Source organism: Triticum urartu, chromosome 6A (genome assembly GCF_056163025.1).
Source record: "Triticum urartu cultivar PI428250 chromosome 6A, HENAU_Tu73, whole genome shotgun sequence".
In the NCBI taxonomy this organism is placed as follows: Eukaryota; Viridiplantae; Streptophyta; class Magnoliopsida; order Poales; family Poaceae; genus Triticum; species Triticum urartu.
Genome location: NC_141878.1, coordinates 561849994 through 561922082, shown reverse-complemented (window position 1 = coordinate 561922082; position 72089 = coordinate 561849994). Strand labels below are relative to the sequence as shown.

The 72089-nt window shown below is 46.7% G+C and overlaps 2 protein-coding genes and 1 pseudogene across 2 annotated transcripts; 1 reads left to right on the top strand and 2 right to left on the bottom strand.

The window, feature by feature from the left end:
- Positions 1-28274: 28274 nt before the first annotated feature.
- Positions 28275-29467, bottom strand: LOC125515056 (dehydrin DHN4-like). The gene is made up of 2 exons (XM_048680476.2): positions 29171-29467; positions 28275-29077 (listed from the first exon to the last, which is right to left on the bottom strand). Exons 1-2 carry the CDS (start codon positions 29342-29344, stop codon positions 28586-28588), a joined length of 666 nt encoding a protein of 221 aa, XP_048536433.2. The 5' UTR covers positions 29345-29467; the 3' UTR covers positions 28275-28585.
- Positions 29468-39171: 9704 nt separating this feature from the next.
- LOC125515055 (protein DETOXIFICATION 19) lies at positions 39172-44901 on the bottom strand. Its single transcript, XM_048680475.2, has 7 exons — positions 44404-44901; positions 40591-41135; positions 40411-40497; positions 40268-40324; positions 39939-40177; positions 39669-39787; positions 39172-39538 (listed from the first exon to the last, which is right to left on the bottom strand). The coding sequence occupies exons 1-7, from the start codon at positions 44677-44679 to the stop codon at positions 39410-39412; spliced, it is 1452 nt and encodes a 483-aa protein (XP_048536432.2). The 5' UTR covers positions 44680-44901; the 3' UTR covers positions 39172-39409.
- A 3865-nt stretch (positions 44902-48766) lies between these two features.
- On the top strand, positions 48767-48914 carry LOC125517774 (small nucleolar RNA Z247; annotated as a pseudogene).
- The last annotated feature ends 23175 nt before the right edge of the window (positions 48915-72089 follow it).

Here is a 72089-nt window from a genome sequence, read left to right as displayed (position 1 = left end):
CTGTGATAAGTGGCTTTCATGCCTGAGTGCCCCCCAGCGCAGAAGCATGTAGTGTTGTTAACAGCTTAGTTCTTAGAGATAAATCCTGGCCACCATGGATTCTCCCTTTGTGTCTTATACCTCATGAGCGCAGTGTATTCTGATTCACTGAGTGGTTGGGGGACATCAATAACTTTTCCAAGAGGGATTTGTAGGTGTTTTCATTGGTGTATGACTCCTCTACTGTAGAGATCCATTGAGGAGTAACCATGGAGATAGCCAGAAGGGAAGTTTTTCTAGATAAGGCATCAGACACAATGTTTTCTTTGCCCTTCTTATACTACAGAGTAAAGTTAAACTCTAGAAGCTTCAACATCAACTTGTGTTGTATGCTAGTGTTGACTTTCTGGTCTGTCATGAACTGCAGACTTTGGTGGTCTGTTTTGATGATGAGGTCATTGCCCAAGAAGTAATGCCTCCACTTTTTTAATGCAACAATGATTGCTAGTGCTTCCTTCTCATATTTGGAAAGGGCAGCATTCCTAGGGAAAAGGGTGGAGCTGTAATATGCTATTGGTCTCCCTTGCTGCATCATCTGCTCCAGAAGCATCTGTCTCTAGGACAAAAGGTTCAGTAAAGTTTGGTAGGGCAAGAACCGGAGCATTCGTCATTGCTTGTTTCAACTGTTGGAAGGCATTGGTTTGGTTGTCTGTACAACAGAAGTTGTCTTTTTTAATACATCATGCAGAGGTCTTTCTATAGTGCCAAAGTTCTTGACAAATCTTCTATAGTAGCCACAGAGACCTAAGAATCCTCTGAGCTGTTTGGGTGTGGCAGGAGTGGGCCACTCAGCTACTGCTGCCACTTTGGATGGATCAGTAGAAACTCCTTCACCAGTAATAATATGACCCAAGTAATCTACTTGTGTAACTACAAATACACACTTGAAGAGTTTCGCATAAAGTTGATGTTCCTTGAGCAGTTGTAGTACTGTCTGCAGGGGAGCCAAGTGTTCAGAGAGAGACTTGCCGAAAATCAGAATATCATCAAAGAAGACCAACACAAATTTTCTTAGGTATGGGCCAAAGATACTATTCATGAGAGCTTCGAATGTTCCACTGGCATTTGCAAGTCCAAATGGCATAACTAGGAACTCATAGTGCCCAAAGTATATTCTAAATGTAGTTTTGCGTAATGTCATTTTCCTCCATTCTAACTTGATGATACCCAGACTTGAGATCCAACTTAGTGAAGTAAGTTGCTCCATGTAATTCATCAAGAAAATCCTCAATGACAGTGATTGGAAACTTGTTTTTTCAGTAGCAGCATTCAACTTTCTGTAGTCAATGCACATCCTCCAAGTGCCATCCTTTTTCATCAGTAGGATTGCTGGAGAGGAGTATGGACTTTCACTAGCTCTGATGATTTTATCCCTGAGCATTGAGTCAATTTTCCTTTCTAATTCATTTCTATGCATGTGAGGAACTCTATATGGCCTGGAGTTAGGTGGGACTGCTCGATCTTTCAAGGGAATCTTATGATGATGTGATCTTTTTCGTGGTAGGCCCTTAGGTTCTTGGAAAACTTTAGGGAACTCCTGCAGTACTTCTTTCACAGGTTGTGGTAGTGATTATTTATTTGGCACTTTCATAGTAGTATCTCTTATGAGTTGTAAAACATAGCCCAGTGCTCCTGATGAAAGTAGTTTGTCCGCTTCTACAGCTTCAATTGGAGTGGCTTCTGATAAAGTATCACAAGCTTTAATTGTGACAGGGGTGTTCTTGTCCTGCATAACTGTGATCTGTGCGGTATTGTAGTGAAAAGCAATAGGGTTGTGCTTGGCCATCAAGTCACTACCTAGCACCATGTCATTCCTAGGGAGATCTAGCACTTTGAACTGCTGCTGGAATTTGGTATGGCCTGCAGTGAATGTGGTAGTGGCTATAAAGGAGCCAGACCACAATGTGCCTCCACCAGCAATAGTTATAGTCCTGGTAGTGTCCTTGAGAATAGTGCAGGATGTTGTCAAAGCAAATTTGAGGTTGATAAATGTTGAGTTGTGTAACATCCCAAATTTTCAATTTGGAATGTTATACATAGATCATTCATGCATATCATATTTTATTGCATCTCATTCCGCGATCCTTGAAATCCTAAGCAACTCAAGGACCCTCGGAGAGAGTTGGGGATTTCCCTGTTTTCATATTTGAGTTTTATCAAATATTGAAACAAGGATTTGTGGTTTTAATTATTTTTCTCTCCGAAAATATTTCATATTAAAATATATGAGAGGAGATAATATGACTTCTCCAAAATAAATGAAATATTGGAGGAAAAATATTAAAATCAAATATTTAATTTCATCCGGAGTTTATTGCTATTTTATTTGAATTAGAAAAATTGCACGTTTTTCAAAGTTGCATTTTAGGGCCAAGAAAATGTTCATCTTGTTCTAAATATTTTATTTAGACGTGAAAATTTGTTTTGCCATTTTTAGATTTTTATTTTATTTTCTAGGATTTATTTGGTTTCGGCGAAATTATTTTAAAAAAACGCAGCGCCCGACTGGGTTGAGGCCCAGCCGCCGCCTCCCGCGCCGAGTCCGGCCAGGACACGGCCGGCGCAAGCCGGGTCCGGGCAGGACTCCACCCCGCGCCGCCTTGCCCCCTCCTCCAAGCCGCTACCGCCCCTCCCCTTATAAGCCGAAGCCCGGGGCCCCTTGGACACCAAGCCGCCGCCCTCCGCCCCGCCGCCCGCAAGCCGCCGCCGCCGCATCGCCTCGCCGCCACCGCTCGCCGCTGCCGCCGCCCCGCCGCCGGAGCCGGAGGTATCCGCCTCCGCCGTCGGTTCTCTCTAGAAAACCGATCCGGGTTTTTTAGAAACCCTAGTTCGTTTTTTTAAATCAGTTCGCCGGTTTTCTCGGTTTAGTTACTTTGCGGACGTTCGTCCGTACGTTCGTTTTAACGAACGGTGTTCACTCGTTAGCCGCGGACAATGAACGTTCGTTCGTTAGCATGTTCGTCACATTTCCTTTTCTCGGATTTTCTGAAGTTATTTTCAATCGCGATTTCTGAACCGATTTTCGTTTTAGTTTATATTTTCGCTCGTTTACCGGAATCAGGTGATTCAAGCGCCTAGATCTTCGTCTCGAAACCCTCTTTCCGTTTAACCAACTTGAACAATCTTTTGCTACTGTAAAATTTGACCTTAGTCCAGATTAGTAAATGGATCTTGTTTCTCTCGCCGTTTGAGTTTCGTTGCTCCGTTTGATTTGATTCTTTTCGCAAACCGGAGTTCTTAAGTTGAACTTTCTGGTTAGATCTTCTTATTTGAGATTTACCCATGTTTCTTCGCTTGATTTCTTATGTATGCTATTGTTTGTTTGCGATAGAACACCCGGAGTGCAAAGCGTGCTACTACGAGTCCCTAGGTTTTGCGGATCATCAGCAAGGCAAGTAACACTTTGATCATACCCCTTTATCACCCAGTGTTTATGCATTAGTTCCAATCCTCAAACATTGCATGGTTAGGATGTGATTAACATGTGGGTTGGGAAGTAGTTGATGAGGTAGAACCTATTGCCCTGTTATATTCAAACCCTTGGGAGTTACTTCTACGTATTGCTTTTATTGCTATGCTATGCTCATAGACGTGGTTGGGTGAGTGAAATCCATGACAGATGTGAGATTGTTAATTAATGGTTCAACTTAAGGTGGCAACTTGAATACACATCTGGGTGGATTGTTTGTTGGGCACCTGGGGAATCCAGTGTTGTCCTAGGGTATCCCGGAGTACCCTTGTGATAATCCTATGGTCCACCACCCAGGCTCAAAGGGATCTGAGATATTTTCATGCTAGAAACTTCCGTGTGCAGCCACAAGCTATTATAGGCTCTAGCATAGTTGAGTAAGTTGTGTGAAGCTCCCGAAGAGGTGGATCAGCAGGTAGAGGGATGTAGGTTGGTATGGTCTGCCCGGAGTAAGGGGTTAATGCTTCTGAAAGACTGTGTCTCGGTCATCCGTTTCTCAAACACCCTGTAGTGCGAGAAATCCAACGGAGGAGATCGAGTCTTGTGGGGAAAAGTGCGCAAACCTCTGCAGAGTGTATAAACTAATCATGGTTAGCCGTGTCCTCGGTTATGGACATCTTGAGTATCTAGTACTTGGAGTATCATAAGTATCTCATCACTGTAAACTAATATTGTTGGGTTGTTAATTACTTTAATTGGGATTGAGTTGGAGGAACCTTCTCAATGATGTTTCAACTACCATGATAGTTAAATAAAATCTTTTCCTTTGTTGTAGGGAAAAATTGGCTTTTCGCAAAAACTATAACCATAGAGCTTTCCACCAGCCAAATATGCATGTAGTGATAGCATTATTCTGTTCTTGCTCTACTGTGTTACTTTGCCAGCATATTCCATGTGCTGACCCATTTTCGGGCTGCAACGTATTATGTTGCAGACTTTTTAGATGAGGAGTAAGGTTCGCTAGGTCGTTGTCGTGCAGCTCAACTATGCCGTTGGAGTTGATGGGCTCACTTTATCTTCCAAGCCTTCCGTTGTTATCGTATTAGATGGCCTTAAGCCATATTTATTGTAATAAGTTCTCTTTTGAGACATTCGATGTAATAAGTGTGTGATTGCTACTCTGTTATAAATCCTTGAGTACTGTGTGTGTCAGCATTACTGATCCAGGGATGACACTGAAGCACAGAGACTTGACCGTTTGAGGTCGGGTCGCTACAAGATGGTATCAGAGCACACGCTGAGTGTAGGACACGACCACTAAGCTAAAGCCCTAGATCAGTATTCTCTTCTCATTTCTGACTCCTCTCCATTTTCTACTCTTTAGGATGGCGGACGCAAGGAACAAGTTTGCACAACCGGATGAAGAAGCACCTTTTGGACGACACCTGAAGGAGGTCACTAGGTACCTGAACATTGGAATACCAAGCTTCAGCGAGACTTACAACGCCACTTTACTAGAAGAGGAGTGATGGATGATTCAAGTTCAAGTTCCAGGAAGGACATTCATGCCAGTCACTAAGCCCATAGAGTTTTCCTGTGATGCACCAACCTGGAGTCTAGGAAAGAGTATGTCAGCTCACATCACCATGGGACGCATTGGAGAAGTCTATCATAAGGAGCTTAAGGATACTATCTATCAGATTTGTGGGCGCCGAGATGAGCAATGGGAGATGATCAGCACCAGGAAGGATAGATCAATTGCAGCTTTCATTCAGGAGTTAAACCAGCATACTCGTCGCCAGGAGAACCAGATGTGCGCAGGAATGATAGATCTGAAGAAGGCGATGACTAGGATCATGGAACTGGAGGAAGAACTTAAGGCTACACGCAGAGATTATGAGGAGGAAATCATCGTACTAGTGGAGAAGAATGACGATCTAGAAAGGAAGCTAGGAGTATTCATGGGAGACCCCACACCAGGAGGAGAAGATGAAGAACCCAAGGAGATTCCCCCGGAGGACTACATTATCATCGACGACACCGACTCGGACCCCGACAATAGCGATGATGACTATGAAGACGAAGCTGGAGCAGACATCATGGAGTCTTCAACCGAAGAATATTTTTAGTAGACCACCACATCAGTAGTAGTAGTATTCCACCATGTAAATAGTATAGTCCGAGCACTTTTGTAACAATAGTTAGATCGATTGTATGCCCTTGCGTGATTGATTGAGTGAAATGTTTGTGTTTGTCTCATGTGCATATGGGTAGTGTTTTCTCATTAGACCTCATTCTATTCTAATCTCTCCCCTCTAAACCCATCAGATGCCTCCGAGACGTGACCCCGGATTTACTTTCCCACCGGAGCTCACTCAGTTGATCCAACAGCAGAATACCCTGATGTAGTTGTTAGTTCAGAACCAAGGCAACAACAACAACAACAACAATCCACCGCCACCCCCACCAGTTGATAACTTAGCCCGCTTTCTGAGGTTGCAACCACTGGTGTTTTCTAGTAGCACCGAGCCGATAGTGGCAGATGATTGGCTCCGCAGGATTGGAAGGGAGTTAACCACTGCAGGATGTACTGATGCTGAGAAGGTGCATTTTGCCGCACATCAGTTGGATGGACTAGCAGCCTCATGGTGGGAGAATTATACTGTCACCTACCCTATAACCACTGTTACATGGGATCAGTTTCAGCAAGCTTTCCGTACAGCCCATGTCTCAACTGGAGCTATGAGTATGAACAAGCGTGAGTTTCGCAACTTACGCCAGGGGAACCATACTGTGGCTTAGTACGCGGATGAGTTTAGCAAGTTATCTCACTATGCCCCTGATGATGTGGCCATAGATGCCGCAAAGCAAGAGAAGTTTATGGAAGGGCTGAATGATGAGATGAGCATGCAGTTGATGGTGGCAACATTCAACAACTACCAGGAGTTGGTAGATAAGGCTCTTATGATTGAAGGGAAGCAGCAGCAAATTGAGAGTTGTAAGAGGAAGTATGGACAAGGAAGGTATAATTCAGGAGCTCAGCAGAAGCCTCGCCTAACCCCGAAATCGGGAGGACTTGTTCATAACCATGGAGGCCACATCCATAATGGAAGAAGTAACCATAATCATACTGGCCCAAGGAATGGGAATGGGAATGGAGCAAGCAACAATCAGAACCGTCCCAATCCAGCCACACCCTCGAAGAGAGACCTAAGCCACGTTACTTGTTTCAAGTTTGGGAAGACTGGACACTATGCCACAGAGTGCCCTGAAGCGAAGAATGGAAACGACAATGGGAGCGCTGGAAAGAAGCCCAATCCATTCAACAAAGGACAAGTGAACCACGTCAACGTGGAGCAGGTTGAAGAGCAGCCAGACGCGGTTATTGGTAAGTTTTTGGTTAAGTCTTTTACCGCCCTTGTTCTTTTTGATACTGGTGCATCACATTCATACATATAAAGGGAATTCATGGATTAGTTTAAACTACCAACCCAAACCCTTAGGACCCATCTGTTAGTGAGTTCACCTGGAGCAGAGTATATGGCTAGTCGATGGTGCGACCAGATACCCTTAACCATTGGTAGCCATGTTTTTCCGTCCGACCTAATAATCTTGGAGTCACAAGGATTGGATGTGATATTAGGCATGGACTGGATGTCAAAGTATGGAGGAAGCATTGACTGTGTTAGTAAGTCAATTTGTCTCACCACCCCTGAGGGAAAAAGGATCAAGTATGTATCTAGGCATGCGCCAAGGAGTAGCCAATTAAATACCCTCACGGGAGTTGTTCAGGAGGAAGTTCATGTAGTGAAGGATTACCTGGATGTTTTTTCAGATGAGTTACCAGGCATGCTACTGGATCGAGACATCGAGTTTTTGATAGAGCTATTGCCATGCACCGGGCCTATATCGAAGCGACCATATCGGATGCTCGCGAATGATCTGGAGGAAATTAAGAAACAGATCAAGGAGTTATTGGAGAAAGGTTACATTCGACGGAGCTCATCACCATGGGGAGCCCCAGTGCTTTTGGTCGAGAAGAAGGATAAGTCTCTAAGAATGGTTGTTGATTATCGTGCGTTAAATGAGGTCACGATCAAGAACAAATACCCACTGCCGATGATCAATGATTTGTTTGACCAGCTACAAGGAGCCAAGGTGTTTTCAAAGATCGATCTGCGATCTGGATATCATCAGCTGAAGATACGAGAGAAGGACATACCAAAGACAGCATTCACCACACGGTATGGGTTGTATGAATATACTGTCATGTCATTTGGACTGACTAACGCCCCTGCCTATTTCATGAGCATGATGAACAAGGTGTTCATGGAATATTTGGATAATTTTGTTGTGGTGTTCATTGATGATATAATGGTATACTCGAAGAACGAGGAGGAGCACGAAGAGCATTTGTGTTTAGTTCTCGAGAAACTCAGGGAACATCAGTTGTATGCCAAGTTCAGCAAATGCGGGTTTTGGCTGAAGGAAGTTGGATTCCTTGGACATGTTATATCAGGAGAAGGTGTAGCAGTAGATCCTACCAAGGTTCAGTCAGTCACTGAATGGTTGGCACCCACTTCAGTTAGCGAGATCCGCAGTTTTCTTGGACTCGCAGGATACTATCGGAGATTCATTGAGAATTTTTCCAAAATTGTGAAGCCAATGATGGAGTTATTGAAGAAGGATACCAAATTTAAATGGACAGAAGAATGTGAAGCGAGTTTTCAGGAGTTAAAGAAACATGTGACTACAGCCCCAGTGTTGATTCTGCCGGATATACGCAAGGAGTTTCAAGTGTATTGCGATGCCTCTCGCCAAGGACTTGGAAGTGTGCTTATGCAGGACGGAAGAGTTGTTTCGTATGCCTCGCGACAACTGAAACCACACGAGTTGAATTATGCCACGCATGATTTGGAGCTGGCTGCCGTAGTGCATGCGTTGAAGACCTGGAGGCATTACCTTATTGTAAACCTTTGTGATGTGTACACGGATCATAAGAGTTTGAAGTACATTTTCACACAAAAGGAGCTAAACCTTAGGCAGAGGAGATGGTTGGAGCTTATAAAGGATTATGAAATGAAGCTTCACTATCATCCAGGCAAGGCCAATGTCGTAGCAGACGCCTTGAGCTGGAAGAGTTATGCTAATACCCTAGTGAGCACGGGATTGCCGGAGGAGTTAGCAGAAGATCTCAGGGAACTTCGATTGGAGATTGTTCCTAGAGGTTTTGTTGCAACAATGGAAGTGCAGTCTACATTGTTAGGAAAGATTCGAGAAGCTCAGAAGGATGACAAAGAGATTGCCGAGATAAAAGAGAGAATGAGCGAAGGAAAGGCCAAAGGTTTTCGTGAGGATGAGCACGAAACCTTATGGTTTGAAGACCGTGTTTATGTGCCCAATAACATAGAGATCAGGAAGTTAATACTTCAGGAGGCTCATGACTCACCATACTCGATACACCCTGGAAACACCCAGATGTATTTGGATTTGAAGGAACGTTTTTGGTGGACTGGTATGAAGAAGGATATTACCGAGTATGTAGCTATATGTGATGTATGTCAGAGAGTGAAGGCTAAGCACCAAAAGCTAGCAGGATTGTTACAGCCTATGCCGATACCCGAATGGAAGTGGGATAAAGTTGGCATGGATTTTATCACCGGATTACCCAGAACCAAATCAGGATATGATTCTATATGGGTAGTAGTTGACCGCTTGACCAAAGTAGCTCACTTTATCCCGGTGAAAACTACCTATACAAGTGCAAAGTTGGCCAAGATATATATGACCAGGATCGTATGGCTGCATGGAGTTCCGAGGACCATCATATCAGATGGAGGGACACAGTTTACTTCAAAGTTTTGGCATCAGCTGCACCAAACTTTGGGGACAAGGTTGGAGTTCAGTACAACATTCCACCCGCAGACAGATGGACAGACCGAGAGAGTCAAGCAGATTCTGGAGGATATGTTGAGGGCCTGTGCACTAGATTATGGATCTAGTTGGGATGACAACTTGCCCTACGCGGAGTTCTCATACAACAATAACTACCAAGCCAGTTTGAAGATGGCACCATTCGAAGCCCTGTATGGACGAAGGTGCAGAACACCGTTGATGTGGGATGAAGTTGGAGACTGACAGTTGTTTGGGCCAGATTTGATCAAAGAGTCTGAAGAGAAAGTTAAGTTGATTCGAGGTAGACTGAAGATAGCTCAGTCCAGGTAGAAGAGTTATGCAGATTCGAAACGCAAGGAAATAACCTATGAAATTGGAGATAGAGCATATCTGCGAGTGTCACCCCTGCGAGGAGTGAAACGTTTTGGAGTTAAGGGAAAGTTAGCCCTGAGATTTGTAGGACCGTATAGAATTTTGGAACGTATGGGAGAAGTTTCCTACAAGTTGGAGTTACCTGAAGGACTGTCGAGAGTTCATGATGTATTTCATGTTTCACAACTGAAGAAGTGCCATGCTGAGATGGCTGATATACCGTTAAGAGATACAGTACCCTTGGAGGCGATTCAGTTGGACAGTGATTTGACCTATGAGGAGAAGCCAATCAGGATTCTTGAATTTGCCAGTCGAGTCACCCGCAGCAAGGTTATCTAGTTTTGCAAAGTTCAGTGGAGCCACCATACCGAGGATGAAGCCACCTGGGAACGAGAGGATGATCTTCGCAAAGACCACCCACACCTATTCTCTAGCCAACCCGAATCTCGAGGGCGAGATTCATCTTAAGGGGGGTAGGTTTTTAACATCCCAAATTTTCAATTTGGAATGTTATACATAGATCATTCATGCATATCATATTTTATTGCATTTCATTCCACGATCCTCGAAATCCTAAGCAACTCAAGGACCCTCGGAGAGAGTTGGGGATTTCCCTGTTTTCATATTTGAGTTTTATCAAATATTGAAACGAGGATTTTGGTTTTAATTATTTTTCTCTCCGAAAATATTTCATATTAAATATATGAGAGGAGATAATATGACTTCTCCAAAATAAATGAAATATTGGAGGAAAAATATTAAAATCAAATATTTGATTTTATGCGGAGTTTATTGCTATTTTATTTGAATTAGAAAAATTGCATGTTTTTTAAAGTTGCATTTTAGGGCCAAGAAAATGTTCATCTTGTTCTAAATATTTTATTTAGATGGTGAAAATTTGTTTTGGCATTTTTAGATTTTTATTTTATTTTCTAAGATTTAATTGGTTTCGGCGAAATTATTTAAAAAACTCAGCGCCCGACTGGGCCGAGGCCCGGCCGAGCCAGGCCGCAGGCCCGCATGCCAGCCGCCGCCTCCCGCACCGAGTCCGACCAGGACACGGCCGGTGCAAGCTGAGTCCGGCCAGGACTCCACCCCGCGCCGCCTTGCCCCCTCCTCAAGCCGCCGCCGCCCCTCCCCTTATAAGCCGGAGCCCGGGGCCCCTTCGACCCCAAGCCGCCGCCCTCCGCCCCGCCGCCCGCAAGTTGCCGCCGCCGCCTCGCCTTGCCGCCGCCGCTCGCCCCTGCCGCCCCACCTCGCCACCCCGTCGCGGAAGCCGCCGGAGCCGGAGGTATATGCCGCCAGTTTTCTCTAGAAAACCGATCCGGTTTTTTTAGAAACCCTAGTTTGTTTTTTTAAATCGGTTCGCTGGTTTTTCTCGGTTTAGTTACTTTGCGGACGTTCGTCCATACGTTTGTTTTAACGAACGGTGTTCACTCGTTAGCCGCAGAAACGTTCGTTCGTCAGCCTGTTCGTCAAATTTCTTTTTCTCGGATTTTCTGCGATTATTTTCAATCGCGATTTTTGAACCGATTTTCATTTTAGTTTATCTTTTCGCTCGTTTATCAGAATCAGGCGATTCAAGCGCCTAGATCTTCGTCTCGAAACCTCTTTCCATTTAACCACTTGAACAAGCTTTTGCTACTGTAAAATTTGGCCTTAGTCCAGATTAGTAAACGGATCTTATTTCTCTCGCCGTTTGAGTTTTGTTGCTCCGTTTGATTTGATTCTTTTCGCAAACCGGAGTTCTTAAGTTGAACTTTCTAGTTCGATCTTCTTATTTGAGATTTACCCGTGTTTCTTTGCTTGATTGCTTATGTATGCTATTGTTTGTTTGCGATAGAACACCCGGAGTGCGAAGCGTGCTACTACGAGTCCCTAGGTTTTGCGGATCATCATCAAGGCAAGTAATACTTTGATCATACCCATTTATCACCCAGTTTTTATGCATTAGTCCCAATCCTCAAACATTGCATGGTTAGGATGTGATTAACATGTGGGTTGGGAAGTAGTTGATAAGGTAGAACCTATTGCCCTGTTATATTCAAACCCTTGGGAGTTACTTCTACGTATTGCTTTTATTGCTATGCTATGCTCGTAGACGTGGTTGGGAGAGTGAAATCCATGACAGATGTGAGATTGTTAATTAATGGTTAAACTTATGGTGGAAACTTGAATACATATCTGAGTGGATTGTTTGTTGGGCACCTGGGGAATCCAGTGTTGTCCTAGGATATCCCGGAGTACCCGTGTGATAATCCTATGGTCCACCACTGTCGGTGTCAAAACCGAAGGATCTCGGGTAGGGGGTCCCGAACTGTGCGTCTGGGCGGATGGTAACAGGAGTCAGGGGACACAATGTTTTACCCAGGTTCGGGCCCTCTTGATGGAGGTAAAACCCTACGTCCTGCTTGATTAATATTGATGATATGGGTAGTACAAGAGTAGATCTACCACAAGATCAGAGAGGCTAAACCCTAGAAGCTAGCCTATGGTATGATTGTTGTTCTTTGTCGTACAGACTAAAACCCTCCGGTTTATATAGACACCGGAGAGGGCTAGGGTTACATAGAGTCGGTTACAATGGTAGGAGATCTACATATCTGTATCGCCAAGCTTGCCTTCCACGCCAAGGAAAGTCCCTTCCGGACACGGGATGAAGTCTTCAATCTTGTATCTTCATAGTCCAGGAGTCCGGCCGAAGGTATAGTCCGGCTATCCCAACACCCCCTAATCCAGGACTCCCTCAGTAGCCCCTGAACCAGGCTTCAATGACGACGAGTCCGGCGCGCAGATTGTCTTCGGCATTGCAAGGCGGGTTCCTCCTCCAAGTACTTCATAGAAGATTTTGAACACAAAGGTAGTGTCCGACTTTGCAAAATAAGTTTCCACATATTGCCATAGAGAGAATAATGTTTACACAAATCTAATCTGCTGACGTGTTCCGTAGCGTGACATCACACCACGGCCAAGTCTTTATTTGAATCGTTTTACTGCCCCACCTCAGCGCATTTAGCGAGGCGGTTTCCTTGGCACGTCTTGTCAAAGCAGAGATCGTGTCCCCTTATACCGGGATTCTCATCAATACGGGCGTGGGTAACCCAACCGTACCCATTGGTATATTTTCTCGATCAAAGGCGAGTCCCAAAACGGTCACGGGGAGGGCCCTTGGTATTCAACCTCTTATAAAGAGACCAAGGCCCTACTCCTTTCTTTCAATCTCAAACGAGTTCGCCCTTCGCCTCGAGTTCCAACACCCAAGGCTCCAGATTTCAGGCGCTTCGGACCTTTGACAATGTCCGGTTCCGACCTTCGAGGCCGATGGATGCCCTCCTCCGTCACGGAGGAGGACGTGCTGAAGTTGAGAGAGGCCAGGTTCTTGACCGGCAAAATCTCGCATAGGCTGCCTGCTCAAGGGCAGGTCATTCCTACTCCTAAGCCTGGTGAGAGTGTGGTGTTCATGTCTCACTTCCTTCGGGGGCTAGGCTTCCCAACGGATCCCTTCGTGAGGGGGCTCATGTTTTATTAGGGGCAGGAATTTCACGACTTAGCTCTGGAGTCCATCCTCCATATTTCCTTATTCACCGTCGTGTGTGAAGCCTTCCTCCGTATTACTCACTTCGGACTATGGCTCAAGACCTTCAAAGTAGAGCCTAAGATGATCGAGGGGCGGCACGCGGAGTGTGGAGGTGCTTTTATAAGCAAGAATGTTGGTGCTCCATGGCCCGAGGGCTCTTTTCAAGGGGAGTCCAGCTTATGGCAACGAGAGTGGTTTTATATCACAGCTCCCAGGAGCACCAAGTGGGTGGTGTTACCTGCTTTCTGCTCGGGTCCCCCGCCACGACTGGCGTCATGGGTCAATAAGGGGCTGGACTGGGGGGCGGCAAAGGACGTGCCCCTGTTGCAGGGCCGCATCCGAGATCTCCTAGAAAGAGACATCAGTCTGGTCGTGGTGACGCAGGTTATGTTAATTCACCGAGTTCTGCCCTGCAAACGTCGCCCCCTCCGCCTGTGGGAGTTCAACCCGGAGGGACCACGAGCTCTCCAACATTTTCTTGGCATGACGCCCGTGGAGATGTACAAATTATTCTTTGGACCACAAGTAGTGTGTCCGGATTCTATGGAGGACGCAGGTCTGAGCTGCAATCGTCCGGATACTCAAGTAAGTAGCCTTGTGCCCGGACTCGCTATCTGTATATTTATCATAAAATTGCCCCTAAAAGAGCTGTCCTTTAAGCAGGAGTGGATAGCGAAATCAAAGCTAATCAGGTGTCTGACCCCCATCCCCGAGACCATGCCGGGTCCCGTGCTAGTCAGGATGTTGGAGGTTGTGCCTTCAAAGGAAAGCGAGGGAGGGGACAAGGAAGCTACAACCTCCTCGAAGGAGGTTGTCCGGAAGGGAGGAATCGAAAATTCCTCTCCTCAGGGGAAGAAGAGGACCGCCTCTAAAGACCCGGAGACCATGGCCTCAAAGCGGGGGAAGAAATCTTCGCTAGAGGGTCCTGTGTTGGGGGATACTTCGGCCGAATTATGCCCTCAAGGGGACCAGCCCTCCACCGAGCCGTAAGTAGAGAGGAGTTTTCTTTTTAAGAACGAGGGAAATCCTTGCTTTATATCTGAGAAAAGTAATCGAAAATTTACCTTGTAGCTCGGGCCTTAGCCCTTCTTAGCAGAGCTCGTCTTCGGGGGATCTTCTTCCGAAGATGATGGAGAGCGGAACGCCTCCCCCTGCCGTACCGCCTTGTGAGGCGGGCGACCCTGAGGTATTGTCGCGGAGGGTTTCTCCAAATCCGGCAGGGCTGGAAGGTAGTCATATGGCCCCCAAAGCCCTCCACGTCCGGCCTTCGAAAAGGGCCATTGGACGAGTCCAGCGCCGTTTGGTGGGCGGTCAGAGGAGCTGAAGGATCTGCTAGGGTGAGCATCTATCTCGGAGGAGCACCATGCATTGATGGGTACGGTGATTGAGAGGATTTCATCCGCGGAGAGCGGATTGCACGAGGCCGTCAGGAGTTTACTGATAGGTTTTGAGGTACGCGAAATAATGTACCCTTTTTGGACAGTTGCACATAAATAAGATGTGCCCTGTGTAGATAGTAGCCCCTGAGACTCTGTGCGTTGTCAAAGGTGACGGCGCGCAGAGGATCATAATCCTAGGTCTAATATGCCGCCTTCATACGTAGGTGGCGAAGTGGCCGGTGTCAAGCCGGACTGATGAATTTGCCGAGCTAAAGCGGCAACTTGACGTGGCAGGTGCCGACATCGCGCTTGTCAACAAGCGGCTTGACAAGGCCCAAGGTATGTAATTCCTCAGCGGCACCTGGTAGGAGGAGCTTTATGCCAGTATCTTACAATGTGTGCGCTTGATGCACATGGTGCTGCTGCCATGGAGAATCTTCGGGAGGAACTTGCCCGAGCCAAGGAGCAAGCCAGGAAAAGTGATGCGGCTGCCGGAAAGGCAATTGAAGAGCTGAAAGCCGAACATGCTGCTCACTGCCGAAGCAAGAAGGAAATGGCCGAGATGGCCGTGAAGCTGAAGAACGCTGCTGACCGTTGCAAGCTTCTTGAAAAAGAAGATCAGGCAGAACAGGCGGACCTGGAGAAGGCCGTTTCCGATGCCAAGGATGCTCGCTCTGCAATGAGAGCTATGAAGGAGGAGCTGCGTCGGCCGGAGAGATCGCGGCTGGAAAGCCCTTTATGCTACGGAGGAAGTTCTGTGATCCTAAACATGCTCCGTTAGACCGGATGTGGAGTACAGCGGACACCTATCTGGATTTGGCAGCGAGTGCCGTGGATGCAGCCGAACAATTCCGAGATCAAGAAGATCGCGAAGTGGAAAAGCTATTTTGGTCGCAGTTCCACAATCCGGAGCGTCCACTGTCATTAGCCGATCGTTTGGCCGAATGGGCCAAGCTAAATAGGTTGTCCGGACTTGCCATGAAGTATGTCATGAGTCATCTGTGGCCAGAGAGGCCAGAGCCGAAAAGTTATTTCAACTTGGTGCAGCAGTTCCTTGGTGCGGCGCCGCATATCAATGCGATGAAGAGGTCAGCGTGCATAGAGCGTGCGCGGATGGCTCTTGCCCATGTGAAAACATAATGGGCGGAAATGGAGGCCACCGCTGTTGCATCCCCAGACTCGGATGGAAGCCGAGTACCTGCCGAGCACTATTTTCAGGAAGTTCTGCAAGGCGCTCGTTTAATAGAGACGCAGTGCTCGAAGGATACTATATTCGAGTAGCATATATTATTGTAAAACAATATTTTGATAAATTGTAGAAGCTTTTTATACTTGTGCCTGCAAGTATTATAATACCTCCTGTGCGGCCGTTTAACATATATGTATATATAATCTGAAAGATGGCAGTCGTCGGCTTCAGCCCCCACGCACATAATGCGGGGGTGTTCGCAGAAGGCGCATTTTCACACTTGATCCAACGTCTTGGTCCTACAAAGGAGGTGATACCGCAGCGAACTAGGCAATCGGACTATGATGCTTTATCACTTTCACTTAGCCATAGGAGTTTGACAGTGAGGCTACTTATATAGCCCCTGGTGGCGCCTGCGCTCGCCCGAACTCGGGGCGCGTATGTGCCTGGCCAGGAAGCGGCCCTTCGTTAATGCGGAGGAATCCTAATGATTCCGGTAAGTCATCGAGTGGTTGACCAGTCTCACGCTATATCATGACAGTCAGTTTTCGGCTTTCTCTACTGAGGTGCTCGCCTGGCCGAACCGGGGCACAATCACAGTAGTTCTCCTGGTGCCGCCTTAGCCGATAGAGCGGAACGTAAGGTAGCAAAACACAGGAGCCGGGCAAACCCAACATTTGACCAAAGGCATGATTCGGAGCTGATGCATATAAGGCCAAACTCGCGATGCCGAACACTCCCTAAGGTATTCGGTCTTTATGAGGGCGGGCAGGATAACACCCTTAGTAATAAGCCCCTAGTGTCCAGGTACGCGCAAAAACTCTGACGTGGCCACATGCCAAAACGCCAGCCTCCTCCTTGGTTATACCAAGAAACCAGGGGATGTGTATCAACAAGAGACAGTAAAAAAGGTTTATGCAGGGTCTTAATCTGAAAAGAATCCTTGGAACGGGTCCCTGCTGCACGTCTGCGCCTGTGTCTCCGTTGTGCCGTGTCCTGGACGGGCGTAGCACGGTGTTCATCTGTAAAAGAGAGGAACTTAGTTTAGGAAAGATCGTGCCGAACATGAGTTATACTAAATAAACGAAGTATAAATCGAAATGGGTAAAATTGAGCTTTATTGTCTCTTGTTTATATGCGCGGAGCCCCTAGTATAGGGGTATACGGCTATTAAGCCTTTATCAATTGTATGTTTATGTCGGACTCGTCTAGCCGTGTCTGTGGTCCTGACGACCTGTTTAGGTGCTTTGGCTGGTGAAGCCGTTTTATTGTGGGGCTGTCAAGGCAGCCGCACTGTCTTCCGCGCGGGGGGAACACTCAATGTTTTCCCTTTAATGAGATGATGCCTCGTGGACCGGGCATCTTAAGCGTGAGAGATGCATAATGCGGTATTGCGTTAAAGCGGGCGAAAGCTTCGCGTCCCAGCAGTGCTTGATAGCTACTTGAGAATGGGGCGATGTGGAAAGTTAGCTGTTCGCGATGGAAGTTATCGGGGGAGCCGAGCATAACTTCTAGTCGGAGAGAACCCATGCAACGGGCATCCGGGCTTGGCGTTACCCCTTGAAAGGAGGTTTTGCTATGGCGGATTTTTGTTGGGTCTATCCCCATGTTGCGGATTGTGTCCTGGTATAACAGGTTTAGACCACTGCTGCCTTCCATCAGGACATTTGTAAAGTGGAGTCCGCCGATTATTGGATCTAATACCAAGGCAGTCCAGCCTGCGTTCCGGATACTTCTAGAGTAATCCTGATGGTCGAAGGTGATCGGTTTTAACAACCATTAGCGAGACTCCTTTGGGATAGGTCGTATGGCGGGTATCCCTGTTGGTGTCATTCTGTTCGTCACGTGACGTAAGTTTACTGTTTTGACTTCTTGTGGGAAATCCTTTTGTTTCCTGGTGCTCTGCTTGTGGGGTTCGTCGTCGTCCTCACTTGGTGTGTCGAGCCCCTTGTGTTCGGCGTTGAGTTTGCTGGATTGCTTGAAAACCCAACAATCTCTGTGGGTATGGTTCGTAGGCTTCCCGGGAGTACTGTGTATTTCACATATCTTGTCCAATATTTTGTTTAAGTTGGATAGCTCGTCCCTGTTATCCTTGAGGGGCGACTTTCTCTGATTCTGCTGCGAGCTTTTGAATCCGGCGTTGACCGCCATGCTCTTTGGGCTGTTTCTCTTATTCCGGCGCTGGTCCTTGTTGCGTCGGGGTTTTCCATTTCCATCCCTAACTTCGGATGTACTTGGGTCGCTGGTGCTACATCTTGCCAACCAGCTGTCCTCTCCTGCGCAAAAGCGGGTCATGAGGCTTGTTAATGCGGCCATTGTTCTTGGCTTTTCTTGGCCGAGGTGTCTGGCGAGCCATTCGTCTCGAACGTTATGCTTAAAAGCTGTTAGGGCTTCGTCGTCCAGATAGTCGACTATCTGATTCTTTTTAGTAAGAAATCTGTTCCAGAATTTCCGGGCTGACTCTCTGGCTGTTGAGTTATGTGACTGAGATCGTCTGCATCCAGAGGGTGGAAATAGGTCCCTTGAAAATTTGCCCGAAAAGCATCCTCAAGCTCTTCCCAACTTCCAATGGTGTTTTCGGGGAGGCTTTTGAGCCAATGCCGGGCTGGCCCTTTAAGCTTGAGGGGTAAGTATTTTATGGCGTGGAGGTCATCTCCTCTGGCCATGTGTATGTGGAGGATATAATCCTCGATCCAGACCCCAGGGTTTGTTGTTCCGTCGTACGCCTCTATGTTTACGGGCTTGAATCCCGTTGGAAATTCATAGTCCAGCACCTCATCGGTGAAACATAGGGGGTGTGCGGCACCCCTGTATTTGGGTGTGCCGTGATGTTCGGATATTTGTTGTGTTGCATTGCTTACTAGAGCTTGCTTTCTTGGCCTGTAGATAGATCTGGCTGGGCCATCTTTTTGATGCGGATCCTTTGGAGGATCGCGTGCCGGCTTGTGTGCGTTGCCGCTTGCCGCTCCATGCTGGCCATGCGGTCGTCTATCCGACCGGGTGGCTTTCCTATTTTTTGACTGCGGGGGCTCTAAGGCCTCCTTGTCAAATTCAGGCAGTAGCTTTCGCTTCTGCTTTTTCAGGCTGCGCGCAGTAGTGACGAGCCCTTCGTGGAGGTTCTTCTGCTCCATGAGCTTATCCGGCGTAAGGTCGTCCGGACTGTTGTTTTCGCCGGGGACGGGGTGTTCGGTTTGTTTATCCAAGTTGCCCTGTTCGGATGGTTGCTCAAAGGCATGTTCGTCATCCGCCGGCTCGTCCTGGTCTATGGCTGGGTCTGTATGGCTGTTGTCTCTATAGAGGTGGGGCTTGGAGCGGCGCTTACGTCGCCGCTTTGATTGCTTTTCGAGTGAACGATCCCTCGTTGCATCCCTGTGTTCCTCGTCATCGCTTCCTTTGGGTGTGTCCACCATGTATACATCATGAGATGAGGTGGCTGTCCAGTGCCTTATAGGCATTGGTTCATGTTCATCTCCTACATCGTCGTCCATACCGTCGATGTCTTTGGAGTCGAAGTCGAGCACGTCGTTTAAATTATCGACAGTGGCTACGAAGTGGGTGGTGGGTGGGCTTTGAATTTCTTCATCATCCGCATCCCAACCTTGTTGACCATAGTCCGGCTAGGGCTCTCCTAATAAAGAGAGAGAGACTTTAGTGAATTCAGAATATCGCCGAAGGGCGAGTGCTGAAAGATGTCCACGGCGGTGAACTCCATGATCAGCGCCCAATCGGGTTCGATCGGTAGGGGCGCGGAGGGCTCGGAGTCTGGAGAGGAGTCCGGCTCCTTGGAGTCACGGGCTTCGCAGAGAATAGGGCTGGTGTTCGGCTCGATTGCCGTAGAGATTGCAGCCCCCGAGGCGGTGTCCAACCACCCATCCTCGATTGGCACAGTTGGCTCTGAATTAAGGGTCGGAGCTGATGCGGGTGCGGCCTCCAGGGCACTGTTCGGCGGCAGAGCTAGATCATGCCCATCGTGACAGCGCAGCGCGCTCGGCTGCGGCTCGAATCCGTCGAAGATCAAGTCTCCGCAGAGGTCCGCTGTGTAGTTTAAACTTCCAAATCTGACCTGACGGCCAGGGGCGTAGCTTTCGATCTGCTCCAGATGGCCAAGCGAATTGGCCCGCAGTGCAAAGCCGCCAAATACGAAGATCTGTCCGGGGAGAAAAGTCTCACCCTGGATCGCATCGTCATTGATGATCGGAGGAGCCATCGGGCCTAAAAGTGACGACACAGAGGAACTCTCAATGAAAGCACCAATGTCGGTGTCAAAACCGGCGGATCTCGGGTAGGGGGTCCCGAACTGTGCGTCTGGGCGGATGGTAACAGGAGGCAGGGGACACAATGTTTTACCCAGGTTCGGGCCCTCTTGATGGAGGTAAAACCCTATGTCCTGCTTGATTAATATTGATGATATGGGTAGTACAAGAGTAGATCTACCACAAGATCAGAGAGGCTAAACCCTAGAAGCTAGCCTATGGTATGATTGTTGTTCTTCGTCCTATGGACTAAAACCCTCCGGTTTATATAGACATCGGAGAGGGCTAGGGTTACACAGAGTCGGTTACAATGGTAGGAGATCTACATATCCGTATCGTCAAGCTTGCCTTCCACGCCAAGGAAAGTCCCTTCCGGACACGGGACGAAGTCTTCAATCTTGTATCTTCATAGTCCAGGAGTCCGGCCGAAGGTATAGTCCGGCTATCCGGACACCCCCTAATCCAGGACTCCCTCAACCACCCAAGCTCAAAGGGATCTAAGATATTTTCATGCTAGAAACTTCCGTGTGCAGCCACAAGCTATTATGGGCTCTAGCATAGTTGAGTAAGTTGTGTGAAGCTCCCGAAGAGGTGGATCAGCAGGTAGAGGGATGTAGGTTGGTATGGTCTTCCCGGAGTAAGGGGTTAATGCTTCTGAAAGACTGTGTCTCGGTCATCCGTTTCTCAAACACCCTGTAGTGCGAGAAATCCAACGGAGGAGATCGATTCTTGTGGGGAAAAGTGCGCAAACCTCTGCAGAGTGTATAAACTAATCATGGTTAGTCGTGTCCCCGGTTATGGATATCTTGAGTATCTAGTACTTGGAGTATCATAAGTATCTCATCACTCTAAACTAATATTGTTGGGTTGTTAATTACTTTAATTGGGATTGAGTTGGAGGAACCTTCTCAATGATGTTTCAACTACCATGATAGTTAAATATAATATATTCCTTTGTTGTAGGGAAAAATTGGCTTTTCGCAAAAACTATAACCATAGAGCTTTCCACCAGCCAAATAAGCATGTAGTAATAGCATTATTCTGTTCTTGCTCTACTGTGTTACTTTGCCAGCATATTCCATGTGCTAACCCGTTTTCGGGCTGCAACGTATTATGTTGAAGACTTTTCAGACGAGGAGTAAGGTTCGCTAGGTCGTTGTCGTGCAGCTCAGCTATGCTGTTGGAGTTGATGGACTCACTTTATCTTCCAAGCCTTCCGTTGTTATCGTATTAGATGGCCTTAAGCCATATTTATTGTAATAAGTTCTCTTTTAAGACATTCGATGTAATAAGTGTGTGATTGCTACTCTGTTATAAATCCTCGAGTATTGTGTGTGTCAGCATTACCGATCCAGGGATGGCACTGAAGTACAGAGACTTGACCGGTTGAGATCAGGTCGCTACAAGTTGCTGCCTGAGTCCACTAGAGCAATGCCTTGTTTTCCCCCAATTTGGACCAATATAGATATGGTGTTGACATTATCGGCTTGCATAGCTTGTGCAGAAATTGTCATACAACGCTCCTCTGACTATTGTTGTTCTTCCATTTCTTGTTCATCCATCTCTTCTTGTTCTTTTGGTTATTCTGTGGGATCTTCACCAGTGAGCACATTTAGTATAGGAGCTAATTTGCATTTGTGGCCATGGAACCATGCATCACCACACCTCCAACATTCACCAGGCTCTCTTGCTCTTTGGTTCACCACAACTGGTTTAGGATCTGTTGGTCTCTCTCACACAGGAGGATAGGTTTTTGAAAGCTTTTGCTTGTACCAAAATAAGACTGATATGTTTTCTTCTTTGTTGTGCCCTTTTCCAGATCAACTGCTAACCAGTAGGCGTCTATGAGATGTAGGTCTGAGTGATCTCACCTTATACTTGATGTGTGCACGAAGCCCATTAACATAGCATCTAATAAACCAGTTTTCATCAATAATCGGATTGTTAGGTTGTATTTCTACCATCAGGTCTTCAAATTGGGCAGTGTAATCTGATACTGTTGAAGTTCCTTGTTTCAGGTTATTAAACTTCTCAGTCATCTCATAAGAACTTGCTGAGGAGAATCGACACATAATTTCTTCACTGAACCGTGCCCATGTTAACTGTTTTTAAGATACCTGAATGGCGTAGCCACACATCAGTTCTGCCAACAACATAACACTATGCCAGGTTGACCCTGTATTCCGTAGGTGCACCAGCCATTTGAAAATATTTCTCGCATTGGCGAATCCATCCTGCTGGATTGTCCCCAACGAAACGTGGGAAATCCATGAGTGGCCCTTTGGTGATGCTTTTGAGAAATTGAAAGTGCATCTCTTGTTCGTACTGTTTCTGAAAATCATCCCAACTGTGACGAACTCCAGGTAGCTGAAAACTATGAAATCCAGGGGTACGAGCAGTCTTGTATGCTATTGTTGGACTCACATTGCTTGAGTGTACATCCAGCGTTGTATTAGCACCATATCCAGGAGGAACGGAGGGTCTAGGAACTTGGATGGGTGCCAAGTGAGGAGGAATTTGTGAAGCAACGTGCCTAGTCTTCTCTTGTTCAAGGGCCAATCGCTTCCTCAATTCTTTGGTTAGATGTCTGCCCCCTTCAGCAACCGTTTCCTTGTTCACTGGTGGTGGAGGGGGGAACTGGTGCTTGTTCAAAAGATGGTTTGCCCGGTTGCGCCGAAGTGGATGCATCTGTGATACTGACTGATTTTAACACATCGGACATTGCTGACAATTGCGAGTTTAGGGAAGAAACTGCTTTCTGAACCCCACTAAGTACTGAAACCATAGTATCCTATTTGGTGTTGATGTCGTGCACATCCTTACGGAATTCGTCCACTTCACCCCACAACTCTGTTGTTTCTTCTTGATGTTGCCACATCGGACTCATCGAGACTAGCCTTCGAACGGCCCTTTGTATTTAAGTGATTCAGAGGGGAATTTTACCTCCAGAATGTGCTGGAAACCATATCTGAACACTTAACTCTGCCGTCGCCGTCATAGATCGCCATTGGAACAGCACCACCATCGCTCGACCTGGGATTTTCCTGTGAGAGCGATGTGCTCAAACAACCAGTCTTGCTCGGCGAGTTGCCGTCGAATTTGTGTATCGCCGCCAGCGCCGCCCGGAACTCCGCCACCAACTGCCTCCACTCACCGCCGCTGCTAACGAAAATAGGAAGGGAAGGGTGGGCAATCACCGTCGCAGCTCCGATCTATCTCGCCGCCGAGGAAAACCTATGCTCATGATACAAATTGTCATGCCCCAATGGGGAATTCAGGGATGAACTCGAACTAGATCTCACGAACAAAGAAAAGTGAAAGTAGGAGCCCGCTAGGGTTTGTATTACTATGAGATATATGTTTGTATAATGAAACGATTCTCATAATAAGCGATGCCATTACAAGACAGGGGCCGCTCGCTTTATAGATCAGCAGGCACTTGGGTGATGGCAACAGTGCCAGGAATGAAACACTACAGGAACGGCAATAACGGTACAGTAGGGTGGTGAGCTCTGCGAGCCGTTAGATCGTTGGTTCAGTCGTAAATCTCGACCACTCGTTAACTAAAGGTGGAGAACACTTGTTAACTGAAGATGTAGGCCTGACAGTGCAGGCGGCAGCGATAGCAGGGGCGCGAGCCAGGGCGGCCAGAAGGGTGGGGCGAGCACCGGACGGCGGCAACGAGTGGCTGCGAGGCGGCAGTGGCATAGCAGAGCAACGGCGAGCAAGCGTCGGACAAGCGGGTTAGCAGGCAGCGGGGGTGTGTGTGGCATGTGTGAGCGCGCGGCCAGCGAGGCATGGGCATGCCGGGATGGCCAAGGGTGCGGCGAGGAGTGGTTGAGTATGCACGCGGGCGGAGCTCCAGAGGTCCGGCCATGGCGGCAACAGGCGGCGCGGGTCTACAGCGCCGAATCAAAGAGGGGGCACGGAAGGATCGGGGGAGATGCTCACCGCGAGCATGAAGGCGAGGTCGGGGAGGCCGGGGGTGGACCGTAGAGATGGCGGCGATGGCGAGATTGCGATGGCCAGACGAAGAAGATGATGACGCCGTCTAAACCGTTCCCCTCCCTTCTCCAATGCCTGGAACGGACGAAGCCGGTCGCGACGAACCTCCTGGACGTGTCCCCACACATTGGCGGTGATGGTGGCCTCGGTAATGATGGTGAGGTAGCGGTGACCATGAGTTTTCTGAGCTCGATTTCAAGCCACGGAGGAAGGGGACGAAGGGGGTCGAGAGGGGGCTGAGCGAAGTGGGGGCTAGGGTTTCTGTGGACATAGTTATAGGACGTGGGGACGTGGGGGCCATCCATGACCATGGCCGTCATGGATGTGCGCCACGCACCTCCTCTGCCTCTTGTAGCGGGAGGTAAGGGAAAGGCCGGTGGTGGGCTGGGCTAGGTGCACTGTGGCCACTTTCGGCCCATTAGCATAGTAGGTTTTTAGTCTTTTTCTTTTTCTGGCATTTATTTTCTATCTGCTTTGTATTTCTTTTTAGTGCCAAGTGAATTTTGTTAAATGTGGAACTTGTCGCAAAAATACTTTGCAATATTATGGGGTTGTCCACAAAGTTTGGGGTCATCTTGAATTTAATTAAATTATATTTGCATTTAAATGGTGTGGTTAAAGGTTGTTGTTCCACCAATGACAGGGCCAAATCGGACATCCAAATATAGTTGAAATTATTTTTACCAATGCCTTGGGATTTTATGACATGTCGTAAACATTTTTGTTTCTCCGTTTGAAGTAAAAAATTTGGCCTGCAATTTAAATTGGAATTTGACGTTGATTTTTAGGACAAACGGCAATTTGCATAGTAATCATGATGACTTGATCACCATTAGGGGAAGATTATTGTAGCATGGTTCCCGGGGTGTTACAAAAGCCTGCTCATATGTACCCTTGATCAGGACGAGGGTGTCTTCTGCGCATTGCAACACCGGGAAGGGGCCACACGCCGCGAGTGGATGCTCCAGGTTGCCCTGGTTGTGTTCTGCAACACATAATTGCTGTAGGAGATCAGCCACGAGGATATTATAAGTATGGTGATAGGGCGTTCCCTTGGTGTATCCCACTCTGCATCGTGATCTTCTCCCCCAGGCGGCCATTAATGAGAACCCTTGAGGAGTTGGAGGAGAGTAAACACTTGATCCAGCCAATCAACTTGTCGCCAAACTCCTTGCAGCGAGGATTTTGAGAAGGGCTTCCCAACTAACACTATCAAAGGCTTCTCTGAAATCAAGCTTCAGGACAATCATGGGCATGCGTCTCTTCCTTGCTTGTTGCACGAGCTCGGCTACCAGCAGGAAATTATCAATAATGCTTCCTCCAGGAAGGAAACCTGATTGCAGTGAATGTACTAGAGACGGAATCAAATGCTTCGGTTTGTTAGGGAGGACTTTGGAAACCACCTTGGGCAGGCTATGAACGAGAGAAATGGGCCTGAAGTCCTTGATCTCAACAGGTGCCTCCTTTTTCGGTATGAGCGCGATATGCGCTATATTGATTCCTTGGAAATTAGCTCGGTTGTAGTAGAAATCGTGCAATAGCTGGAGGAGATCCTCCTTGAGCACTTCCTTTAAAGCCTTATAAATTTCGTTTGTCTATCCATCCAGGCCAGGACTTCTATGATTAGGTGATTTTTCAATGGCTCTGACGATCTCTCCCTTTGAAAAAGCTTCTTCTAAGGCTTCCAAGTTAACCTGCTCGTATATGGAACTTGCATCAATGGTTGGGAGGGAGAGTGATTGCTGCCTAAAGATTGAAGTGAAGTAAACTGTTGCAATATCCAACTTGTGACGGTCGTCAAAGAACTCAATATTTTTCCGATGATGACAATTTGCAGCGGCGTAGAAGAAGCTATTATTCTCATCTCCTAGCACACAATTTCTGATTTTTGCACGCCTCCTCCATCCTTCAGTTTGCCATATTATGATCCGCTATGCTTTCGCAGTGGCGAATTTTCTCAAAGAGAATTCTATAGCTGTGAGGTTTCTTCTTTCTTCTACAGCGTCTAGATATTGCATGACATGCTTGCAATTCTGTAGAAGTAATTACAAACTGGACTTGGACCTTGCGCCCACTTCCTAATTGCTGCTCCGGTTCACCTGAGCTTGAAATTCAACGAGGGTGTAATGGATGCAAAGTGTCTGGTGCCCTTAGTGAGCCCACTGTGAATAACATCTCGTGGTTCCTGAGTGTGTAGCCAGTGATTCTCAAACCGGAAACATTTACTTCTGCTAAAGTCAATTGCAATGGGGATGTGATGTGAAGTTGTTGCAAAGACGGTTGTCGCCTCCGTGTTCAGAAAACCCAGGTTCCAGTCCGCGTTCACAAGGACTCTGTCAAGCTTAACCAAGGTGGGATCCCTTCTCTTATTTGACCATATATATGTTCTGTTGGTAATGTCGATGTCATCAAGGGCATTCTCTCTAATCCAGTCGTTAAAGCTGTCCATCATAGCCCAGTTTTTATGTCCCTTCGATTTTTCATGTGTAAACCTGTACATATTAAAATCTTCAAGAAGAATCCATGGTCCCGTAGCTGATTCAGCAGCTTGTTTAACCGTGTGGAAGAAATCGGGCCTCTCTGTATCATCACATGGGGCATAGACAGTTGTCAGGCAGAATGAGTTGTTGTCACTGAATGAACTTAAGTTTACTGAAATGCAGTATTGGCTTCTGAAGATCTCAATGGCAGACACACAATCTTTGTCCCAAGCGACAAGAAGGACATCAACAGAGCCAATAGCCGGGATGAAGTAGAAAGCTTTGAGGTTGGAGGGAAGAAAAAAGCTTGCTTTTGTTGCTTCCGCCACCTGAAGTTTGGTTTCCTGCAAGCATATAACATTCGTGTGGCAAGACAGAATTGCATCCTTAACTAACTTGCATTTGTCAGAGTCACACATTTCAGTTTAAAATCCTCATGAAAACATTGAGCCAAACAAATATGAAGATTTCAGTTTGAAATCCTCATGGAAACATTGAGCCAAACAAATATGAAGAAAAGACAGGCAAAACGCTGCGATGAGGCAGATGCAAATGCTTGTGATTTAATAAAATTCTTCACATATTATAAAAAATCATGACTTAAAAAATATTCAGGAAATAAAATTATATTCATGATTTTGAAATAATGATCGTGTATTCAAAACATATTCAAGAATTCTTCCCCAATTTCAAAGAAGTTCATTGATTCAAAATGTTCGTTGAGTCAAAAAATGTTCATGAATTCAGAAACTGTTCATCCATTTCTAGAAATGTTCGTCTAAAATAAACAAATATTCATGAATTTCATTTTCTAGGGGTATTTAGGGTTATACATGATCTATTGCCAACTTGGAGTAAACATGCCGATAATTAGAACTATTCTTAATGTATACGCCAAGTATTCGACAGTGTCCGTCTTGATCACACCTGGGTTCGAGGCTTCCGGTGCCTTTTCTTGCTGAGATTGGCGGGCCGCAAGCTCGGCACAGGGACTATGGGCCAACTAGATTGGTACCTCTAGTCCAGAACACCATCAATGTGAGCGAAGACAGAAGGCGTCACCTACTGGTTTTGCAAAATTACGTGTTAGCGGCAATTAGAGACCAAGGTAACTACTTGGGGACTTCATCGTTGAAGATACATGGCATCCGTGATTCAACAATACTGGAAGCCATTGCGTACAGGGAGACACTCTCTAGCAGACGATCTGCTCTGCAAAACTTTATTGTTGCTTTAGATTCCAAGCAAGTTGTAGAAGACATCCAGAAGGGCACATAAGGGAGATATGATAGTGTCATTAGTGAGATTAAGCTTCGTTCGTGCTACTAGTTTTATTTTTGAAGATAAGAGAGACAAATAAAGAGGCTCACAATCTGGCTAAGTTTTTACATTCGTTAGGTCAGGGACGCCACGTGTGGGGCTGGTTCAATCCGAGATGTATTCCACTGTGGCATTTGATCAATAAAGCTTAGCTTTACCTTTAAAAAATATACTGTGCTCTAAATTTAGAGTTGATATTGTTTCCTCGTATTGTGTATTCACTGGTCTTATATGCCCTGTATGTATTTTCTTCTTTTTGTAGAACCTTCCGAAATTTCCAAATACGGAAACCAAGGCACGGACCCAGTGCACCGGTTTCATCACAAGGCCGAAATACATATGATGCTCTTAAGCTATTATAGGAGTATATATTTTTGATAAAATAACTTACCTGTACGCGAAGCATACATACACGGTTTAACCAGAAGGAAATTTACAAGATTATACAGTGTAAACAGACGAGAAACTCAAAACAAACAACACTGTTTGTTCACGTAAACTTGAGCCTAGATACGGTGGCTCCTCCAACACGCAAGTGAGCTCGGTGAACCAGGCTCACGTTGTATGGTGGAATTTTATTGTATCGCCATGTTATTATTGATTCTGCAAAGGTGGTCGACCGGCACCTCCACTCTCAGAAGTGGCGGCCGCGGGCTCTGCTCAGCGCTCAGTGCTGGCCTGGGAGCTTCTCCTTGATCTTGTCCATGATGCCCTTCTTCTCGCCGGTGTCAGTGCCGTGCTGCCCGTAGCCGCCGCCGGTGCCGTGCGCCCCTGTGCCTGTCATCCCGGCGTGACCCTGCTGCCCGTAGGTGCCGCCGGTGGCCGTGGTGCCATGTGCCCCGGTGCCGGCCATCCCAGTGTGGCCTTGCTGTCCGTAGGTGCCGCCGGTGCCGGTCATCCCAGTGTGACCCTGCTGCCCGTAGGCGCCGCCGGTGCCGGCCATCCCAGTGTGGCCTTGCTGTCCGTAGGTGCCACCGGTGCCGGTCATCCCAGTGTGACCCTGCTGCCCGTAGGTGCCGCCGGTGCCGGCCATGCCGGTACCCTGCTGTCCGTAGGTGCCACCGGTGTTCTGCTGGTCACCGTGGCCACCAGGGAGCTTCTCCTTGATCTTCTCCTTGATGCCCTTCTTCCTCCTCCCGCCCATGCCATCGTCCTCGGACTATGGCGAAGAACGAGAGAAATCAGTACACAAAACACTAACCATAGATGCAAGTGGTGTCAGCAAGAAGTACTGTGTACTGTGTATACGCACCGAGCTGGAGCTGGAGCTGCCGGAGCGGTGCAGGATCCCACGGCCAGTCTGGTGCTCGTCCCTCATGGGCTGGAAATGCCCACCGGCGGCCGCGCCGGTGCCGACGCCATGTCCGGCCACCGGGTTGCCGTACTCGTCGACGCGGCCGCGCTGCTGCTGTCCCTGGTACTCCATCTTGCGCTGCGCTGAACTTGTCACACGGGGAATCAAGATCTAGTATGCTGCTGTTTACTTCTCTTGGTCTCGGTACACTTTGTTGTGTAAGCAGGTGCAGCACGAGGCACCATTTTATAAAGCCGTTTGCGGCGAGGGATAAGGATCGTCGGTCGGGTCGGATGGATCTCGGTGTGTGCCACGGTAGGGCGATACGTGTGCTCGCGGTGGGGCGGGTGGCGGTGACTGGTGACTAGCCCATGAAGCGAGGCCGGACGTGTGCAGGCGCTGTGCGCGGCCGGGTTGCCACGTCTCAGCTCCTTCTGGAAGCAGAAGTGATGACACACAGGGGAGAGGATGACAGCTATCTTTCGTCCGGGAAGAAGACAATCTGGGAAGAGAAAATTCCTTATTTAATATTATCTTAAAATCTACTTCCTTATTTGATATTGAAAAGTTTTTCTTCCCTGTTTAACACAGGTTCTAAATTTTATTCCTTATATAATATTTCCATCCATTTTAAGCCTAAATGACACCTGAAAAAACTCTTTTGCCCCTCATGTGGTATGTGTGTGGGGTAATAGCGCACACACACAGCATCAGTGCGAGGGCAAGGGCACACATGCAGCAACACATGCACATGCACCAACACACGCGCAGCAACACGCATGCGCGCGCGCACGCATGCAGCAACACACGCACGCAGTACACACACAGCAGCAGCACACACGCACGAAGCACATAGGCACGCAACAGCACACACACGCACATACACACGCAGAAGCAAACACACACGCAGCAGCCCACATGCACATACGCACATGCAGCAGCAGCACACATGTGTGCGTGCACCCACACACGCACCAGCATACACGCGCACACACATACCGCATGAGGGGCAAAATCGTCTTTTTAAGTGTCATTTAGGTTTAAAATGGACGAGAATAAAATTTATAACTAGTGTCAAATAAGGAAGAAAAACTTTTTCAATGTCAAATAAGAAAACAGATTTTAAGATAGTGTCAAATAAGAAATTTTTTTATATGAGAAACTCATCGGATACATCTTTTGGCTCGCAAAGGTCGACTTGTTTGCTTCGAGCAAATGACAGCTCGCAACTCTCAGTCGGCGTGTAACACGAACGAAAATAACTGCTCCTCCGTTCCGGTGCATCAATTTAACTCGCTAGTATTATATGTAACAAAATATATATTAAACACATTCGCATATGAACGCAATGATATGCTTTGCATGGACAAATTATGAAGTAGGCAATTCGAGAAGACAGTAGAATAAAGCTATGTCATTGGAATTTCAGCATCAGGAGAACTTGATTTACCCAAAAAGACTCGCGTCCCACTTTATAAAGGATCATTATACAAACGACACATACAACTCACACTCACAACACACATTCAAGGCAAAGATACAAGGGTGTATAAGAACAGCTGGATCACCCCGTCTACTCCAAGCAACTACATGTAGGCAGAGAGAGCACCACTTGGAGTCTCCGAAGAGCTCAACCGTGAGTGAGTCACCGCGAAGAGAGAAAGATGTGCATGACAAGCCGAACACTTCAAGGCGGTGCCTTCAAGAAGGGTATGACACAGGCGTATCGCCACCGCCCGATCCCATGATCAAGGTTTCCCTCGGAGCAATCAGAGCATGTAGAGGAACCGCGACGACGCCTTCAAAAAGGAGGCGACACCCATAGGCGCCATCGCCGTCGGCTTGGCAGAGCCAAAGCAGGTTTTCACCCCGGGAAATCCTCAAAGCCATCGAGGTGAGGCACATCAAGCCAGGCCCACCGCACCCACCCCTCCGGTTGTCGCACCCTGACCACACACCGCCCGCATAGTCATGGCAGCCAGCTCACACCCGAGCCTTGAGCTCCGCCCATGAGCCCATGCCTCCCACCTCCACTGCCGCCGCCCCGACACCATCCCCAACCAAAGTTTGCAGCCATGACCGGCAAAGAGATGAGCGGGAAGGCACCTCCTTCTGTGCCCCTGGACGACCCCCAGGTCCGAGGCCCACCCCCGGGACGGCCGCACTCGGCTGGCACAGCCCCGTCCTACCAGGTCGTGCAAGGACGAGCTCCTCGGTGCGCCACCTGACGGGAGGCAAGGATGGTTCTGTGGCCCTCCCGACCTCGGATCCAACCCTCAACGGTGGCCATCATTGGGAAAGGTCCAGCTCTATGCCGCGACATGTGCAAGCTCAACATGGGTTGGATTGGAGCCGCATTCAGACCGCCGTCGCGGCTGGAGAAGACCTCACCAGCGGCCGCCATCCACCACCAGCATCCACACAGCCAGACGACGAGGTGCAACGGCAACCCGAGCCGTCGGCGGCCGAGCTCCCGCGCTCGCCGAGCCACCCAGGCCGCCGCTAAGCCCGCGCCACCTGTGGCGCAGCTGCCACCGGATCAGGGCATGCCCAAACGCAGCCGCCAGCAACACCGCAGCCACCTCAGCCGCCCCGCGTCCGGATGCCATGCCGCCGCGCCTCCGCCGGCCACGCCGTCCCGCGCCACACGCGACCACACGGAGAGGGGAAGATGCCCCCCCCCCACCGCTGGAACTGACCAGGCTTCGCCTGCCTGAGCTCGCAGGCAGCGGCCAGGGAGGGGAGAAGGGGAGGAGGAGGTCCCGGAGGCGGGGCGCTAGGGTTTCTCCCGTGACGCACGTCGTGGGAGGAGGAGAGCAATCTGGAGAACTTGATTTACTAGGCTAGATAGCTTGAGTATTTGTACACGGGTTGAAGATTCACATTAGATGGATGCTACCAAGTCAAAACAGAAGAAGTGAAAAGATGACCCAAAAGGAGTAAAAGGGTTCATCTCAATGATTTGGTGTCCACAGAAAAAGACAAAGTGTAAGTGCATCTAGTGCCCCTTGTGGGTTTTGGATGATTAACGATAAAATTGTCAAGGGACTAATGTGTTCGTGAGTACACATAGGTGAAGTCCCCGATGATTTGGTTAAAATAGTGGGTTATGACCCCTAAAAATGTTCTGATAACATTTAACAATTCATAGTGCCCTCTAAAGAATTGAAGTTTGAAGAATAGTGATTCTTTGTTAGTTTTTTTTGAGTCGTAGGAAAAACCGTACTATTAGGGGGGTGAAAGTGAAGCAAGATAGAAAGTCTTTGAGTGTGATCAATCAAACCTATCTATGCTACTGAGCGAAGAGATGTGAATCTCCTTTTAGAAAAAGTCTTCGAGCTCTTGTGTTGCAGGTGATACTTTGAAACACCTGAGTTCGACTTCCTTGCTAAGGAGTTAGGAAAGTTGTTGTTGAGGTTGTCCTAAGTTTTAAGGAACCGGTGAATATGAGAGTTCAATTTTTTTTACTATTATGACAGCTCGCAACAACATGTTGGTGGGAGCCCCCTGTCCAACAGTCATATCACTAGCCAACTATGAGATGCAACTATAAATAGAAACCTAACCCCACAGATAGCGGGAGATTGCTCGAGAGAAATTTCTGCCCAATGTTACGCAAAGAGCATCCATGCCCGCACTAATTTTGAGATATCTAAGTGAGGAAAAACCATCCAAATCGTAAAGCAAAGTGATTGAGCATCACAAAGAAGTTGATCTAAGTCTAATGAGACTTGTTCCTCTTGAAGACTATGCATCTTCTAGACAGTTATGAGTCATTCATAGCTTCCAGTGTGCAACGGCCGAAAAATGATTTTTTTATGGTCTGAAGATCATCGCAATATCTACCCCGAGTAATTGGGTGAGTTCCAAGGAACTTATCTCAAGGATAAGAAGGCGGAGACTTGTGTGTCCTCAGAGTTGTGGCTCAACCTCTCTAATCCATATGTAAAATGTGCCAACAAATTGAACTGGGGTATTGAAATATTTGTGTCTTCACTGAGCACTCTGATTCTTATTCTTTGCACCTTACATTCAGAAATTTGTGTCTATATCCTCTCGGATGAGATGCTAGCATGTGAAATAAAACCTCGCCGAGAAACCATCAGGTCCCATCACCTTGTCCATCTGTTGTGTTTTAACCACATTACACACCTCCTCCTCCGAGAATCCCACCTCAAGATGATGTAGGTTGAAAATGGGGACTTGGAGGTAATTTGGTGATGAACCCAACATATCAAAGATTAAGGAATACACCGGTGTAGCCTTCTTGTCATGATCAGATGTAAGTGAGCAATTAATCTTGAGATAAGAGATGAAGGCTTTCTTTCTCCGGTGAATAGCATGCAAGTGTAGGAAACATGTGCATCTTACACTCTCCTTAAATCCCCAATACCCTCTAACGCTTCCTCGCAATTGTCCTCTCGAGGGGCGCCAAACCTAGCAGCTTCATCTTCAGAGGCTAATGCAAATGTCACTCCTCGCAGACAGTTGCCGTGTCTCCATGGACACATCCATGGCACTAGTGTAACTTTGGCATTCTTGAGGAATAGGAAGGTCTTTCTTTAAGAAGCTAGTTTGGATTATTGTTTTTGCCATGGTATAATTGTAGTAACTTTTTTTACATTATGTTAATTAGGAAAGCAAGAAATCGAAAGGAGAAACATCCTACTTGTGTGAGAGCCCATGATGATGCATGGGCCTGCTTGCCTAGCTACGCGGGCTGTTATCCGTGAGCAAGTCTATATGTCCAACTACAAGGAAACAAACAGTCTGATACACATTGTTATGGTAACATTCACCTCTCTCTCTTTTTTGACATGGGAAATATCCTCCATCCTTTCTTTGAGTTTTTTCATTTCTTTATAGGGGAAACTATCCCAAATGATAAACGAATAGGTGTTGAAGTTATAATTTTAAATAAACCACGATCAACTCCACGGCCGCCGCCCCGACACCATCCCCAACCAAAGCTTTAAGCCATGACCGGCAAAGAGACAAGCGGGAAGGCACCTACACCCGTGCCCCTGGACGGCCCCCAGGTCCAAGCCCCCCCCCCCGGCCTGCCGCATTCGGCTGCCACCGCCCCGTCCTGCCAGGTCGCGCAAGGACGAGCTCCCCGGTGCGCCACCTGACGGGAGGCAAGGATGGTTAAGTGGCCCTCCCGACCTCGGATCCAACCCTAAACGGTGGCCATCACTAGGAAAGGTCCAGCTCTATGCCGCGACATGTGCAAGCTCAACATGGGTTGGATTGGAGCCACACTCAGACCGGCGTCGCGGCTGGAGAAGACCTCACCAGCGGCCGCCATCCACCACCAGCATCCACATAGCCAGACGACGAGGTGCAACGGCGACCCAAGCCGCCGCCGACCGAGCTCCCGCGCGCGCCGAGCCACCCAGGCCGCCGCTGAGCCCGCGCCACCTGTGGCGCAGCTGCCACCGGATCAGGGCATGCCCAAACGCAGCCGCCATCAACACCGCAGCCACCTCCGCCGCCCCGCGTCCGGATGCCACGCCGTCGCGCCTCCGCCGGCCACGCCGTCCCGCGCCACACGCGACCACACGGAGAGGGGTAGATGCCCCCCCCCCATCGCTGGAACCGACCAGGCTTCGCCTGACTGAGCTCGCAGGCAGTGGCCAGGGAGGGGAGAAGGGGAGGAGGAGGTCCCGGAGGCGGGGCGCTAGGGTTTCTCCCGTGACGCACGTCGCGGGAGGAGGAGAGCAATCTGGAGAACTTGATTTGCCAGGCTAGATACCTTGAGTATTTGTACGCGGGTTGAAGATTCACATTAGATGGATGCTACCAAGTCAAAACAGAAGAAGTGAAAAGATGACCCAAAAGGAGTAAAAGGGTTCATCTCAATGATTTGGTGTCCACAGAAAAAGACAAAGTGTAAGTGCATCTAGTGCCCCTTGTGGGTTTTGATTATTAACGATAAAATTGTCAAGGGACTAATGTGTTTGTGAGTACACATAGGTGAAGTCCCCGATGATTTGGTTAAAATAGTGGGTTATGACCTCTAAAAATGTTCTGATAACATTTAACAATTCATAGTGCCCTCTAAAGAATTGAATTTTGAAGAATAGTGATTCTTTGTTAGTTTTTTGAGTCGTAGGAAAAACCGTACTATTAGGGGGATGAAAGTGAAGCAAGATAGAAAGTCTTTGAGTGTGATCAATCAAACCTATCTATGCTACTGAGGGAAGAGATGTGAATCTCCTTTCAGAAAAAGTCTTTGAGCTCTTTGTGTTGAAGGTGATACTTTGAAACACCTGAGTTCGACTTACTCGCTAAGGAGTTAGGAAAGTTGTTGTTGAGGTTGTCCTAAGTTTTAAGGAACCGGTGAATATGAGAGTTCAAATTTTTTACTATTATGACAGATCGCAACAACATGTTGGTGTGAGCCCCCTGTCCAACAGTCATATCGCTAGCCAACCATGACATGCAACTATAAATAGAAACCTAACCCCGCAGATAGCAGGAGATTGCTCGAGAGAAATTTCTGCCCAGTGTTACGCAAAGAGCATCCCTGCCCGCACTAATTTTGAGATATCTAAGTGAGGAAAAACCATCCAAATAGTAAAGCAAAGAGATTGAGCATCACAAAGAAGTTGATCTTAGTCTACTGAGACTTGTTCCTCTTGAAGACTATGCATCTTCTAGAAAGTTAGGAGTCATTCATAGCTTCCAGTGTACAACGGCTGAAGAATGATTTTTTGATGGTCTGAAGATCATCGCAATATCGACCCCGAGTAATTGGGTGAGTTCCAAGGAACTTATCTCAAGGATAAGAAGGCGGAAACTTGTGTGTCCTCAGAGTTGTGGCTCGACCTCTCTAATCCATACGTAAAATGTGCCACCAAATTGAACTAGGGTATTAAAATATCCGTGTCTTCACTGAGCACTCCGATTCTTATTCTTTGCACCTTACATTTAGAAATTTGTGTCTATATCCTCTCAGATGAGATGCCAACATGTGAAATAAAACCTCGCCGAGAAACCATCAGGTCCCATCACCTTGTCCATCTGTTGCGTTTTAACCACATTACACACCTCCTTCTCTGAGAATCCCACCTCAAGATGATGTAGGTTGAAAATGGGGACTGGGAGGTAATTTGGTGATGAACCCAGCATATCAAAGATTAAGGGATACACCGATGTAGCCTTCTCGTCATGATCAGATGTAAGTGAGCAATTAATCTTGAGATAAGAGATGAAGGCTTTCTTTCTCCGGTGAATAGCATGCGAGTGTAGGAAACATGTGCATCTTACACTCTCCTTAAATCCCCAATACCCTCTAACGCTTCCTCCCAATTGTCCTCTCAAGGGGCGCCAAACCTAGCAGCTTCATCTTCAGAGGCTAATGCAAATGTCACTCCTCGCAGACAGTTGCCGTGTCTCCATGGACACATCCATGGCACTAGTGTAACTTTGGCATTCTCGAGGAATAGGAAGGTCTTTCTTTAAGCAGCTACTTTGGATTATTGTTTTTGCCATGGTATAATTGTAGTAACTTTTTTTACATTATGTTAATTTGGAAAGCAAGAAATCGAAAGGATAAACATCCTACTAGTGTGAGAGCCCATGACGATGCACGGGCCTGCTTGCCTAGTTACGTGAGATGTTATCCGCAAGCAAGTCTATATGTCCAACTACAAGGAAACAAGCAGTCTGATACACATTGTTATGGTATCATTCACCTCTCTCTCTCTCTCTTGACATAGAAAATATCCCCCATCCTTTCTTTGAGTTTTTCCATTTCTTTATATGGGAAACTATCCTAAATGATAAATGAATAGGTGAAGAAGTTATAATTTTAAATAAACCACGATCAAATCTATGGAAGCAATGGCTTATGCGTTCCTTTTAGTTCCGACTTCAGAATAAATTTTTTTATATCTTCTTTGGAGAACCACCTAAGGTCCCACCAACTCCAGCTAAAAGAATAAAACAATTCCATTCAAGCAAGAAGTCTCGTTTAGCGAGACAGAAGCCGAGCTCACCTACAGGAACCGAAAGTGGCCAGCCCAGTAGCCATATGGTTTCGTCATGTTGACTTCACACATATCGTTTTTTTACTTTGTTTATAGTTACAAAAATAATGAATTCATATATTATGAAAAATTAGTTACTTCATTGCACATTAAAAAATATCCATGTAGCTAAAACATTGTTAGCTCAACTTTTAGAAAATATTTGTACCATTGAAAAGAATGTAAGTGAAATTTTTAAAAATATTCATACAATTTAAAATGTTTTTGGTACCATTCAGAAAAATACGTTGCATTTTAATAAAGCATGCATTTCAAAAAAATATTTTGAGGTTAAAAAAGTTTATACAATGTAAAGAAATGTTCGCATAGCCTAAAAATTGTTTTGTATCATTCGAGAAAATGTTTCAACGTTTATTTGAAAATATTGAACACATATATAAAAAAATGTTAATCATGTATTTGAAAAAATGTTGAACTTGTATAAAAAAAGTTTCTGATGTATATGAAAAATGTAACGCATTTGAATAAATTAGACATGTGTTGGAGAAAAGAAAGTAAAAAAGAAGAAAAACAAAGAAACCCGAAGAAAAAAAGATCAATATTTATACCCAAATATATCGTAGTCTTAGTCATTGTCGTAGTTGTCTTCTTCCAATGCATCTTCCTCCTCATCAAGGTGGCTGTGGTAGTCTATATGTCCATGACGATGCACGAGCCTGCTTCCCTAGCTATGCGGGATGTTATCCGCGAGCAAGTCTATATGTCCAACTACAAGGAAACAAGCAGTCCGATACACATTGTTATGGTATCATTCACCTCTTTTTCTTTTTGACATGGGAAATACCCCCCCATCCTTTCTTTGAGTTTTTTTATTTCTTTATATGGGAAATTATCCCAACTGATAAATGAATAGTTGTGGAAGTTATAATTGTAAATAAACCACGATCAAACCTATGGAAGCATTGGCTTATACATTCCTTTTAGTTCCGACTTCAGAATATTTTTGTTGATTTCGTCTTCCGAGAACCACCTAAGGTTCCACCAACTCCAGCTAAACGAATAAAATAATTCCATTCAAGCAAGAAGTCTCCTTTAGCGAGACAGAAGCCGAGCTCACCTACAGGAACCGAAAGTGGCCAGCCCAGTAGCATATGGTTTCGTCATGTTGACTTCACGCATGTTGTTTCTTTACTTTGTTTATATTTACAAAAATAATAAATTCATATATTATGAAAGAATAGTTACTTTTTTTTAAAAAAAATGCACACTAAAAAATATCCATGTAGCGTAAAACAATGTTTGCTCAACTTTTTTTAAAAAATTGTACCATTGAAAACAATGTAAGTGAAATTTTTAAAAATATTCATACAATTTACAAATATTGTTTAGTACCATTCAAAAAAGTATGTTGCATTTTCATAAAGCATGCATTTCAAAAAATATGTTTGTGACGTCAAAAAATATTGTACAATGTAAAGAAATGTTTGCATAGCCTAAAAAATGTTTTGTATCATTCGAGAAAATGTTTCAACGTTTATTTGAAAAGATTTAACACATATATAAAAATATTAATCATGTATTTGAATTTTTTTAAGTTGTATAAAAAAAGTTTCTGATGTATATGAAAAATGTAGAACATATTTGAATAAATTAGACATGTGTTGGAGAAAATAAAGTAAAAAAAGAATAAAAACAAAGAAGCCGGAAAAAAAGGAAACTAAAGAAAAACTGAAGAAAACCCAAAGAACACCGATGCAAACACAGTGAAAAAACTAATAAGAAACCACAGGAAAAAAACTGGCGTGCAGCTACAGTATTGGGCTTGCCCAGTAGCCCCGCCCTGTAGGTGAGAAGTGGCATTTGCGGTTTCGCGCTCGATACTTTGCGCGCAGGGCCTCAACGCTAACAACTTCGCATTGACGGCCTTGATATATTTGCGTCCTTGAAAATATGAACATCCATGGGTTCGGTTGGGAGGATGAAACATCCACGTCCCGGTATGTACGTTTCTCCTGCACTCTCTGGTTAATTGCCATTACAGGATCGATTTTCTGTTTTTTTAGGGTACATCTTTCTATTTCTGAGACATATGTTCCCTGAAAGTACACGGTCAAAAAGCTAGCTTTCTGTTCAAACATCGTACGCCCTGGCCATCTCACAAAAACCCCTACAACAGGTGCAAGCCATGAACGATATTTATCGATCAAGCAATATAGTTGGCCTTCTCTTGCTGCATCGCATCCACGATCTTGGACCATTTCGTGCGGGCGGTGATCACCACCAGCGTGCTGGTCTGGCAAGTAAGCCCGCAGATCAGACCCGACCATAAACCCTGCAAACAAAGTACATGGTCTGTTGAGTGTTCCATCTCATTAATTATATTTCAGAAAGAATGGAGTTCGAGCTGCTTGCTATCCACATTCCGCAGTGGCAAGGGTGAGAGCTCTCAGTAGGGTAATTACCGTGGTGTAGAAATTGAGCTTGAAGGCAAAGAGCATGGCCAACGGCATGCCGATGAAGTAGAACGCCACAAGGTTCGTCATCGCCGCCAGGTGCTGCCATCCGCAGCCCCTCGCCACCCCTGCACATGCCAATTTATTCGATTGTTAATTTGCGGAATCGTTTAGCGCGCACTAACAGCGGCATTCCAGTACGTGGTACTACGAAATTATCTATCTGTTCAGTAGTGCAGGTAAGTGATTCTTGGAGATTGGTTTAGGTAGCTGCCGCACCTGACAGTACGCCCTGCGCGGAGTCGAGCACAATCGAGATCATCAAGAGCGGGGTGATGGCTGCGAATTCTGCCACAATCACCTTGCTCCCGCTGAAGAGTCTCGCCCAAAGGCCGTGGCCAAAGCCCAGCAGCAGGATGAAGGAGAAAGCGAGGAACACCGACAACTTAAGCGTCACCGCGACCGCATTCTTCGCCATATCCACGTTCCCGGCTCCGATCTCATTCGACACCCGGGTGCTGCAAAAGGTGCAAACAGTTAATGAAACAACAGGTCGTTGTGCTTAATTACAGCGTCAAATTAAATGAAGAACCTGAGATCGTACATACCTTACAGCGGCACTGAATCCGTAGGTGATCATGTAGGCAATCGCCTCCGTGCTTGAGCTGCATTTACAAGTTGAAGAAGTCAACATGATGGAACAATGCTTCTGAAGCTCCATCGGACAGACAGTATTCGAGAATGAACTTACCACATGGCGATCAACGACGTGCTCACTGTGGAATTTGGTAGCAATCCCGCGATAAGAACCAGAAGCTCAAATGCCCAATACTCCAAGCTGCATGCATTCAACAAACTCAAAATCAATAATGAGAAAAAACAACATGTGGCTGACAATGGTATCTGTATATCCAACTATATATTTACCGACCAAACCATGATGGCGGAGGGCGTCGCGAGCTTGATCGTCGGCAACACGTAGTTCAACGCGTCGGCGGAGAAGCCCTTCCATGTCTCGCCAAACTCCTTGGACCGCATCACGTACCCAAGCAGCATCAGGCAGGAGAACCATAAGGTGATGGAGATGGCGGTAGACGCGCCGATGAGGCCGAACCCAAGCACGTTCACCAGCAGGTGGTTCAGCGCAATGTGCAGCATGAATGGCACCACGGAGCAGACGACGAGCGGTAGGACGATGGACTGTGTCTGCAGGTACCGTATAAGGCACTGCAGGAAGGAGAAGGCGAACAGACCGGGGATCTGGTACCGAATGAACACCGCAGCGGCGCGGGACACCTCGGGTTCTTGACGCAGGCACAGAAGCAGGGGCTCCGTGAACAGCCACAGGACGGCGATGACCATAGACACCACCGCCGACATGATGAGCGACGACTGCAGGTATAGTCCTAGCATGCGGTATAATCGTGCCCCGTAGGCCTGCCCGCATAGCGTCTCCAGGGCGCCGCTCATGCCGGTCTGAAATGTTCAGCATTTTTTGCATATGAGTTACTCCGTTGGATTAATTCTGAGGAATTAGCCCCTTTGTTCCGGAATATAAAGTGCATCAATTTTCGTGAAAAATCAAATATAAATATATGTGATCAAGATTATGAAATAAAATATCAACATCCACAATACTACAAAGTATGAAAATAATTTTAATGATGGACCTAATGATACAAATTTGGTATTATAGATATATCATTTTTTTTAAACTCGATCAAACATGCAGATGTTTGATTTTGAAAAAACCTAACAAACCTTATATTTTGGAAGGATGGAAGTAGGATGTAAATGGAAGTAGGATGCAATGCGACAATGTTCCACAGCAGAACAAGTTCTTTTTTTTAGAACAACTGCAGAACAAGTTATGGACTTAATGGGACTGTCTATTCGCAAGTCACCTGAATTTCTTTTTCACCTAAGTCATCTTGGTTCGCTGTGTTCTACTGTAGCTTTTTCTATATTCACCATTTTACCCACATTATGTTCAGGTGCCGTTTCTCCATCCGCATTGGGAAGAATGAAGATGGTTTGGGATTGGCTTGGCCTCAATTTATTTTAATGTTGAGAATCGGCCAACTACAGCTCGGTCTCGGGGTGGTGGTTCGCAGCAGTCACTCTCACCCATGGGGCAGCCGGAGTAAACCATGATCATCCTTATCATGCTAGTCTAATGGGAGATATGCAATGAAGGGAATGCGTACGACTTCCGCAACCATTTCTCAATGCATCTAGCATATCATTGTTTCTAAGATTAGAAAAGAAGCCGAGGATCGCTCAACCACCGGGGCTAAACACATGGAATGATGGAATTAATAATTACTGCGAGAGTAGTCGTCTTTTGTTTCGTATATCAACTTTGAGCAACGGACATATAATCTTATAAGTTATAACTCTCTTCTTAATCTTTCATAAGTGTTAAAGCTTTTTGCCCTCGTTTTATAAGAAAAAGTTTAAAGCGCTCTATAATCCGGACAGATGGAAGTACATACCTCTCGAAACGAAAATTCACTATTTCTAGAAACCCACATTAGTTTACCGCAAAACACACGCCCACTATCGGCAGACGCAGCGGCCATGATTCGGCGGACTCGTGGCCACACATGTACTGAAAAGTCCTGGATCCCGACTCTGGAGAAACTTGGCTGATTTACGTCATTGACCATGTCACCCAGCAGGAGTTGATCGGTTATTTTACTTGCAGCACGGCATCGAATTAGACAAACAAGTGGTTAAGCGCATCAAGCGCAAGAAGGGTGGGTGGATCGAGGCTCGTGAGTCGTGAGACTTGTGACTGATTGCTTGAGAACACCGTCGCCGTTTCCCAGGGAGACGGAGATATTCGCTTTGTACCAGATCGAGACGACCCCTTCCTTCCTAGCTCAAGACTCGGCCTCCCCTGTGTAATGTTTACCACTTTTCAGAATTTATTTGACCTCGCTCGATCCCCTAGTCGACGCATGTAGTGATGTACTCCAGTGCATACACGTCGACCATGCACGCACGCATTCATGCAGCCAGACCGGATGGCGTACGTGAGGACCAGCCGAGCCGAGCCACGGCAGTCATGCAGACACGACACGTCGTCGATCGACTCCCACAGAAACAGAATACTCCCAACTTAACCGTAAATTTAACTAGCAAGACCGATTGCGGCGGGAGCAAAAATTATATCAGTGAATTCGTATTTGAAAGAAGTTTTCAATTATATAATTTTTTCTCCCGCCGCAGTTGGTCTCGTTGATTAAATTTATGGTCAAAGTTAGACCTCGGGAAGCACGGATGCACTATACCCTCCATTCCAAAATATAGTACACCCGCGCTTTCCGAGGTCCAACTTTGACCATAAATTTAACCAACAAGACCAACTGCGGCGAAAGAAAAAATTATATAATTAAAAACTTCTTTCGAATACGAATTCATTGATATATTTTTTGCTCCCGTCGCAATCGATCTTGATAGTTAAATTTACGGTCAAAGTTGAAACACGTGGATAGAGGAAGTATTATATTATGGAATGAAGGAAGTATTTTGGAATGGAGGGAGTACAGTCGTACCGACGTTTGTGTCAGTCCAGCTATGCCCGGCAGCTATAGGCTATCTATAACTCTCCCAGTCTCCCTCTGCGGGCCACGCAAACGATGTATAACTCCGCGTGTCAGTTTCTTGTTGGCAGCTACACGAATTCAATGCGTGTGTAAGACAGCTACAGTTTCTGCGAATAGCTAGCGCCTCCTGGGCCAAGAAGAAAGCAAGGAAAATGTTGGCTTCTTGTGCGTTTTCTGGTTTTGGGTCGTGTAGATTGAGACTTGGAGAGATGATGGCCGATCGATTTGTTTCATTTCCTGAGCAAACCAAAAAAAGAAGCATCCCTTCCATTTTCCGAGCAAACAAATTGTACTACACTAGTACTACTTAATTATTCCAATGTTCAGCCGTATATATTTGGTGTGCCCTTAATCCTTATCACTGCTTGCTAATGGAGTGTGAGATCAATGGAGTACGAGAGTGGAGCTGAAATGATATGGTACTGTACGTAAGGTCAACAGGCCATCTAGCACGAGCGTTGATAATATCTCATCTGATCTGATCGCTCCGGCTAGGGCTAGTGCCACGTTAACTAGTAAACATATATCTATCTGAACGCAAAAAACATATATCTATCTTTAAAGATGTCACCTCATCAAGTCCACTCTCTTCTCTTCTCTCCGCCTAAAAAACAATTCAGTACAAAGTTGATTTCATGTGGACGTCCGATATTTATCCAGCGGCTCCGTGTCATCTTCCTCCTGATCTAGCCCTCTTTCCACACCGCTCCGATCTATGATGCAGCGCCCACCAAAAGCGCCGCCGTTTCCACCAACGGCCGGCGGTGCTTCGCCCTGGCCCTCCCTCCCTCGTCCCTCCACCATCCTTTCTTTCTGGCGCCGGCAGTCCACCCCACCCCACACCCCAACGGTTAAGCCCCGGCCTCCCCTCACTGGTGAAGCCGCTGCCACATCGTCGGTCTCCAACTCCGTGCCGTTCATGGCTTGAACCCTCGCCTCGCTGCCGTCCATCGCGGTGTCCCCGTGCTCGCCTGGGAGCTTTTGAAACCCGCTGATCGAAATGCATTTTCAGGTAGCTTGCATATACGCGTCGCGGTACTCCGTCTCAAAATTTCGGCAGAGCTACGCAGGCGATCTAACCGAACTTGGACGAATTAAATCAAGAGTGTGTGGTAGCAGCATGCAGCACGTACCACGAAGGCGTAGCCGGTGACGGTGGCCCAGGAGTTGCCGAGCGTGGCGCCGGCGAGGTGGACGTCGCCGAGGTGGCCGGAGAACATGACGGACACCAGCGGGATGCCGTAGTAGGACATGTTGGTGAGGACCATGGGCACCGCGAACTGCAGCTGCGCCCACGCCTCCTCCGTGTCGATCAGGCGGCGCAGCCACACCGGCGGGCAGCCGCAGGGCCTCTTCGCCTCGCCGCCCTTGCCGTCGGCGGGCTCGAGCAGCGGAGCCGCCGAGGACATGTCGGCCCCGCGAGCGCGCCGCAAGAGAGGGAAGGAGAAGAAGCTGCGTTAGTTTTGTGGGGGGTGTGTGGTGCCGCCGCCGCCGATGGCGATCAAGAAGATAGCGAGCGATGTGGAGATTGATCCCGTTTTTCTGTGCGGCGTGGGAAACGGGTGGTGGCGTGGAGAACTGGAGAAGATCGCACTACACATTGATTTTGTAATTTTTTCTACTCACCCGTCATACGAGATGTGCGCATGTGCGGGTACAGGAAGATTTCAAGGTGCGTGCGCATAGCACGGTCGGGGTAGGGATGGTCTCTTGGTGGGTTGATGTTCCTAATTAATGCTAGTTTGAGTTGTCAAATTTTTTTTTTTTGCTACTACGTACTAGGTTGAGTTGTAAAAAGAAAGGGAAACGTTCGTACCCGGTGCGCCGGACGCACGCGGGCCTTGCGATCAATCCGGATCGTGCGTCGCTCGGGCCTACCTCTCTCATCTACGAATCGTTTTTCATCTTCTCTCTCTTCTACCTCGCGACACGCAGTATACGCCGCTGGACCGCTCGGTTCCTCCATCTCTGTAGCTCACGCGCAGCACAACGGCATGAACGAGGCCTTGCTCATAGGGCGAGCCATTGCGGGGCGGAGAAGACGTCGACGACCAATGCCTCCTCCCTCCCCTTTTTCCCCTCTCCAGTCCCCTGCGAACCCTCACCTTCCTGTAGACGAGCTTCAACCGGCAGTTATCGGAGCTGGAACCAGTTCTACAAAATGCTACGAACGGCTTCTTTTTTGCTGGAACCATCAAACCGATGGCGGTGGAGCTGCAACCAGTGATACAAAATGCTACGACTGACCCTTTTTTTGCTGGAACCAGAGAAAGAGCGGAGGATACAAATGGTGCAGGAGGAGCTGCAAACAGTACCCAAAAATGCCACAACTGTCGTGTAAGAAAGCTACCACCGGCTTCTAATAAAGCTTCAAACATAGACGCAAAAGTTGTGGGCGCCCACCGTGCAAACTGAAAAGCTACAACCGGCCGCGAGATAGCTACTACAGGTCTTTTGAAAAGTTTCAACCGAGGGAACGGCGAACTGATGATGGCGAGCGGCGGCGATGGAAGCTGCGCGGTGGGGCAACTCGTGACGTAAGAGAAATAATGAGTTTCGATGGACATGCATCAGAGCTACAACCGGTGCACATAGGAGCTACAACCGTCAAAGCCAAATGCTATGACCGGTGACAATTTTGCTGGAACCAGAGAAAGAATGAGTTTCGATGGACATGCATCAGAGCTGCAACCAGTACTGAAAAATGCTACATCCGGCAATCAAAAAAGCTACATCCTGCTTTAGAAAAAGCTTCAACTAGATACGGGGTAGCTCGAGGTCGGCCACCGCGTAGCGCAAAAAGCTGCAACCCGCTTCTAGAAAAGCTTCAAACAGAAAACGGCTAACTAGCAATAGCGGCCGGCGAAGATGAAGCTGTGTGGCGGTGCTACAATGGGCGCATGGCGAGCTACGACACGGCTGGTGGTGATGCTGGAACCATCACCTAGATATGCTACATTGTTTTTGTGTTGGAACAGGCATTTTTCTTTTTGCTACGTCTGTGTGACAATTTTGCTTCAATCATGTGGTTTTTTTGCTACCATCCACAGTTTTTGCTACATCCATTTTCTCACGACGGCCAGATGCCGGTGGTGGGTTTCTGTGAATTCGATCCAACACGGGGGGGGGGGGGGGGGGAGGGGGGCAGGGGCGGATGCTGCAACCGGTCGCCGGCGAGCTGCTACGGGCTCGCGGCGGGCTGCAACCTCGACTGGCCGTAACCATGGCCGCACGCTGCTGCATCCATGGAGGTTTCAGAAACACACAAAGACGACATAGGTGAGGGCGGGGGACTAGCGGCGAGGGCGGCGACCGTAGGCAACCGACGGCGAGGGCGACCTGCGGTGAGGAGGCGAGGCGGTCGGCGCGTGCTGGGGCATCGACACGCACGAGGGGGCCCCGTCCTTTTCCCATGCGGGAGGTTGAAGAAGGAGGTGTGGGGAGGAACGGATCGGACGATGCAGGGGACCAAATCTGACGGTTGGGGCTGGACCGACCCAACCGTTAGGCCGGTGCGCCAGCGCAGATCACTGCCCAAAAAGAAATACTATATGCTAGGTTGTTCCTCTGGTAATAAGTTACAATACGGTGGCCATCTCGAACGCACAGATGCTTGTTCGTAGAGTCTTGAACTCCAACGCTGGTCACGAATTATAAGCGGTACTGTACACAGAAACGCTAGCGCCTGCCCCTCCACCGCAAAAAAGTCTTGAGTTATTAGTTAGGGCAACTCCAATTAATGCAGTGTTCGTCGGCCTATAGTGATGCATTTCAGATTGCGACCGACTTTTATTGAAAATAGAAACATATATAAAGTGCCATCAAAAGTCCTTTCATCCATTAATTAAACATAGAAATGTTAATCAAAAACATAAATAAAGTCTAGGACTAGTGGCTGTCGCGCCGTCACCATTATCCTTGTCGGTGAGGTCAACGTAGACCGGCACCCGCCAAGGATACGACCACGGTACTACCACCGGTGTCGGTGCGTGCAGTGGTGCATCGTGCGCCTCCTTCTACTATCGCGTCAGCTGCGTGCACCCACATGGGAACATGGATGTCCACGACCACGAATGCCCCACTAGTGGCCACGGCTACTGCTCTGGCTCAGGCGCGAACCCGGGCGAGGGCACGACAACCTGTACTCTGACCAAATCGGACAACGCCAGAGACAGGTCAAGCCAGGCCAGCCAGCCGGGGAGCTCCTAGAGCACGAAGGCTTCGATGGCCCTTCCGTAGGACTCTACAACCTCCTCATCCTCCTCCTCCACCACCAGCTGTGGTGCTGGAGCGCGCATGGTGCATGAGGCGCACCCTCGAAGCACAACGGCAGCGTTGGTCGTGATTGTCGGTGAACAACGTGACCCAATGCACGGAGTCCACCGCGAACGCTGGGGCGTCGCGGTGGTCGGCCGGGAGCTGAGCATGACAATGGCGGATTTCCGCCTCCCGCCGGAACCTCTGGTCAGCAACAGCTGCAGCAGCACTGGGACCCTATTTGGGTTCAAATGCCCGACAGGTTGACATCTGGCCAGGGCACGGGGATGGCATTCTCCCAGTGGTGCCGGTGCTGGTGGACAAGTGCGTAGATGCGGTTGAGCGCCGAAATCAAGGTGAAGGTCGTCATGCGGCGGCACCCCAAGGAGGACCAGGCCTCGTGGTCGTGCTCTCCGGGCATGCGCTCCAGAATGACATGTGTCAATTCATGTGAATACCGCCTCCTCGGCCAGGAAGAAAACAAGGAAAACGTTGGAATACTTGTAATCCTGTACATGTAGGGCAAGGACTTGTTGTATTTACGTATTGTAATTATGTACGTCAGGTTGGATCGATATGGCTTCGTCTCTGTATAGTTTCTTACGAGCCAAGTCAATTTAAACCAACGTACGCCTCCTGTACTCCTGATCATCCATATATACACGTACGAGTCCCTGCTGGCCGATACAGCAAACTCTTCCACCCAGATTTACATGGTATACAGAGCCTAAAACCTCTTCCCGCACATCCCCAGCCATGGCGTCGTCTTCCTCCTCTAGTCTGCCTTCCAATCCCTTTAGCCAGCAAGTCACCGAGCGCCTCACCAGGGAAAATTTTCTTCTCTGGAAAGCCCAAGTTCCTCCCCAAATCAGAGGCGCTCGCCTGTTTGGTTACATGGACGGCACCACCGTCGCACCCTTGGAATTCATCGAGGTGGCTAACAAGAGCGGCCTAGAGCAAGTAGCCAATCCCCTGTATGATCTATGGGTCTATCAAGATCAACAGGTGTTGGCGTATGTGATGGGATCTCTCTCACGAGAGGTCCTGGCGTAGGTCTCGGACATCACATCCTTGGCTCCTCTCTGGAAGGCAATCACGGAGATGTACTCATCCCAATCCCGGGCGCGAGCAATCCAGCTCTGCGGCCAACTCTCCAACACAAAGAAGGGCGAGATGACGGCATCGGCCTACTTCACGAAGATGAAGGGGATTGCTGATGAGATGGTTGCAATTGGTAAGAAGATTGATGATGATGATTTAATCTTGCAGATTCTTTCTGGACTCGACAACGACTACAACCTGTTCGTGTCTGCAATCTCGGCCACAACTGCTCGAGGGGACCCCATCTCTCTCGGTGACATGTACGGGCAGCTTCTGGTGGCTAAGAGTTGCCTCGAGGCCCTGGCTCATGGCGGATATTATTCTGCCAACCTCGCTAACAAAGGAGGGCGTGGCCCCTCCAACAGCGGCAACCGCAGGAATAACGACGGGAACAGCGGCTATGGTGGTCGCAGCGGCTATGATGGCCGCGGGAGTAGCAACGGTGGTGGCTACCAGAACAAGCCACCAAAATAAGGAGGAGGCGGCGGCTACCAAGGAGGCAGCAGCTACCAAGGCGGTGACGGCTACCAAGGCGGCGACGGCGGCTACCAAGGCGGCGGCGGCAATGCTTCTGAAGAGCAGTGCCAAATTTGTCGTCGTGAAGGTCACGAAGCTTACCGCTGCTGGAAGAGGCATGACAAACGTTTTCGCACACCACCGGCAACACCGAAGATGACGGTGAACATGATGACAAACTCCTATGGTGTTGACACCAATTGGTACGTCGACACTGGAGCTACCGACCACATTACGGGTTAGCTAAGCAAGCTCACGGTCCATGATCGCTACCATGGCAACGAGCAAGTTCATGCAGCAAATGGAGTAGGTATGGAAATAGAACATATTGGTCAAACGCAAATTCATACCCATGATCGTCCTTTACATCTTAAGAATGTCCTACATGTTCCATCTGCAACAAAAAAAAAATCTTATTTCAGCTCACAAACTTGCTCATGACAATCTTACTTACATTGAGTTTTGGCTTGAATTTATTTCTGTTAAGGACCAAGTAACATGCAAGGTTCTACTCCACGCTCAGAGTAGGGGTGGCCTTTATCCCCTACAGTCCAAGCCATTAATTCATGGATGGCAAGCTTTTTCAGCAAGCAAACCATCTTCCTCTCGGTGGCATAGGCGTCTAGGACATCCCTCATATGTGGTGGTCGACAAAGTTCTTAAGGAAAATCGTCTCCCTTTCTCCAGTAAAAACAATGAGTCAGTTTGTGATGCCTGTCAAAAGGCGAAAAGCCATCAACTTCCGTATCCTAGTTCAACGAGTGTGCCTAGTGCTCCTTTAGAGCTTATTTTCTCCGATGTATGGGGTCCTGCTACACCTTCAGTGAGCAGAAATAAATATTATGTAAGCTTTGTCGATGATTTCAGTAAGTTTACTCGGATTTTGTTGAGGAATGTAGCAGAAAACAAAAATTTTCCTACGGTTTCACCAAGATCCATCTAGGAGTTCATCTAGCAACGAGTGATTAGATGCATCTACGTACCTTGTAGATGGCGAGCGGAAGCGTTCAAAGAACGGGGATGATGTAGTCGAACACGACGTGATTCAAATCACCGATGATCAAGCACCGAACGGACGGTGCCTCCGCGTTCAACACACGTACGGAACGAATGACGTCTCCTCCTTTCTTGATCCAGCAAGGGGGAAGGAGAGGTTGATGAAGATCCAGCAGCACGACGGCGTGGTGGTGGATGCAGGGCGTCACAGTAGCAGGGCTTCGCCTATACTACGAGAGAGAGACGTAACGGGGAGAGAGGGAAGCACCAAAGGCTGAGGTATGAAGTCCTCCCTCTCCTCAACTATATATAGGAGGGCCAAGGGGGGTGGTGCGCAGCCTAGGAGATCCAATCTCCTAGGTGCGGCGGCCCAAGGGAGGTTTCCCTCCCCCCCAAGGCACTTAGGGGTGCCTTCCACTAGTGGGACTCCTCCCCCATGGAAACCCTAGGCGCATGGGCCTATAGGGGCTGGTGCCCTTGGCCCATATAGGCCAAGGCGCACCCCTACAGCCCATGTGGCCCCCCGGGACAGGTGGCCCCACCCGGTGGGCCCCCGGGACCCCTCCGGTGGTCCCGGTACAATACCGATAACCCCGAAACTTGTCCCGATGGCCGAAACAGCACTTCCTATATATAATTCTTTACCTCCGGACCATTCCGGAACTCCTCGTGACGTCCGAGATCTCATTCGGGACTCCGAACAACATTCAGGTTACTGCATACACATATCTTCATAACCCTAGCGTCACCGAACCTTAAGTGTGTAGACCCTACGGGTTCGGGAGACATGCAGACATGACCGGGACGACTCTCCGGTTAATAACCAACAGCGGGATCTGGATACCCATGTTGGCTCCCACATGCTCCACGATGATCTCATCGGATGAACCACGATGTCGAGGATTTAATCAACCCCGTATACAATTCCCTTTGTCAATTGGTATGTTACTTGCCCGAGACTCGATCGTCGGTATCCCAATACCTTGTTCAGTCTCGTTACCGGCAATTCACTTTACTCGTACCGTAATGCATGATCCCGTGATCAACCACTTGGTCACCTTGAGCTCATAATGATGACGCATTACCGAGTGGGCCCAGTGATACCTCTCCGTTATATGGAGTGACAAATCCCAGTCTCGATCCGTGTCAACCCAACAGACACTTTCGGAAATACCTGTAATGCACCTTTATAGTCACCCAATTACGTTGTGACGTTTGATACACCCAAAGCATTCCTACAGTATCCAGGAGTTACACGATCTCATGGTCAAAGGAAAAGATACTTGACATTGGAAAAGCTCTAGCAAACGAACTACACGATCTTGTGCTATGCTTAGGATTAGGTCTTATCCATCACATCATTCTCCTAATGATGTGATCCCGTTATCAATGACATCCAATGTCCATAGCCAGGAAACCATGACTATCTGTTGATCAACGAGCTAGTCAACTAGAGGCTTACTAGGGACATATTATGGTCTATGTATTCACACGTGTATTTACGATTTCCGGATAATACAGTTATAGCATGAATAAAGACAATTATCATGAACAAAGAAATATAATAATAATGCTTTTATTATTGCCTCTAGGGCATATTTCCAATAGTCTCCCACTTGCACTAGAGTCAATAATCTAGTTACATTGTGATGAATCGAACACCCATGGAATTCTGGTGTTGATCATGTTTTGCCCTAGGGAGAGGTTTAGTCAACGGATCTGCTATATTCAGGTCCGTATGTACTTTACAAATCTCTATGTCTCCATCTTGAACATTTTCACGAATGGAGTTGAAGTGACGCTTGATGTGCCTTGTCTTCTTGTGAAACCTGGGCTCCTTGGCAAGTGCAATAGCTCCAGTGTTATCACAGAAGAGTTTGATTGGCCCCGACGCATTGGGTATGACTCCTAGGTCGGTGATGAACTCCTTCACCCATATTGCTTCATGTGCTGCCTCCGAGGCTACCATGTACTCCGCTTCACATGTAGATCCCGCCACGACGCTCTGCTTGCAGCTGCACCAGCTCACTGCTCCACCATTCAATATATACACGTATCCGGTTTGTGACTTAGAGTCATCCAGATCTGTGTCGAAGCTAGCGTCGACGTAACCCTTTACGACGAGCTCTTTGTCACCTCCATAAACGAGAAACATTTCCTTAGTCCTTTTCAGGTACTTCAGGATATTCTTGACCGCTGTCCAGTGTTCCTTGCCGGGATTACTTTGGTACCTTCCTACCAAACTTACGGCAAGGTTTACATCAGGCCTGGTACACAGCATGGCATACATAATAGAACCTATGGCTGAGGCATAGGGGATGACACTCATTTCTTCTATCTCTTCTGCCGTGGTCGGGCATTGAGCTGAGCTCAATCTCACACCTTGCAAAACAGGCAAGAACCCTTTCTTGGACTGATCCATTTTGAACTTCTTCAAAATCTTATCAAGGTATGTGCTTTGTGAAAGACCTATGAGGCGTCTTGATCTATCCCTATAGATCTTGATGCCTAATATATAAGCAGCTTCTCCAAGGTCCTTCATTGAAAAACTCTTATTCAAGTAGGCCTTGATGCTGTCCAAGAGTTCTATATCATTTCCCATCAAAAGTATGTCATCTACATATAGTATGAGAAATGCTACAGAGCTCCCACTCACTTTCTTGTAAACGCAGGCTTCTCCATAAGTCTGCGTAAACCCAAACGCTTTGATCATCTCATCAAAGCGAATGTTCCAACTCCGAGATGCTTGCACCAGCCCATAAATCGAGCGTTGGAGCTTGCACACCTTGTTAGCATTCTTAGGATCGACAAAACCTTCCGGCTGCATCATATACAATTCTTCCTTAAGGAAACCATTAAGGAATGCCGTTTTGACGTCCATTTGCCATATTTCATAATCATAGAATGCGGCAATCGCTAACATGATTCGGACGGACTTCAGCTTCGCTACCGGTGAGAAAGTCTCATCGTAGTCAACCCCTTAAACTTGTCGATAACCCTTAGCGACAAGCCGAGCTTTATAGATGGTCACATTACCATCCGCGTCTGTCTTCTTCTTAAAGATCCATTTATTTTCTATGGCTCGCCGTTCAACGGGCAAGTCAGTCAAAGTCCATACTTCATTTTCATACATGGATCCTATCTCGGATTTCATGGCTTCTAGCCATTTGTTGGAATCCGGGCCCGCCATCGCTTCTTCATAGTTCGAAGGTTCACCGTTGTCTAACAACATGATTTCCAAGACAGGGTTGCCGTACCACTCTGGTGCGGAACGTGTCCTTGTGGACCTTCGAATTTCAGTAGGAGCTTGATCAGAAGTATCTTGATCATCATGAATAACTTCCTCTCTAGTCGGTGCAGGCACCTCAGGAACATTTTCTTGAGTTGCGCCATTTACCGGTTCAAGAGGCAATACTTCATCAAGTTCCACTTTCCTCCCACTTAATTCTTTCGAGAGAAACTCTTTCTCTAGAAAGGATCCATTCCTGGCAACAAAGATCTTGCCATCGGATCTGAGGTAGAAGGTATACCCATAAGTTTCTTTAGGGTATCCTATGAAGACGCATTTTTCCGACTTGGGTTCGAGCTTTTCAGGTTGAAGTTTCTTGACATAAGCATCGCATCCCCAAACTTTTAGAAACAACAGCTTAGGTTTCTTCCCAAACCATAATTCATACGGTGTCGTCTCAACGGATTTCGACGGAGCCCTATTTAAAGTGAATGCGGCAGTCTCTAAAGCATAGCCCCAAAAAGATAACGGTAAATCGGTAAGAGACATCATAGATCGCACCATATCTAATAGAGTGCGATTACGACGTTCGGACACACCATTACGCTGAGGTGTTCCAGGCGGCGTGAGTTGTGAAACTATTCCACATTTTCTTAAGTGTGTGCCAAATTCGTGACTCAAATATTATCCTCCACGATCTGATCGTAGAAACTTGATTTTTCTGTCACGTTGATTCTCAACCTCACTCTGAAATTCCTTGAACTTTTCAAAGATTTCAGACTTGTGTTTCATTAAGTAGACATACCCATATCTACTCAAGTCATCAGTGAGGGTGAGAACATAACGATAGCCACCGCGAGCCTCAACACTCATTGGACCGCACACATCAGTATGTATGATTTCCAATAAGTTGGTTGCTCGCTCCATTGTTCCTGAGAACGGAGTCTTGGTCATTTTACCCATGAGGCATGGTTCGCACGTGTCAAATGATTCATAATCAAGAGACTCTAAAAGTCCATCTGCATGGAGCTTCTTCATGCGTTTGACACCTATGTGACCAAGGCGGCAGTGCCACAAGTATGTGGGACTATCATTATCAACCTTACATCTTTTGGTACTCACACTATGAATATGTGTAGTAATACGCTCGAGATTCATTAAGAATAAACCATTGACTATCGGAGCATGACCATAAAACATATCTCTCATATAAATAGAACAACCATTATTCTCGGATTTAAATGAGTAGCCATCTCGTATTAAACGAGATCCTGATACAATGTTCATGCTCAAACATGGCACTAAATAACAATTATTGAGGTTTATAACTAATCCCGTAGGTAAATGTAGAGGTAGCGTGCCGACGGCGATCACATCGACCTTGGAACCATTCCCGACGCGCATCGTCACCTCGTCCTTCGCCAGTTTCCGTTTATTCCGCAGCTCCTGCGGTGAGTTACAAATATGAGTAATGACACCGGTATCAAATACCCAGGAGTTACTACGAGTACTGGTAAGGTACACATCAATTACATGTATATCAAATATACCTTTGGTGTTGCCGGCCTTCTTGTCCGCTAAGTATTTGGGGCAGTTCCGCTTCCAGTGACCCTTCCCTTTGCAATAAAAGCACTCTGTCTCAGGCTTGGGTCCATTCTTTGACTTCTTCCCGACAGCTTGCTTGCCGGGCGCAGCAACTTCCTTGCCGTACTTCTTGAAGTTCTTTTTACCCTTGCCCTTCTTGAACTTAGTGGTTTTATTCATCATCAACACTTGATGTTCCTTCTTGACTTCTACCTCTGCTGATTTCAGCATAGCAAATACTTCAGGAATGGTCTTTACCATCCCCTGCATATTGAAGTTCATCACAAAGCTCTTGTAGCTTGGTGGAAGCGACTGGAGGATTCTGTCAATGACCGCGTCATCGGGGAGATTAACTCCCAGCTGAGTCAAGCGGTTATGTAACCCAGACATAGTGAGTATGTGCTCACTGACAGAACTATTTTCCTCCATCTTACAGCTGAAGAACTTATCGGAGACTTCATATCTCTCGATCCGGGCATGAGCTTGAAAAACCATTTTTAGCTCTTCGAACATCTCATATGCTCCATGTCTCTCAAAACGCTTTTGGAGCCCCGGCTCTAAGCTGTAAAGCATGCCGCACTGAACGAGGGAGTAGTCATCAGTACGTGTCTGCCAAGCGTTCATAGCATCTTGGTTCTGTGGGACGGGTGGATCACCTAGCGGTGCTTGTAGGACATAATCTTTCTTGGCAGCTATGAGGATGATCCTCAGGTTCCGGACCCAGTCCGTATAGTTGCTGCCATCATCTTTCAGCTTGGTTTTCTCTAGGAACACATTGAAATTGAATACAACGTTGGCCATTTGATCTACCGGACATATTGTAAAGATTTTAGACTAAGTTCATGATAATTAAGTTCATCTAATCAAATTATTAATGAACTCCCACTCAGATTAGACATCCCTCTAGTCATCTAAGTGTTACACGATCCAAGTCGACTAAGCCGTGTCCGATTAACACGTGAGACGGACTAGTCATCATCGGTGAACATCTTCATGTTGATCGTATCTTCCATACGACTCGTGTTCGACCTTTCGGTCTCTGTGTTCCGAGGCCATGTCTGTACATGCTAGGCTCGTCAAGTTAACCCTAAGTGTTTTTGCATGTGTAAAACTGTCTTACACCCGTTGTATGTGAACATAAGGATCTATCACACCCGATTAACACGTGATGCTTCGAAACGACGAACTGTAGCAACGGTGCACAATTAGGGGAGAACACTTCTTGAAATTGTTGTAAGGGATCATCTTATTCACTACCGTCGTTCTAAGTAAACAAGATGCAGAACATGATAAACATCACATGTAATCAAATAATAATAGTGACATGATATGGCCAATATCACATAGCTCCTTTGATCTCCATCTTGGGGCTCCATGATCATCCTTGTAGATCGTCATACTCATCGACATGTAAGTCGTGATTCCTATTACAAGAACATGATCAATCTCATACATCACATATATCATTCATCACATCCTTTTGGCCATATCACATCACATAGCATACCCTGCAAAAACAAGTTAGACGTCCTCTAATTGTTGTTTGCGTGTTTTACGTGGCTGCTATGGGTTTCTAGCAAGAACGTTTCTTACCTACGCAAAGACCACAACGTGATATGCCAATTGCTATTTACCCTTCATAAGGACCCTTTTCATCGAATCTGATCCGACTAAAGTAGGAGAGACAGACACCCGCTAGCCACCTTATGCAACTAGTGCATGTCAGTCGGTGGAACCTGTCTCACGTAAGAGTACGTGTAAGGTCGGTCCGGGCCGCTTCATCCCACGATGCCGCCGAATCAAGATAAGACTAGTAACGGCAAGCATATTGAACAAAATCAACGCCCACAACTACTTTGTGTTCTACTCGTGCAAGAGAACTACGCATAGACCTAGCTCATGATGCCACTGTTGAGGAACGTAGCAGAAAACAAAAAATTTCCTACGGTTTCACCAAGATCCATCTAGGAGTTCATCTAGCAACGAGTGATTAGATGCATCTACGTACCTTGTAGATGGCGAGCGGAAGCGTTCAAAGAACGGGGATGATGTAGTTGAACACGACGTGATTCAAATCACCGATGATCAAGCACCGAACGGACGGTGCCTCCGCGTTCAACACACGTACGGAACGGATGACGTCTCCTCCTTTCTTGATCCAGCAAGGGGGAAGGAGAGGTTGATGAAGATCCAGCAGCACGACGGCGTGGTGGTGGATGCAGGGCGTCACAGTAGCAGGGCTTCGCCTATACTACGAGAGAGAGACGTAACGGGGAGAGAGGGAAGCACCAAAGGCTGAGGTATGAAGTCCTCCCTCTCCTCAACTATATATAGGAGGGCCAAGGGGGGGTGGTGCGCAGCCTAGGAGATCCAATCTCCTAGGTGCGGCGGCCCAAGGGAGGTTTCCCTCCCCCCCAAGGCACTTAGGGGTGCCTTCCACTAGTGGGACTCCTCCCCCATGGAAACCCTAGGCGCATGGGCCTATAGGGGCTGGTGCCCTTGGCCCATATAGGCCAAGGCGCACCCCCTACAGCCCATGTGCCCCCCCCCGGGACAGGTGGCCCCACCCGGTGGGCCCCCGGGACCCCTCCGGTGGTCCTGGTACAATACCGATAACCCCGAAACTTGTCCCGATGGCCGAAACAGCACTTCCTATATATAATTCTTTAACTCCGGACCATTCCGGAACTCCTCGTGACGTCCGGGATCTCATCCGGGACTCCGAACAACATTCGGGTTACTGCATACACATATCTTCATAACCCTAGCATCACCGAACCTTAAGTGTGTAGACCCTACGGGTTCGGGAGACATGCAGACATGACCGGGACGACTCTCCAGTCAATAACCAACAGCGGGATCTGGATACCCATGTTGGCTCCCACATGCTCCACGATGATCTCATCGGATGAACCACGATGTCGAGGATTTAATCAACCCCGTATACAATTCCCTTTGTCAATTGGTATGTTACTTGCCCGAGACTCGATCGTCGGTATCCCAATACCTTGTTCAGTCTCGTTACCGGCAAGTCACTTTACTCGTACCGTAATGCATGATCCCGTGATCAACCACTTGGTCACCTTGAGCTCATAATGATGACGCATTACCGAGTGGGCCCAGTGATACCTCTCCGTTATATGGAGTGACAAATCCCAGTCTCGATCCGAGTCAACCCAACAGACACTTTCGGAAATACCTGTAATGCACCTTTATAGTCACCCAGTTACGTTGTGACGTTTGATACACCCAAAGCATTCTTACGGTATCCGGGAGTTACACGATCTCATGGTCAAAGGAAAAGATACTTGACATTGGAAAAGCTCTAGCAAACGAACTACACGATCTTGTGCTATGCTTAGGATTAGGTCTTATCCATCACATCATTCTCCTAATGATGTGATCCCGTTATCAATGACATCCAATGTCCATAGCCAAGAAACCATGACTATCTGTTGATCAACGAGCTAGTCAACTAGAGGCTTACTAGGGACATATTATGGTCTATGTATTCACACGTGTATTTACGATTTCCGGATAATACAGTTATAGCATGAATAAAGACAATTATCATGAACAAAGAAATATAATAATAATGCTTTTATTATTGCCTCTAGGGCATATTTCCAACAGATTTATGTGCTCAAAAATAGATCTGAGGTGTTTCAGAAATTTCATGATTTTTAGCATCATGTAGAACGTCTATTTGATAAAAAAACCCTTGCTTTGCAAACTGACTGGGGGGGGTGTGTGAATACCGTAAGTTGAACAATTTTTTCAACCGTATTGGTATTTCCCATCATGTATCATGTCCCCATGCTCATCAGCAAAATGGTTCAGCTGAACGTAAGCATCGCCATATAGTTGAAGTTGGTCTATCACTCCTTGCTCATGCATCCATGCCACTTAAATTCTGGGACGAAGCCTTTCTTACCGTTGTCTATCTTATAAATAGACTTCCTAGAAAGGTCATTAATTTCCAAACACCCATGGAGCGACTTCTACATGAGAAACCCAATTATTCTTTCTTACGCATTTTTGGGTGTGCGGTATGGCCCAATCTTCGTCCCTACAATCAACACAAACTTCAATTTCGTTCCAAACAATGTGTTTTCTAGGCTATAGTGGCCTTCATAAAGGGTATAAGTGTCTTGATGTCACCACTGGTCGAGTTTATATATCCAGAGATGTTGTTTTTGATGAATCCATTTTTCCTTTTTCGAATCTTCATCCTAATGCCGGCGCACAACTTCGAGCAGAAATCCTTCTATTACCACAAAATCTCCTCAATCCATTCACTCCTTTAGATCATGGGAATAATGAGCGTAATGACCATTTGTCAATTTCCAATACTGTTGATGCTCACAGTTTCGAAAACAGTGCTTTTGGAGATGATTTTATGCAGGATGAAATAGCCACAGCAGATCAGGGCACGGCAAGCCAGGCGGACTCACCTGCCTGCACGGGATCCAGCGCTTCCCTGGATGGCAGCGAATCTGCCACGGGATCTGTACCTGGCACCCTGACACGGCGGGAGCCCCTGGAAACCGCTCCTCGCACCTCGTGCAGGTCGGCCCAGGAGCGCGCCTCATGCGGGTCGGCCCAGGAGCGAACGGCTCCCGCTTCGCCAGGTGGGCGCCCCCAAGTGGAGGACGCGGTCGATTCCGCGTGCGCTCCTGGTGGCTCGCCAAGTGGCGGCCTATCAACGGAAGTGGGCCTCCCCGGTTCACCCGCCGCATCGGTCCATGATGCTCCTGCGGATTCACGATCCGAGACGGATTGATCGGCCCCTGATGCTGCAGCGGGCGTCGGATCTTCTGCGAATTTTGTGCCACAGCCACGCCAACCTTCCCAACCGCCTTCACAAGCACATACACGGTCAAAAAGTGGTATTTTTCGCCCTAAAGAATATAAGGACGGCTGTATTCGTTGGGCTGGTTTCTGCAGTACAGGAGAACCTGACACTCTGCAAGAGGCTTTTGGTGATGCAAAGTGGATAGAGGCCATGGATGCTGAATATCTTGCTCTCATGAAAAATAAGACATGGCATCTTGTTCCGTTTCAAAGAGGACTTAACATTATTGACTGTAAGTGGGTATATAAAGTTAAGCACAAATCTGATGATACTATTGACAGGTACAAAGCCCGCTTAGTTGCTAAAGGCTTCAAGCAACGTTATGGCATTGACTACGAGGACACCTTTAGTCCTGTAGTGAAGGCAGCGACGATCAGGTTAATTCTGTCTGTTGCTGTGTCAAAAGGGTGGTGTATGCGACAATTGGATGTGCAGAATGCGTTTCTTCATGGTGTTCTGGAAGAGGAGGTCTATATGAGGCAATCACCAGGGTATGGGATCCCAAGAAACCTGGTTTTTTGTGTAAGTTAGACAAAGCACTATATGGGTTGAAACAGGCACCACGTGCATGGTACTCTTATCTATCCACCAAACTACAATCACTTGGTTTTACTCCTTCAAAGGCAGATACCTCTCTATTCTTCTATAGCAGAAATGGAATAACCATATTTATGCTTATTTATGTTGATGGTATTATTGTCACAAGCTCATGCTCAAAGGCAGTCGAAGTACTACTCCATGATCTGCGTGGAGATTTCTCACTGAAGGATCTAGGAGACTTGCATTACTTCTTGGGAATAGAGGTAACATCAGTACACAATGGAATTATTTTGTCTCAAGGAAAATATATTGTAGACATAATAAAGAGAGCTGGCATGAAGGATTTTAAGCCAGTCACTACACCATTATCTACATCAGAGAAATTGTCCTTAGCAGAGGGCGAGCTACTTGGGGGAGAAGATTCTACCAGGTACAGGAGCATAGTTGGTGCGCTGCAATATTTAACACTAACTAGACCTGATATATCATTCTCAGTAAATAAGGTGTGTCAGTTTTTGCATTCTCCCACTACGGTTCATTGGTCAGCAGTGAAGAGAATTATTCGGTATCTCAGATATACATCTTCTGTTGGGCTAAAACTTGTGAAGTCAGATTCATCTCTTGTTAGTGCTTTTTCTGATGCTGATTGGGCAGGCTGTCCTGATGACAGAAGGTCCACCGGAGGTTTTGCTATATTTTTTGGATGCAATCTTGTTTCATGGACTGCACGGAAGCAACCTACAGTATCTAGATCTAGCACAGAAGCAGAACATAAGTCCCTTGCAAATGCAACAACAGAGGTAACTTGGGTACAATCATTGCTAAAGGAACTTGGTATTTGCCAATCATGAGCAGTAACATTGTGGTGTGATAATCTTGGTGCCACTTATCTGTCAGCAAATCCTGTGTTTCATGCTAGAACTAAACATATTGAAGTGGACTATCACTTTGTCAGAGAAAGAGTAGCAAATAAGTTACTAAACATTCGGTTTATACCGACAGGAGATCAAGTTGCAGATGGGTTTACGAAGCCTTTGACAGTGAGGCAGCAAGAAGCTTTTCGGCGCAATTTCAACTTAGATAAGTTGTGATTGAGAGAGGATGTTGGAATACTTGTAATCCTGTACGTGTAGGGCAAGGACTTGATGTATTTACGTATTGTAATTATGTACGTCAGTTTGGATCGATATGGCTTCGTCTCCGTATAGTTTCTTACGAGCCAAGTCAATCTAAACCAATGTACGCCTCCTGTACTCCTGATCGTCCATATATACACGTACGAGTCCCTGCTGGCCGATACAACAAACTCTTCCACCCAGATTTACATGCCTGCTTGCTAATATGAAACTAATGGAATACGAGTGGAGCTAAAATGATATTGTACTGCACGCGCGTATGGTCAACATTGGTAATATCTTATCTCATCTGATCATTCCAACTAGGGCTCTAGTGCCACGTTAACTACGCTCTTATCTCTCTCTCTCTCCGCCTAAAAAGCAATTCAGTGCTACTCCCATGAATCCGAGGGAGTAGTTGATTTCATGTGGACGTCCGATATCCATCCAACGGCTCCATGCCATCTTCCTCTTGTAGCCCTCATTTCACACCGGTCCGATCTCTGAAAGCATCTCCAACAGCCGCGCTAAATAAACGCCATGCCGTAAATTTGTCTTTTTTAGCGCGCGCACAATCGATATCCGAGATCCAGCGGACGCGTAATAAGCGCGCGTGTGGCATATAGAGTACAACGCGCGGTCCGAATCGTCATCGCGCGTTGTGTATTTGGTGCGCCCGTTTCGCGCGCCGCACACTCGAGCGCTCGCGCCGCACTCTCTCCGCCGTGCCACCTTCGCCCCGCCCCGCGCTGCCGCCGGTGAATTGACCCGATGGGGACGCCCGCGCCGGCACCCCCCTCACCCCTTCCTACTCCCGCGACCCCTCCGCCGCCACCGCAAACCCTACTGCTGGAGCTTTGAACTTGTGGGCATGAACTTTTATGTCATCATGAACTTGTTTGGGTGATTTAAATTATGCCATGTCTTTGTTTTGATATTTGAAATTCATTTCGCGTCCAAAATGCAACATATGGAAAGCGCCGGCTGGTTGCACGCGCTGCTTTTTAAACGCTCCTGCTGGAGCTACACGTGCGCTAAAGTTTACAGCGGCCGCTGGAGCCAACGCTCTTCGTTGCGTCAAAACAGACAATCTGCACGCTGCAAACTCTTTTTCAGCGCGCCGCACGTTGGATATGCTCTGATGCACCACCCACCAAATCGCCTGCTGCATGCCACCAACGACCCCTCTAACCAAAGCCGTCCTCCCTCGTCGCTCCACCATCCTTCTTTTCTGGCGCCGGCAGTCCACCACACGCCGCGCCCCAACGGTTAAGCCTCGGACTCCACACGCTGCCGCATCGTCGATCTCTAACTCCGTGTCATTCACAGGTTGACCCCGCGCCTCGCTGCTGTCCATCGCGGCATCCGTGTTCTCGCCTGTGAGGTTTTGAAATCGGCTGACCGATGTGCATTTTTAGGTAACTTGCATATGGCAAACGCGTTGCAGCACTGCAACAGCGTCTGAAGGGACCGGTTTGATTAATGCGCCATCTAATTATCGAGCTTGGACGAATCAAGAGTGTGTGGTAGCACTAGCAGCATGCAGCAGTACGCACCACAAAGGCATAGCCGGTGACGGTGGCACAGGAGTTGCCAAGCATGGCGCCAGCGAGGTGGGCTTCGCCGAGGTGGCCGGAGAACATGACGGACACCAGCGGGATACCGTAGTAGGACATGTTGGTGAGGACCATGGGCACCGCGAACTGCAGCTGCGCCCACGCTTCCTCTGTGTCGATCAGGCGGTGCAACCACGCCGGCGAGGAGGGCTTCGTCTCTCCTTCGCCGCCCTTGGCGTCGGCGGGCTCGCAGCCACCGAGCAGCGGAGCCGAAGTCATGTCGGCCCGCGGCCCGCACGAAGAGGGGAGAAGAGGTGGGTTGGTGCCTATGGGCTATGGCGATCAACGGGATAGCGATGTGGAGATTGGTGGGCAAGCCGTCTTCACCCTGTATTTGTGTGGTGGCTGTGGCGTGTCGAACGCGTGGTGGTGGAGACATGCATGGTGCAGATCGTACACATTAATTAGTTTTGGATCTTTGTAGGTGTGATCAACATTTAATGCTCCAGTGTTAGGATAGTGGGAAATTGTACTCTCATACCACCGAGCAGCCACCGAGCAGCGGAGCCGAAGTCATGTCGGCCCGCGGCCCGCACGAAGAGGGGAGAAGAGGTGGGTTGGTGCCTATGGGCTATGGCGATCAACGGGATAGCGATGTGGAGATTGGTGGGCAAGCTGTCTTCACCCTGTATTTGTGTGGTGGCTATGGCGTGTCGAACGCGTGGTGGTGGAGACATGCATGGTGCAGATCGTACACATTAATTAGTTTTGGATCTTTGTAGGTGTGATCAACATTTAATGCTCCAGTGTTAGGATAGTGGGAAATTGTACTCTCATACCACTACTCACTAGATAAAATAAATAGTAACATCACACATATCTAGATAAAATAAATGATGTGGCAAGCAATAAATGAAAAAAGAGAGACATATGGTAACATAGCTAGTTACTACTAGTATGAATAACATCACACATATCAAGACAAGATGAGTCTATAGCCTAATAAATAAAGTGTTGCATGTTACCACACATATGTTACTCCCCACTATAGAGGTAGTAACACATAATACTCCCTCCGTTTTTATTTACTCTGCATATTAGAGTTGACTGAAGTCAAACTTCATAAAGTTTGACCAAGTTTGTAGAAAACAATATAGACATTTATCATAATAAATCTATACGATGTGAAAGTGCATTCAATAATAAATCTAATGTTGTTGATTTGTTATTGTATATCTTAATATTTTTGTTTATAAACTTGGTCAAAGTTTGTAAAGCTTGACTTTGACCAAAGCTAATATGCGAACTAAATAAAAATGGAGGGAGTAGTAACATGAGCATGTTACTACTCTATATTACTACCCATTGTGGCTAGTCTACTACTCCACACGTTTTCGTGACGTGTGAGATAGTGACACTTTGTTCAAAGTGCAATCGGTGATGATGAGATATGTAGATCACCAATTACCAGCAATGGCGACCGACTGCGGAGCTGTGTCGCTGTGATTTGTGGCTGTGTGTGTTGGTTGCTGCGCATCCATCTCTGTCGTACCCGAGCTGTCGCTGTCCTCTCGAAGCTACAGAAGGAGCACCGTGACAGGCGTACTGCTGCCTGTCGCATCGCTGGCCTCCATCCGGTGCGGCTGCACATACATCCCGTGCAGAAACTGGATGCTTGTGCTGGTCCGCCAGGAAATTACTTCCTGATGCTGCGTCGCCCATGTCCAAGCAGTAAGCTGGCTTGCTAGATGTCCGACTCTGGACAATTGTGATTAGTGTTGACGGAAAGTTCGTTCTGCTTGGTGGCTGGATTAAAATACTCTGCTCGTGCTGTCTGTGTGCATTTGAGAGCAACTGGTAGGAGTACATCTACTTGCCATCAGCATTTGTACGCGTGTATTGTTGCTAGTGGAGTGCTGCAAAATCAAGTCCGGTGTGACTAGCTCTTGTTTAGGTTGCAGTGTCATGGCAGATCCAAGCTAGGAGAAACCAGGTGATTCTAGTCTGGATAAGTTGTATGAAATTTTAAGAAAGTATTTGAGCAGCAGCAACAACAACTCAAAATGGTTCATGAAACTGTCAAGTGGACGGGCATTCTCTCACTCAAGCACACTACACAGTTCTACAAAATTACACCTTGGTAGCTTCATATATCGAGGAACACAAGAATATTCTACGCTCCAAACACCCGGAGCAGTCTGACGACTGGATTACACGTGAACAAACGGGGACTTTCGCCGTTTGGTTGCAGACACATGCCATGCATAACGACGCTGTTGAAGATGACATGTACTTGCTGTCCCAGTTACCATCTTCGAATATAATGACTTTCAAAGGGTACGAGATAAATGTGAATACATTTTACACTATCGCCCAAGATAAAAAAAAGCACCAACCAAAACAGTGGAGTCCACTTTGATGCAGCAACCAAGAGGGGAAAGGACACATATTATGGTTACATAGAGAAGATATAGGAACTTGACTATGGACGTGGTTTGAATGTCCCTTTGTTTCGGTGCAAATGGGTCAGTCTGACTCGAGGCGGGGTAACGGAAGACCCGTAGTATAGAATGACAACAGTGGATCTCAACAATCTTGCATACGCAGATGAACCATTCGTCCTAGCCAATGATGTGGCCCAGGTTTTCTATGTGAAGGACATGTCTATCAAGCTGACAAAAAGAAAAGATAAGGAAGCGAACACATCCTATGATGAGCCAAAGCGTCACATAGTTCTTTTAGGGAAAATAATCATCGTGGGAGTGGATGACAAGACAGACATGTCAGAAAATTATGAAAAGTTTCATGAAATTGCTCCCTTCATAGTGCGTATCTATAATTTTTTATTGTGCCATGCTGTTATATTATCAATCTTGGATGTTTTATAATCATTTTATAGTCATTTTTTGGTACTAACCTGTTGATATAGTGCCAAGTGTCAGTTCTTGTTTTTTCTATGTTTTTTACAATGCAAAAAATCAATATCAGACGGAGTCCAAATGCCACGAAACATTACGGAGAATTTTTATGGGCCAGAAGGAACACAACGACCCTGGCTGCGCCTGGGGGTGCCCCGAGGGGGGCATAACCAACCAGGGCGCGCTAGGAGGCCCAGGCGCGCCCTGGTGGATTGTGCCCACCTCGGGTGCCCCTTGGACCACCTCAGGGAAAAGAAACATCGTGGGAGTGGATGACAAGACAGACATATCAGAAGATTATGAAAAGTTTGATGAAATTGCTCCCTTCACAGTGAATATTGACCCGATCATCAAGTTAAATGATGAAGATTGTCCATGGTTAGGGCGCAAAGGGACACACGCGAAGAAAAAGTTTCACACCCAAAGATCTCACTCTGGGATGTGACCGGCTTCACTGTCATCACTTTCTTCTCTAGTGAGTTTCCGGACTTATATATCTGGAAAGTTCCACTTTGGACAAACTATAGGGAATCTTTGTAATAGTTAGGGTGCTTATGTGTTTTGGTATTTGAAACATGTACTTTTGTGCTTCGGACAAATGTCATCAGTTTTCAACCCTTTCTGACTTCATTTGCTATTTTTCAGCTTATTTACTGATTTTTTGAGCTAAATGACTCTGAAATTGAAAAGCACTACAAATGAACTCTGAAAAGGTTGAAAGTTGGCATGATATCATCATTTCACCCACAAAGCATGTGCTAACAAGTTGAGAGGGTTACGACAAAAATAGGATGCACTTCATGTACAAAATGGACAATCTCTTTCGAAGTATCAGGGTTTTAAACGAAAACTCATCTGCTACAAAGGCATTTCATTTTTTTAAAATTATTTCATCTCCAGACTTTTTGTGCATTCAGTATGCACCATTAAAAGCCACATCATCAATTTTCAACCCTTTCTAACTTCATTTGCTATTTTTCATGCATTCACTGATTTTTTTGAGCTAAATGACCCTGAAATTGAAAAACACTACAAATGAACTCTGAAAAGGTTGAAAGTTGGCATGGTATCATCATTTCACCCATATAGCATGTGCTAAAAAGTTGAGAGGGTTACTAAGGGAGTCCTGGACTAAGGGGTCCTCGGGCGTCCGGCCTGTTGGACATGGGCCAGAGTATTGGGCCGTGAAGGTACAAGATAGAAGACTTTCTCCCGTGTCCGAGTAGGACTCTCCTTTGCGTGGATGGCAAGCTAGGCGGCTGGATGTACTATTTCCTTTCTATGTAACCGACTTTGTACAACCCTAGTTCTCTCCGGTGTCTATATAAACCGGAGGGTTTAGTCCGTAGCGACAACCATAATCATATAGGCTAGACTTCTAGGGTTTTAGCCATTACGATCTCGTGGTAGATCAACTCTTGTAACCCTATACCGATCAATATTAATCTAGTAGGACGTAGGGTTTTACCTCCATCGAGAGGTCCCGAACCTGGGTAAACATTGTGTGCCCTGTCTCCTGTTACCATCAACCTCAGACGCACAGTTCGGGACCCCCTACCCGAGACCCGCCGGTTTTGACACCGACGTTGGTGTTTTCATTGAGAGTTCCACTGTGACGTCGAAGTCAGGGTTGATGGCTCGCCTTGTGATCAAGGACAATAACACCGCCGATGGAGCCCTGGCCTCAGGCCAAACCCTCCAGTTGGGTGGCTTTATCATGACCGCCCATTCGGCCGATGAGCCGATGATGATTTCTCGGGTCATCGAAAAACGCCTCCGAATTGACTCCGAATACTCCAAACAGGTGGATCCAATGGAATTATCGTCCTTAAACGAACTCTTGGATTGCATTGCCGCCTTGGGGCTCCCTACAGACTACGGTCGAATTGGGCTTAAACCCGATCAGAGAGAAATCAAATCTCCATCGATCACCCATCAGATAGCGATAGTGGAGGAGTAAAACAACAACTATCCCTCTATACTGAGGACGAACTATGTTCGAATCTCTTAGCTCGAAGAGCCGGATACCTGTCCACGGAATGACATGACATGTCCTCCGAACTTGGAATCAGACGGTAGACCTGAAAAATCGGTCGATCTCCCGGAGCCCGAACTATTAAGCTCGGAAATTTCTCAAACTCCGGATCCCAAATTGAGTCGGGGTTCGGATTTAAATCTACCCACCCACCCAGATATACGCGATCTCACATACCTACGGCAGCAGTCTCAGGAAACAGTCCATCACTTTTGGGCCAGATTCCTCCTTGTCAAGAACAAGATCAAAGATTGCCACGGCAAAGACGCGATCTCAATATTCCGCAGTAATTGTGCGGATGAAGGAATCCTCAACGCTATCAACCACCGTCACGTATTACCCTTCGCCGACTTGGCAACCATAGTACAAAAGTACTGCGAAATGGAAAGCGCTCGGAAAACTCAAGCAACTCGTTGGGAACTGATACGTCTCCAACGTATCTATAATTTTTGATTGCTCCATGCTATATTATCTTCTGTTTTGGACATTATTGGGCTTTATTGTTCACTTTTATATTATTTTTGGGACTAACGTATTAACCGGAGGCCCATCCCAGAATTGTTGTTGTTTTTTTTGCCTATTTTAGGGTTTCGAAGAAAAGGAATATCAAACGGAGTCCAAACGGAATGAAACCTTCGGGAACGTGATTTTTTGAACGAACAAGATCCAGGAGACTTGGACCCTACGTCAAGCAACCAACAGGGAGGCCACGAGGTAGGGGGCACGCCTACCCCCCCAGGCGTGCGCTCCACCCTCGTGGGTCCCCTGTTGCTCCACCGATGTACTTCTTCCTCCTATATATACCTACGTACCCCCAAACGATCAGATACGGAGCCAAAACCCTAATTCCACCGCCGTAACTTTCTGTATCCATGAGATCCATCTTGGGGCCTTTTCCGGAACTCCGCCGGAGGGGGCATCGATCACGGAGGGCTTCTACATCAACACCATAGCCTCTCTGATGAAGTGTGAGTACTTTACCTCAGACCTTCGGGTCCATAGTTATTAGCTAGATGGCTTCTTCTCTCTTTTTGGATCTCAATACAAAGTTCTCCCCCTCTCTTGTGGAGATCTATTCGATGTAATCTTCTTTTGCGGTGTGTTTGTTGAGACCGATGAATTGTGGGTTTATGATCAAGTTTATCTATGAACAATATTTGAATCTTCTCTGAATTCTTTTATGTATGATTGGTTATCTTTGCAAGTCTCTTTGAATTATCAGTTTGGTTTGGCCTACTAGATTGATCTTTCTTGCAATGGGAGAAGTGCTTAGCTTTGGGTTCAATCTTGCGGTGTCCTTTCCCAGTGACAGTAGGGGCAGCAAGGCATGTATTGTATTGTTGCCATCGAGGATAACAAGATGGGGTTTTCATCATATTGCATGAGTTTATCCCTCTACATCATGTCATCTTGCTTAAAGAGTTACTCTGTTCTCTTGAACTTAATACTCTAGATGCATGCTGGATAGCGGTCGATGTGTGGAGTAATAGTAGTAGATGTAGGCAGGAGTCGGTCTACTTGTCTCAGACATGATGCCTATATACATGACCATACCTAGATATTCTCATAACTATGCTCAATTTTGTCAATTGCTCAACAGTAATTTTTTCACCCACCGTAAAATACTTATGGTCTTGAGAGAAGCTACTAGTGAAACCTATGGCCCCCGGGTCTATCTTCATCATATTAACCTTCCAATACTTTGCTTTTTTACTTTGCTTTTATTTTACTTTGCATATTTATCATAAAAATACCAAAAATATTATCTTATCATATCTATCAGATCTCACTCTCGTAAGTGACCATGTAGGGATTGACAACCCCTTATCGCGTTGGTTGCGAGGATTTATTTGTTTTGTGTAGGTGCGAGGGACTGGCGTGTAGCCTCCTACTGGATTGATACCTTGGTTCTCCAAAACTGAGGGAAATACTTACGCTACTTTGCTGCACCACCCTTTCCTCTTCAAGGGAAAACCAACACAAGTGCTCAAGAGGTAGCAAGAAGGACTTAAAGTGCCGTTGCCGGGGAGGTCTACGCAAAAGTCAACATACCAAGTACTCATCAGAAACCCTTATCTCCCGCATTACATTATTTGCCATTTGCCTCTCGTTTTCCTCTCCCCCACTTCACCCTTGCCATTTTATTCGCCCTCTCTCTCTGTCTATATATATATCCTCCCTCTCTTTTTCTCGCTCGCCTTTCTTCCGCCATGTCTGAATCAAAAAGGGTTGGGGGTTCTCTCTCGAGTTTTAGTACTTTGGACAACCCTTCTATTGCTGCTAAGCTCATAAATAAGGATACTATGGAAAAACCTACCGGAGTTATCAATGAGAATCTTAATAATTTTGATGAAGATGATTTTGGAATTTTTCGTTATTTACTTGATGAATCTTTGAAAGATGCTTGGTATAGACTATTAAGGATCAGGGCTAGCTATGTACCTCAATACCAAATTGAAATTTACTTAAAAAGCCTTTATATTGCCCTTCCTTCTTCTTTGAAGCATGTCTTAGATTCTATATTTGAAGAAGGCTTTCTTGAAGGGGATGCCTTCGACACTTATGAGAAGATGAAAACCATATTTGGTCACCCCATGAATGAGAAAGTTGAATCTACATCTCTTTTGCTCTCTTACCAAAACGAATCTATCAAAGAGATGAAGGCTAGCTTAGATACAAATTTCCGTAACATACTTAATATTTCTTCTACAATTAATAGCCATGTGCTTTATCAAAATAGAAAGATTAATTCCATAGATAGCAAGTTTGCTCTTTTCTTCCCTAAAACCAAAGATGGCAATACCTAGATCTATCCTTGCTTTTTATGCCTAGCTAGGGGCGTTAAACGATAGCGCTTGTTGGGAGGCAACCCAATTTTATTTTTATTCCTTGCTTTTTGCTCCTGTTTAGTAATAAATAATTTATCTATCCTATGTTTTGGTTGTGTTTTTTGTGTTTAATTAGTGTTTGTGCCAAGTAGAACCGTTGGGAAGACTTGGGGAAAGTCCTGTTAATCTTGCTGTAAAAAAAGAAACTTTAGCGCTCACGAGAACTGCTGCCATTTTTATTTGGAAAGTGCTATTTAGTTAATTATTTTTGCACATGATTAATAGATAAATTCCTAACGTCCATCAATTTATTTTAGAATTTTTGGGGTTCCAGATCTTGCGCTAGCTACAGAGTACTACAGACTATTCTGTTTTTGACAGATTCTGTTTTTCGTGTGTTGTTTGCTTATTTTGATGAATCTATGGCTAGGAAAATAGTTTATAAACCATAGAGAAGTTAGAATACAGTAGGTTTAACACCAATATAAATAAAGAATGAGTTCATTACAGTACCTTGAAGTGGTCTTTTGTTTTCTTTCGCTAACGGAGCTCACGAGATTTTCTACTTTAAGTTTTGTGTTGTGAAGTTTTCTAGTTTTGGGTAAAGATTTGATGGATTATGGAACAAGGAGTGGCAAGAACCTAAGCTTGGGGATGCCCATGGCACCCCCAAGATAATCTAAGGACACCTAAAAGCCAAAGCTTGGGGATGCCCCGGAAGGCATCCCCTCTTTCGTCTACTTCTATCGGTAACTTTACTTGGAGCTATATTTTTATTCACCACATGATATGTGTTTTCCTTGGAGCGTCTTGCATGATTTGAGTCTTTATTTGTTAGTTTACCACAATCATCCTTTCTGTAAACACCTTTTGAGAGATACACACATGATTCGGAAATTATTAGAATACTCTATGTGCTTCACATATATCTTTTGAGTTATATAGTTTTGCTCTAGTGCTTCACTTATATTTTTTTAGAGCACGGTGGTGGATTTGTTTTATAGAAACTATTGATCTCTCATTCTTCACTTAGATTATTTTGAGAGTCTTAAATAGCATGATAATTTGCTTAAATAATCCTAATATGCTAGGTATACAAGATTAATAATAAAATTCTCTTATGAGTGTGTTGAATACTAAGAGAAGTTTGATACTTGATGATTGTTTTGAGATATGGAGATGGTGATATTAAAGTTGTGCTAGTTGAGTAGTTGTGAATTTGAGAAATACTTGTGTTAAAGTTTGTGATTCCCGTAGCATGCACGTATGGTGAACCGTTATGTGATGAA

Bases quoted from the DNA above. Each gene is read 5' to 3' on its own strand.
- LOC125515055 (XM_048680475.2), bottom strand. From the start codon at position 44,679: ATGTCCTCGGCGGCTCCGCTGCTCGAGCCCGCCGACGGCAAGGGCGGC. The intron at 40,498-40,590 runs GTCGGTAAATAT...GAATGCATGCAG, and splicing joins CCCTCCGCCATCATGGTTTG to CTTGGAGTATTGGGCATTTG. The intron at 39,539-39,668 runs GTAATTACCCTA...CTTTGTTTGCAG, and splicing joins AGCTCAATTTCTACACCACG to GGTTTATGGTCGGGTCTGAT.
- LOC125515056 (XM_048680476.2), bottom strand. From the start codon at position 29,344: ATGGAGTACCAGGGACAGCAGCAGCGCGGCCGCGTCGACGAGTACGGC. The intron at 29,078-29,170 runs GTGCGTATACAC...TCTTCGCCATAG, and splicing joins GCAGCTCCAGCTCCAGCTCG to TCCGAGGACGATGGCATGGG.